Raw genomic sequence first — 72,089 nt, 5'->3', positions numbered from 1 at the left:
ATTGAACCAATCTTCTAAGAACCTCCTAAGAACAGTTTACAAGAAACTTACGAAAAGTTTGTTGTCAGGAAATGGGAGCGCACAATGTTCGCTGAAGAGCGCAGGATGCTCTCTTACTATCTCTCAATCCTTTACTTCTTTTTTATAACATATTACGTCAATACGATATTAGCAGTAACTTGTAATCATGTCAAAAACATGTCATAAAAGCACAGCCTGTTTTTCGCGATTTTAAATTCAATCGATCAAAAATTCAGTCTGTAGAAAACTTCATAAGTTGCGAGTTTCACATATCATATGTTATTTCTTCACAAGTTGCGAGTTTCATCATATGTCATTTAGTGAATTTCTAGATTCTATCGTTTTTAATATATTTACGAGAAGCGAAAGAAGAATTAAGAAATGGAAGAATATAAGAATTGTAAGTTCAAATTACATTTATCTATGTACATATATATATATATATCTTGATATATAATCATATTAACACATTATTTTTAGACGTAGCTGTTGAAAGAGAATTAGATGGTGACTTAATTTTGGGAGATATAGGTCAAAGATTGCCATTTAAAGCTGGTACGTTTGATGGGGCTATCAGTATTTCTGCGCTTCAGTGGTTGTGCTATGCAAGCAAAACTTCGCACAATCCTACAAAACGTTTATGTCGTTTCTTCTCAACGTTGTATGCATGCCTGTCAAGAAGCGCAAGAGCAGTGTTACAATTTTATCCAGAGAACGGTGAACAGGTTGAATTAATCACGGCACAAGCCACAAAAGCTGGCTTTTATGGCGGTGTGGTTGTCGATTTTCCGAATAGCGCAAAAGCAAAGAAAATGTTCTTAGTTTTAATGACCGGAGGAGCTGCTCCGCTTCCAAAGGCACTAGGCGTAGAGAACGAAGATAAACAAACCGTCGCTAATTCAAGAAGGTTTGACCCTCTCGTCCGTTATTTTATTATTTTATATTTGCAATTATTTTAAATATTTCTCTAACTATAATGTTAATATTACGGTAATAATAGACAATATTAATAATAAGAGATCAAAGAATGAGTTCAATATTTTATATTATTATTATTATTCTTTACGTAAACATAAATTGTGAAATACTCTGTTGTACTCCAGTAGGTAATACTTTTTCTAATTCTTCATGATCCACTGGTATTTTACGTTATTGTTGATATCTCCATCCATATGTTTGGCTAAGAAATAAAATATTTTAGCACCATAACTTCCTTGCTCGCAAAGCTTCTTAGGATATTTGTATTTGTAGAATCCGATAGGTGCATTTCCATAAAACTTTACTTTTATTGTTGCACCACATGTATCTTGTAATACTCTCTCCGCAGTCTGTAAAAGAATTGATAAAGAACATTTTCAAATTACTTTTTTGTCCCCATTAAGATATTCACATGCAAAATTAGTTTTAGAGAGAAGTTGTAATATATTTATTTGGCTAAAATTGTTATTTTAATTCTTACTCGTTTCTTTATGTTTGAAATGTATATTTATGCAATATATATAAAACTTTGTTTATTTTTTAGGGCAGTAGAACAAATATTGGCGTGATTGTAACATCATTAATTTTTGCAGAAAATTATATGTAGATTTAACAGTCTGTTAAATATAAATATGACAATGTATTTATGCAAAAAATCTTTACATTTTTAAACTTTACGTATAATGTATTCCAATTTTTATCATGTGCGGCGGAATGATTTCTTTATGAAATTACCATAGATAAACCTTTACAAAATATGAAAAAAAATGTTAATAGAGAATTAGGCAGACTATGGGTGCATTCGGGGAGCACGCTATTAGCACAATTATCGTCCAAAATTGTTCGAGGAGACGCTTTGTGGCGCTGTGATATACGATGATGACGTCACTGTAAAGGCAGCGTGACGTCATCACTCGCGCTATTTTCGCTATTATTTTCGAGGTGAGGCACGAAATACTATTGGCGCTTAAGCTGCGTTCAGGGAGCTTGCTATCGCTGTCGCGCTATTGGCTTCTCGAACAAAATTCATAGCGTTTGCGTTTATAGTGTTAATAGCGTCTCCCCGAATGCACCCTAAGCAGGCCCATTGGTACACATGAGCTCGGAACGTACTTATGACATGTCACGGCGCAGGATACGAATAAGTACGACCGTGAATGAAAGAAATTATATAATTTTATTAATAATTGTAATACAATAAATAAAAGTTGAAATATATATAATGTCCGTTGATTATACATTGTACCCATGTTTCGCATGGATTTACAAGAAGAAATTTCCTGCTTTGACGCGTGTAAAAAAAAATGTACTTTCTGCTTCAACGCGTGTAAATAAAAAAAAAGTAAAGGAAAAACAAAACGTTTGCAGCCTTTTTTCATCACGAACGTTGTGTGTGTGTGTGTGTGTGTGTGTGTGTGTGTGTGTGTGTGTGTGTGTGTGTGTGTGTGTGTGCGCGCGCGCGCGCGCGCGCGAGCGCGCGCGTGTATCAATCAAACATTTTACCACATGTTAAATGTTTGATTGATAGTGCTACCACCACGTCCACCACGTCCACCGTCGTAGAATTCTCCGAAATTTGGAAATATGATCTTATCTTTATGTTAGTATACCCAAGTTAGTACTGTGACGTTGCGGCTCGCCGCACCGTCGCGGCGCCCCGCCGCCGTCACAAGGCGCGGAATTTCGCGCCCAGGGACGGACCAGGGAGGCAACGACGAGATCTCCAGGGGTCGTATTTAATCGCGTTTCCGCATTCTGATTACTTTCTTTTGTTTTTATGCAATGTAATACGCGCGGCACCTCACCCACACCACGGCAAATCTTCCAGGGAGTACTTGGCGAAGGAAATCAAGGACGATCGATAACCAAGGAGGGGTGGCAAACGCGGAAGCAGCAGAGATCGCGGGCTGGCGAGAGCAACGCGGCAGGCGGGCGGCACATGCGGCAGCGACGGACGAGGCCGCCGATAGCGGGGCCCCAAGAGCTTGGGTAAACACCCGGCTTCAGCAAATGATCTCCACAAAACATCGACCTACGGGGTGACTGATCACCGCCCCAGGGTCAAACCGGAGGCACACCGGCGAGAACCGAGTTCCGTCCGCCGCTAAGGACCAAAATTTGAGGAGTCGCACGCCGCCGAGGGACCGTTGCCCGCCCCCGAAGGATCTCGTATCGACAGCACTGCGCCGGGACACCGCGGGCTTGCAAGCTCGCGCCCGATTGGCTCGCGCGCCCCTCAGGAAGGGGTACCGTATCGATTCCGCAATCGAGCGGGTTTAGCGTTTCACTCTCTGGTCGTCCGTCGGCGAGATAATAAGTTTGGCTGAGATACGCGATAGCCACCCCGAGTCGGGTATTTCGATCGTTATCTGGCGGATCGAGGATCGTTGGTGGAAAGCGACGGCGAAGAGCCCAGGAGGAGGTGTATCACCGGTGAGGTTGCCCGTAAATCGCGAAATGTAAAGCCACGACACCGCCCTCCGGTGCACGCTCTCGCTCGGGATAACGCATGTTAAGATCGAGTGTAATTTCGCGATCGATAACGAGAGCGAAGGGCCTCGGGATGGTATCGTGGCCGCGGAACCGTGGTACATGCGTTATGGCAAATCCCTGGAGATCGTGATAGGCGCGTTAATGAGTTCGATATCGCGAGTATATTGTGTCGTCCTCGCGACCTTGATGTACGGCAGCATACGGGCCGGTACTTCGTAAATTGTGTTACCGTTTCTTCGCGTCGGAAAATTCTTGTGTTTTCGCGTCGGGTGTTAGCGTATCGATTGTGTTCGGATCTCGTTATTACGGGTTGCTAATTGTGTCAAACTCCCATTGGTGTCGATGGAGTTGTTACGTTAGGTTTGCTCTCGCGTTGAGAAATTTTCGTTCACAAGCCCCTTGCGTTCGGTATTCCTTGCGTTACGCCTTATGGCGTCCCGCCCTGTGCGCGATGACCTCGAATCTTGCGTTAGAAATAGTATTCCTTGTATTGTCACAAATCTCGACGCCTCCGTGTTGCGCCCATTTAGAAAATTCTCGTGTAGATTAAGATAGCCTGGCGATGGAATTCTCGTACGGGCGTGGTGTTCACGCGCATCGAGCGTGGTGCACCACCATTTCGCGACATTTTTCGTTACTTTTCGTATCTCGCGTTAGCATTATTACTCTTAAGTGTTTGAGAACTGCGCCTTCCGTGCGCCTACAATAAGCTTTGCTTCGCGTATGTTTAATAGCCGCGTTAAAGATTGTTTCTGTGGAATAAATCCAGGCATCCCGCCACCGGCTATTCTTGATTTGTTATTGGCTTTATTTTGTGTTTGATCGAAGCCGGATGGATAAACGTTGTTATTTTCTCGACAACCAGTACTCAATAAATGTTATTTTCTTTGTTATCAGACTGAATTACAAAATTTACGTGTCACCCCGCCGGATATCGCGCTGCCCTTCATTAACCCCGCCCGTGATTAGGTCAAGCTAGCCGATTCCACGCACCTCCACACACGTCGTTTTGCGTCTCGTTTAGGTTTTCGCGATTTCGTGGACGCGAATGTACGCGTCTGGCGCCCAACATTCGGAACATTTCGTGGAGTATCGGAGGTGCGAGGAAACCACTGGAGAGGCCTACTATCCCGCTCTCCTAAGTCCTTTTGATCCGGCACACGTCCCGGAGCGGTCCGGGAGTGCAAAAAGTCGTGACAGTACTTTATAGTACCCAAATTTCGGATCTGATTATACAGGGTGGACCATTTTAATCCATCCAATCGAATATCTCGAGAACCAAGCCCGGGAGAGAAAAATGTTTCAGACAAAAGTTATTTGGTTTTGAGGGGGCCATAAGATGGTGTCATTGGTTTAACCATGGATGGTCGTTTAAAGCTCATGTAAACGACACCTTTAATTTCTTAAATAAAAATCCCTATTTTTCAATGCATATTCTTGTAGTTAATCTCGAAAGCTTTTCAAAATTAAGAACTTTTGGAACTATAAGGCTTGAAAATTCTAGTATTTTGACATAAAATACAAAATATCTTGTAAAACATTAAGTTTTCGGTACTTTTATGCACAGAATAATGAGACGAATCGGTATGAAAAAAAGACATAGTTGCTTTTAAGAAAAAGTATGCAGATGCGTGTTGCAAATTACATATTTTTTCTTAAAAGTACTAAGCTTTTTTTTATTTCACGAATAGCATATATACTTGCAGGAGGGTAAAATAAGATACCTGTTAAAGTTTGAGCCCTTAATATTAATTAATATTAACAGGTCGCTTATCGCGATTTTTTATTTTTCATTTAGTAAGATAAAAAAAATTTTATAACTATCTAACAAACAGTAATACAGCATTGCTTCACATAGATTTTTGTAGTAAATTTATCGCTTTACAAAAAAAATCTCTTATCATTTTTTCATAAATTCAACCGTTCAAAAGATATTCAAAGTTAAAGTTTGATAAATTTTATAATATCGACTATCAAAAATTATGAAATAATCAATACATATTTTTGTAAAAAATTTAACGATCTACAAAAAAGGTCTTTTATATTTTTTTCATAAATATAATCATTTAGACGATATTAAGATTTAAAGTTTAGTGTATAAAAATTATTCTTTTTTTTCACATTATAACAAAATTCTGAGGTTTATTTATTTAATATAAAAAAAAAGAATAATTTTTATACACTTTGAACTTTAAACCTTAATATCGTCTAAATGGTTTTATTTATGAAAAAAATATAAAACCTTTTTTGTAGATCGTTAAATTTTCTACAAAAATATGTATTGATTATTTCATAATTTTTGATAGTCGATATGATACAAAATTCATAAGAAGCAAAAACAAGTTTTATAAAATTTATCAAACTTTAACTTTGAATATCTTTTGAACGGTTGAATTTATGAAAAAATGATAAATCTTTTTTGTAGAGCGGTAAATTTACTACAAAAATCTATGTAGAGCAATGCTGTATTACTGTTTGTTAGATAGTTATAAAATTTTTTCTATCTTTCTAAATAAAAAATAAAAAATTGCGATAAGCAACCTGTTAATATTATTTTCTAATTTACCTAAATAGAAATCTTCTTCCTGGTCTATCGACCAGTGTCGAAAAAGTGAAAGTTACATTTCTCTGATATATATATGTCATATATATTGAGAGACGTCGACGTTAGTAGAAATATTTTAATATAATATTTTCACATTTCAACTTTGCGTCGCAATATTTCCGCTCGTAGGGCACGTAGCGGAAAAATAAAAACACGGCCTTTGGCCAACTCGAATGTGAGTACCCCATACGTACAAGAGTAAAGTACCAGTTAAAATACAGATAGCAAATTGGTTTTAGTCTTAAAATGTTTCACAATTTATTATTTTTGGAAAAAGTTGATAAGAAATAATTTTTACAAGCAACATAATATAGATGCATATTTTACATAAAAGCAATGTCCGGCAATGTATATATTATATATATTAACAACTTCAGAGACACATTTCTTTATAAGGTGTAATTTTTTTCTGTTAAGATTAAGGCGTAACAGTACAAAAAGGCGTGATATCCGTACAAAATTACCTTTTTCAAAAAAAAGGTAAAAAAAGGCGCCAAGTACACGCATAGTAGTGTATATGTATTATGCTGTTACCTCGAAAAAAAACAAAGTGGTAGTATTATACCTCGAAATAACACCCTGTACATACTGTTTATAAAATGCGTAATACTACAAAAAACCGTAATATCCGTACAAAATTACCTTTTTTAAAAAAAAGGTAAAAAAAGGCGCCAAGTACACGCATAGTAGTGTATCAAGAGACACGGTGGTGTCTCGCGCCAAGTACACGCGGAGCGAGACCGACCGTGACTCTTTTACGCGACGCGACGGGTTGCGAGTACCCGAGATGTTGAGATCTCGATAACGAGTGAACGGATCAAGTTCTAAGTAGGCTTGATCGATAGCTTGGGGTCCAATTAGGGGGGGGGTTTCTCTCATAATATTCCGCTACGTGCCCTACGAGCGGAGATATTGCGACGCAAAGTCCAAATGGGAAAATTTATTTTTAAGATACTTCTTCTACTTCTAACGCCGACTTATATGATGACGTCATAATCAGAAACGTCACTTTCACTTTTTCGACGCTGGCGGCGCAGGTATCGCCAGTTTCGATATCGCGCGCGTATTTCGAAATTAGGTCGATAGACTTATCGGTCAGGAGGAAGATTTCTATTTAGGTAAATTAGGTAATATATAATATATATTGAGTCAATGGAAAAGAAGGTTCTCTACGCTTGGCAGAAAGTGCCGCTAGGGAATTTTTAAGTCGATTCTTATGAATCAAGCTTGATATAATATATATGAAGTCAACGGAAAAGAAGGTTCTCTACGCTTGGCAGAAAGTGCCGCTAGGGAATTTTTAAGTCGATTCTTATGAATCAAGCTTGAATTCGATGTCTAGGTATCCCAGGTTGTCGATGACGAGGTCCAGATAGTGCGCTTCACAGTTTTCGGTGTCCAGATGTAATAATACGTTGAATTCGATGTCTACGTGTCCCAGGTTGCCGATGACGAGGTCCACATAGTGCGCTCCGTAGTTTTCGGTGTCTACGTGTATTAATACCTTGAATTCGATGTCCACGTGTCCCAGGTTGCCGATGACGGGATCCAGATAGTGCGCTTCATAGTTTTCGGTGTCCATGTGTAATCGTACGTTGAATTCGATGTCTAGGTGTCCCAGGTTGCCGATGACGAGGTCCACATAGTGCGCTCCGTAGTTTTTGGTGTCTACGTGTATTAATATCTTGAATTTGATGTCCACGTGTCCCAGGTTGCCGATGACGGGATCCAGATAGTGCGCTTCATAGTTTTCGGTGTCCAGATGTAATCGTACGTTGAATTCGATGTCTAGGTGTCCCAGGTTGCCGATGACAAGGTCCACATAGTGCGCTCTGTAGTTTTCGGTGTCTACGTGTATTAATACCTTGAATTCGATGTCCACGTGTCCCAGGTTGCCGATGACGGAATCCAGATAGTGCGCTTCATAGTTTTCGGTGTCCATGTGTAATCGTACGTTGAATTCAATGTCTAGGTGTCCCAGGTTGCCGATGACGAGGTCCACATAGTGCGCTCCGTAGTTTTCGGTGTCTACGTGTATTAATATCTTGAATTTGATGTCCACGTGTCCCAGGTTGCCGATGACGGGATCCAGATAGTGCGCTTCATAGCTTTCGGTGTCCAGGTGTAATCGTACGTTGAATTCGATGTCTAGATGTCCCAGGTTGCCGATGACAAGGTCCACATAGTGCGCTCCGTAGTTTTCGGTGTCTACGTGTATTAATATTTTGAATTTGATGTCCACGTGTCCCAGGTTGCCGATGACGGGATCCAGATAGTGCGCTTCATAGTTTTCGGTGTCCAGGTGTAATCGTACGTTGAATTCGATGTCTACGTGTCCCAGGTTGCCGATGACGAGGTCCACATAGTGCGCTCCGTAGTTTTCGGTGTCTACGTGTATTAATACCTTGAATTCGATGTCCACGTGTCCCAGGTTGCCGATGACAAGATCCAGATAGTGCGCTTCATAGTTTTCGGTGTCCAGGTGTAATCGTACGTTGAATTCGATGTCTAAGTGTCCCAGGTTGCCGATGACGAGGTCCACATAGTGCGCTCCGGTGTCGGTGTCTACGTGCATTAATATCTTGAAATTGATGTCTAGGTGTCTCAGGTTGTTGATGACGAGGTCCACATAGTGCGCTTTGTAGTTTTTGGTGTCTAGGTGTATTAATAACTTTAAATCTGAATGTAGGACACATAGATATCGAATTCGAGGTATTAATACACGTAGACACCGAAAACTACGGAGCGCACTATGTGGACCTCGTCATCGGAAACGTGGGACACCTAGACATCGAATTCAACGTATTATTATACCTGGACACCAAAAACTATAGAGCGCACTATCTGGAACCCGACATCAGCAACCTGGAACACGTGGACATCGAATTCAAGGTATTAATACACCTGGATACCGAAAACTATGAAGCGCACTATGTGAACCTCGTCATCGGCAACCTGGGACACCTAGACATCGAATTCAAGCTTGATTCATAAGAATCGACTTAAAAATTCCCTAGCGGCAGAATCAAGAGACACGGTAGTGTCTCGCGCCAAGTACACGCGGGGCGAGACCGACCGTGACTTTTTTACGCGACGCGACGGGTTGCGAGTACCCGAGATGTTGAGATCTCAATAACGAGTGAACGGATCAAGTTCCAAGTAGGCTTGATCGATAGCTTGGGGTCCAATTAAGGGGGGGGGGTTTCTCTTATAATATCCCGCTCCGTGCCCTACGAGCGGAGATATTGCGACGCAAAGTCCAAATGTGAAAATTTTTTATTAAGATACTTCTTCTTCTATCTACTTCTAACGCCGACGTCTTATATGACACTACAAAAAGGCGTGATATTCGTACAAAATTACCTTTTTCAAAAAAAAGGTAAAAAAATGCGCCAAGTACACGCATAGTAGTATATATGTATTATGTTGTTACCTCGAAAAAAACAAAGTGGTAGTATTATACCTCGAAATAACACCCTGTACATATTGTTTATACAATGCGTAATACTGCAAAAAGGCGTGATATCTGTACAAAATTACCTTTTTTAAAAAAAAGGTAAAAAAAGGCGCCAAGTACATGCATAGTAGTGTATATGTTGTTACCTCGAAAAAAAAAACAGTGGTAGTATTATACCTCAAAAAAATCTAAGTAACAAGTGGTAGACGTAATCTTTGTATCTTGAAAAATTTCGAAAAAACCTAAACAGTAGTATCTTTACCTCGAAAAAAAACAAAGTGGTAGTATTATAGCTCGAAAAAACCTAAGTAACAAGTGGTAGACGTAATCTTTGTATCTCCAAAAATCTCGAAAAAACCTAAGCAGTAGTATTTTTATTTCCAAAAAATTATAACTCAAGTGATACACATCACAAAATTACGTTACCTTATCAAAAATGAGTCGCTTCAAGTGATCTATTATTACAATTACAAAAAAGAAATAATATCTCTTTTTAAATTACAGCGCCAATTACAGAGAACATATTTTTCGAGATACAAAGATTACGTCTACCACTTGTTACTTAGGTTTTTTCCGAGGGGCTTTTCACTTGAGAAATCGTGGATTTCCTTGTTTTAACGTTAAGAAAATCTTTTAAAAATCTTAGTAATCAACAGAAATCATTCAGAAATCTGTCAGCCATGGATAGAAATCACATAGAAATCAAAGTGGAAATCTTATAAAAGTTTTCTCAGTGTCACGCACTCACACCAACTCATACTGATTCGCGCATTACTTCGAATCTCTTTCGTGCTAACTCAAGTCTTGTCGGCCTCAGCTGACAAAAGGCGAAGTCGAGGGCGAAGTAATCCGAGATAGTCCGAGTTTTGTGTGACATAACATTTCTTATATCTTTTAGGTTATGATAATCGTTGGTCACAATCAAACTTTTATCTATCTTACATATCTGTTTTATTAAAATCGAGATTAAAATAAAGTTTATCAAAATAAAGTAATAACCCTTCGTAAGTAGAAATAATATTTAATTTTTTTGACTAAAGTACATAAGTTTGTTGTGAATTTTGTCGTGAAACTGTGTGTAGAATAAAAATATTTGTTTTTCATGTTTCGTAATGAAATTCAGTTGTTATAAAGATTACACGGAAAAAAAATTTTGTTGACGCGGAGCCCAACACGTAGTGCTGACGAAATTGCATTCTCATAGAGTCATTTAGAGTGGGTTATAGTAAGAAAATCGTTTATCTGTTGGCTTTTAAATCAATTCTCGGGAAAATTAAGTAGTGATAGATTACAGAGAGTTCGACAATCTGAATATGAGTCGTATAAAGAAAATACTGTAAATCTTTCAGAGGATTTCGCTGAGGAATGTGAGCAAATAAATATTGGTGATTGGACAGTATTTAATCGGATTGACAATAATAAATGTCTTATAGGCCTTGTTCTCGGATTTGGTTATTTAAATGGCACAACATGAGAAACAAAAGAGTATTCTAGTACTTATGCAAACATTAAAGGAAACCAAAGAGATATTGGAGTATCATGTCAATGGTTTGGACTTACGGGTGGGGGATATTTAACATTAATGAACACTTTTGCACACGGTTATATAAACATTAATAAGTACAAATTAACAACATCTGCGCCTGTCATTACTGACGTAGGTTTGGCACTTTCAAGAAACATATTTATAAGAATCAAAGAATTGTTTTAAGAAAAAAAAAGTAGTAATGTAATGTTGCTTTATTTTTTAATTATTTTATTTTATTTTATTTTATTTTATTTTATTATATTTTATTTTATTTATATACGTGATGCCAAAGATATTGTTAATCAGTTTTAATAAATTTATGATATAAGTAAAAAGACTGTATAATATGGCTGTTAATTCCAGACACAGTAATAATTGTCATTTGAAAAATGTGAAGATTTTATCGGATTCTATCAAATAAATAGTATTAAGAATTTTTTTTGTGTAATTTTATGTATTATTTCGAGTATTATTTAAGATTATTATGAATCACAAATTAATTCTTCTGTTATTAAAAAGTACTAAAAGTATTTTATGTAGTTTAAACTGTAATGTATTATGTAGTACGCAGTTACACACGCAGTTACATGATTTAAATACATTTTGCAGATAAGTTGTGTAAAAACATTCGTTTTAATATACTTTTTAAAACATTAAACAAACCTTATAATTTCATACCAAAACAATTACGACTATAATGTTCGACACTAAATCATTTTTCACTCCAGTTTTTAAAACACGGTTTTTTTAATACAATATTTTTTTCTTGTAGAATTGTAATTACTTTTGTTTCATCAAAATAACCATTCACTTTTAACGTTTAATTCCAATAGTGATTATCTAAGATAAGACTAATAATTTGTTTAGACAATTAATAAACTAATATTTTTATTCAATTTCTAAATTTCATTTATTTTAATAAGGAATTTCCCAAATATCTATTAATATTCATCTTTATTTAAATCAGTTTTAATTGTTTCGTAACGTTTATAATATATATATATATATATATATATATATATATATATATATATATATATATAACATATATATATATAACATATTTATATTTATATTTATTTATATTTATAAATATATATTTGAGATTTATTTAAGAATAAAAACAATCTAAAAACTATCATGGAAAACTATTTTTAATTCGTTACATATTTAAAAAATTTGAATTGCTTTACGTTCTTAACATCTTACTTGATTCGTACGAATATAAGCAATCGAAAAAAAAAACCGATTTGTCCCGACCTCGCCCGAGTCGAGCCCGGCGCAGTTGCTGACGATCAGTGGAAATCACTGGTAATCCCGAAGAAATCTTAGAAATCAACATGGGAGTCAATAGAAATTTCATTGCAAATGCCGCAGTTTAAGTTCTTTGATTTCCAGATTTCTTGAGTGAGAAGCCCCTCGGTTTTTTTGAGGTATAATATTACCACTGCTTTTCTTCGATTAGAATAAAAGATTGAATCATGAAGAATTACACAGAGGTAACAGTACAAAATACAAATATTTTATTAACCCGTTGTGGTCACACCTCCTAAAAATAACGTAGTGGTCACACGGGGTCCAATGGACCCCACAACAGTTTTCATTTGCGTTCTTTTTTGATGTATCGACTCAAACCTTGAACTGGAATTAATTTATGACTTCCTCTTGATAATCCAATAATTTAAAAAAATTTTTTATGTTGAAAAAACGCGAGAAAAAAATTTTTTTTTCGAAAAATTTGATTTTTTTCACAAAAATATTCATCAAAATTTTTTGAGATAGAGTAAAAAAACTTTGTGCGTTTTACTCTCAAAATAATATACTTTTAAGAAAAAAATAAAAAAAAAAGCCTGGGGTCCACTGGACCCCATGTGACCACAACGGGTTAAAATATTTAAACCCAACAAGGGAATACAAGGTATTTAAATACAAAGTTTATATATGTATTTTAAAAGATTTAATCGCATCGCAAAAAATTACAGAGGTAACAGTACAAAAAAAAATATTTTATTAAAATACATAAATCTTTCTTGTCAAAAAACTTGGCGAAGTGTTTTGCTCTAGTCTATTGCTCTTGTTTTTTGTGTGTGGCATTTAGTAGTTGCTCTGTGCCGAAGGAGAAATGGGACAAATCGTTTTCAGCGTAGCCAGAATATTTAAAGTGGTCCGGGGGTAGGTTTTTTGAGTATAAGGGTGTCTTTCGCAGGGTGTATCGGTTCGGTCTCTTATGTTTTTTGTGTGTGGCATTTAGTAGTTGCTCTGTGTCGAAAGAGAAATGGGACAAATCGTTTTCAACGTAGCCAGAATATTTAAAGTGGTCGGGGGACGTAGGTTTTTTTAGTATAAGGGTGTCTTCCGCAGGGTGTATCGGTTCGGTCTCTTATGTTTTTTGTGTGTGGCATTTAGTAGTTGCTCTGTGCCGAAGGAGAAATGGGACAAATTGTTTCCAGCGTAGCCAGAATATTTAAAGTGGTCGGTGGGTAGGTCTTTTGAGTATAAGGGTGTCTTCCGCAGGGTGTATCGGTTCGGTCACTTATGTATTTCGTATTCATCACTCAGAAATGTCTCTGTGCCAAAGGAGAAATGGGACAAATCATTTTTAAAAAATCCAGGAACGTTCCAAACTTCAATCGCTCCAGGAACGTTCCAAACTTCAACTAGCTCCCAAATTCAACATCACAGACACTGAAAACTCCTTACCAAACCATTTCAAAACCGAATCAATATTTAAAAACATGATTACGTTAAATTATGTAGACTTTTCTCCAATTTTTAGGCTTTCAGCCGCCATATTGGATCAGCCATCTTGGATTTCAAAACGGAGCACATGACTTTCGAAAGTACTAGTAAAGACTAATTTTTTGAACTATCGAACGTCTTTGTAGGTTGCTTCAAATTTTGGGCAGACAAGTGATCCGGTTGACGTGAAACGTCCCATATATATATACATATATTAAATATACATATATAATATATAGATATATTTTGTGTACCTATATATGTATAATTAACTGAAGGACAATGAGATATTTTTTCAAGTACAGATACGTTTATCGTGTGTTTAAATTTTTTAACCAGTCCAAGACTAATAAATTGAAATACAAACTTGTTAAATAAATTCAAATAAATACTCTAGTTACCGTTGAAAAAGGCGGAATAGGATTTATTACGACTTGAAATACGAGCGAATCTACCGCTTATTTAACATTAGTTTTCCAACTTTACAAATGTATTGTCAAAATTAACGACCGCGATCGCTGTAGTCGCGCTTGAAACGTCATAACGTTGCGTGGTCGTTCCGCGGGCGTTTTAGCGCGCTTTTCGTAATTTTTTCGGGGGAATCAACCATCAGCATCACCGAGATGGCTACGGAGAATGTTTTACGTTGTACGACCCTATTAAGGACACGGTGGTGGAAATAAGCCTGTCGATGGAAGATGCCATTCGTGCTGAAAAAGGTCGGTGATATTATATTTTTTGCATATCGTAAAATTACGTATTTTTTTCTCAAAAGCAACATCTAATCTTAACAGCGCGTGAGCGCCCTGAGCGGAATGATTGACTTATTATTTTAAGACAATGTTTTATGCTTTAAATCTTAATTTTTATTAACGCACAATACTGTGGTGCTATTCCGAACGCAGCTATTCCTTAGTTAACTAAAATCTATAGTTTACGTTGTGACTGGAACAACGATTAAGATGATAAAAACTTATATTTTAGCTACTTACTACTTGGGCTGTAATTACAGTCGCCACTGTATTTTCAGGCTCAAATACAGAAACCTGAGTCGAAAGCGTTGCCTCGTCCTTCCTCTCAGCTTAATGGCTGCCGTCTTTTACGTCGCGGACGTGTTCAAGGCCGTTGGCCACGTCCTGGTTGCGCGGATCGTAATTCACGGATAATGGAACAGGATTTTTACTGGGGTCGCCAATAATGACTCGTTGTTTATTATAAACAAATAACAATTTAATATTTCACGTTTTACAGTTTCTCAGGTCTCGCGGTCTCGTTTACTCGCGCTATCACCGGCAACGAGCTGTCTCGAACATGAGTACCGTCTATCAAGAGCTAATTACGACGTAATGTCGTCTCGCGTACGTAGGTTGTGCTCGTACTTGTCGTATACGGCTACGGGATAAGTGCACCGGTATCGAATTATTGCTGCGCAACGCGTATCGTGTTGACGCTTCGAAAGTTCACAGCGGACTGTCCGGGAGAAACGGGTAGAGTTCCCCCACTTGGATGTTAGCGCAGGCGTAAAGCCTCTCGTTTCGGCGCGAACGGACTCTATCTCGCGCGCCGACCCCTCTCATCCAATTGTATCGCTGGTTGACGAGCGACACGATCTGTTTCTAAACAGCGCATCGTCTCCCGCACGCTGAGCCGTTCTCATTGGCTCAGCTCTGGTAGAACAGAGAAAACTGCAATATGATTGGACGGCGAACAAGGGCTCTCGCTTCGGACTCGGCGATGCGGCAACCAATGCCAGCCGTCGCAATTCGCACAAAGTGCAAGTTCGCGACGAATCACTCGGAACGTTTCCGAGTGACCGAATATGGTCATTGTGACGTTCCCCGATATTACAGGTTAAGTATTTCATTCACTGGAATCAATTCGATTAATTCCCCTTTTCTTTTCAGGTACCCGCGTTTTGTAGGATCGTCTCGCCCAATCAATGGACGTGATTGGCTCACCGGTAATTACAACGTCGGCGAGTATCCGGTAATACAGAGTATTAATAAAAATATGGTTAAACATAATTATCTCGACAGGGAAACATAAAATAATAATTATACAATGCAAATTTGCGCGTTTCGACACGATCTCGCTTCGTTGAGCTACGCTCGCTTCCTATTGGTCGGTTCGTCGCGATTATCTTAAAAAGTTGCGCCTCGCGCTCTCATTGGCTGAAGGCCTCGCAAAATCATAAAGTATTTTGAAAACATGCAAAATTACATCAAAATGCCAGGAATCGTTTCTATTGGCCATCGCTGTGTCGAGAATGTGTGATACAAATAAATCTATCGAAACTAACGTTAATCTTATAGCGTTTTCGATTGGGAAAAAGTTAGTGCGCACCAGTGCGCACTCAGTTCACATGAACACTGGACAAGTTCTATGGGTTGCACTGAATAGTGCAGGTGAAAAAGAACACGCCGAAATTTTCAGTGCCACTTGAGTTGACTAGATCGCGGGAAGAACGAAAAAGTAACCTCGGCATTTCGTGTTCAGTTAAGTAATGATTTTTACTATATGTAATTAAATAATATAAAAGATGATCAAGAATATCACGTATTTATCAATAATTATACACATTTACATGCAATAAATTATTACATGCAATGGCACAAATAAAAAAATTTTAATTTACCTAACCTTGAAACCGGGTGATAAATCATCCATTCCAGCGTCGAGTTCTGCTTGTTCCGCAGGCGACACCCGAGACCCAATGAGCGACCAGAGGGCAGAGGTGCCGAGAACGGGCATGACGGAGCCGACGACACAGGTGGCCAATGAGGAGGAGGCGATCATCCCGGAGGATACCGAGGTCGCGCAAATCCTCGAACTAATACCGGAGGGAGTAGCGGAAGCTATAGTCCTTGCAGAGGGAGCCGAACAGCCCGCTGGACCAGGCGAGGTTGACATCGTGGTGGCCAGCCAATCCCCAGCAGCGGAGGAGGTGATCGAAGCGACGGTTCCGCAGAGCCAATCCCAGTACACGGAATTGTAAGCCCGTGGCTGACGAACTTTTTACTTTCTTTTCTTAATGATATATCAATGTATTTTATTATTTCTTATCTATGTTGTGATTGTAATGTATTTTATTGAAAAGTTTTTGTAACGCATGCCAAAGCGAAGCGCGACGCAGCGCGAATCTCCAAGTGAGAACGATTACATTTTATTTTATTTTATTTTTTATTGAATTTAATTGCGACGAGTGCCATTGAGCATATTAGAGTGTTTTTTGAAAGATTTATTTGATTTATTAGAGGTGTTAGAAATATTGCGCGAATCAGGCGTAAGTAGATTTATGTAAGCGAGCAACACATTAAAAACACGACTGACATTTAACAAGACTGAATTACATTTGAAACACACACATTGACCAATCCCAATCATCCTTAGACGAAAAACCCACAATTAAAGTAAAAAAGTTATCAAAGTCATTGGAGTAGAGAAAAGAGCCAATCAGAGGCCAAGGTTAGAAGCAATGGATTCGGATAAGTTCCGTATCTTAGTTTTGGAATTCATTTTTGTTTTATTTGCAATAGCGATCATATGCATACTGTTACTAGCCTATTCACACCGGGTGAAAGCAGAACCTTATTACTTGACGTAGAACGACCAATCAGAGCCATGCAGTTAAAAGAATACATAGTTGTCACATTAATCATCTTTATTCCCATTATAATATCATTCCCAGACGTACAGACAGTTACACTGATTTTCACACTATACACACTATACATATTATTACTAAGCATCGAGATCGATCCGCGATTGATCATCGACGAACGATGAGCCGTCAGAATAGAGTTTGCATGAGAAAGGACCAATAGGGTTCGAGATGGACGGTTTCACGTTTATTCTTTTGATATTAAACGATTTGACAGCAAAACAGTCATGTCGAGTCGAGACGACCAATGGGGAGCGACCCAGTCAATTTTGTTAAGATTAGCATTAGTTTCGACAGATTTAACAGTATCGCACATTCTCGACACAGCGATGGCCAATAGGAACGATTCCTGGCATTTTGATTTATTTTTACATATTTTTAAAGTAGTTTATGATTTTGCGAGGCCTTCAGCCAATGAGAGCGCGAGGCGCAACCTTTTGAGATAATCGCGACGAACCGACCAATAGGAAGCAAGCGTAGCTCAACGAAGCGAGACAATGTCGAAACGCGCGAATTTACGTTACATTATTATTATTTTACGTTTCCCTGTCGAGATAATTATGTTTAACCATATTTCAATGCATGTCATGTATTATTTTGTACTTACCGACGTTGTGATTACCGGTGAGCCAATCACGTCCATTGATTGGGCGAGACGATCCTAAGAGACGCGGGTACCTGAAAAGAAAAGGGGAATTAATAAAATTTGATTCCGGTAAACGAAATACTTACCTGCAAAGTCCAGGAACGTCAAAATGACCATACAAGGTCACTCGGAACCGTTCCGAGTGACTAGCCGCGAAAGTGCACTTTGTGCGCGTTGCGACGGCTGGCATTGATTGCCGCATCGCCGAGGTCGAAGCGAGAGCCCTTGTCCGCCGTCCAATCGAACCGCAGTTTCTCTGATCCGACAGAGCTGAGCCAATCACAGCGGCTCAGCACTCAAGGGCGATGTACCGTTTGAAATAGGATCGTGTCGTTCGTGACCGAGCGATACGATTGGCCGAGAGAGAAGGGCGCGCGAGATCGAGTCTTTCGCGCCGAAATGGGAAGCAACGCGTCGGCGCAAGCATCAAAGTGGGGGAACTCTACCCGTTTCTCCCGGACAGTCTACCGTGGATTTCCGAGGCGTCAACACGTTGCGCGATAAAACTCGGTACAGTCCGACTTATCCCGTAATCGCCTACGATAAGTGCGAGTATTCGGTGCGAATATCGAGGCGTTAACACGTTACGACGGTTACGCATAAATTACTCGAGTCAAGGTGGCTTATCTCGTGACTGCCTACCATAAGCGCGAACATACATCCGTAGCGAACAAGTACGGGCACGTTCTTAATTGTGAAACGACTTTTAGTCGTAATAAGCTCTGTATCGTGGACATTCGAGTTTGATAAATCTCGTTGCCGGTGATAGCGCGAGTGAACGAGACCGCGACGACGGAGAAACTGTAAACTGTGGAATATTAAATTGTTATTTGTTTATAATAAACAAACGAGTCATTATTCGCGACCCCAGTATGATTCCTATACCGATATCCGTGAATTACGCAACGCATTACCAGGGCGTGGCCGACGGCCTTGAACACGTCCGCGACGTAAAAGACGGCAGCCATTAAGCTGAGAGGAAGGACGGGGCAACGCATACCATTCGGGTTTCTGTATTTGAGCCTGAAAATACAGTGGCGACCGTAATTTCAGCCCAAGTAGTAAGTGGCTATTAATTTGATTTTACATCATTCATCGGTGAACCGGTTACAACCTAACCAAATCTTTGAGTTTTTACTAATATTTGATATTATTCATTTAGGATTAAAAGCATTTTCATAATGGAAAAAATAAATGTCGCGTGCAGTTTCTGTGGATTTGTTGGATCATACAAGACTATATTGAATCATATTAATAATGATCATCCCGATCCAGAAACTAACAATTGTGAATCCCAGGCTGGATGTAGCAATGTTCAGGAATCGCAAGAAAATTCAGAAGTAGACGAGACTGATAATAGCAAAAGTAATATATTTGTTTTTTGTGGAAATTATGAACAAATAATATTTTTTACTGTGCTGCTTATGGCCAATTTTCTCACCTCTAGATAACTTTATCTAACAGATAACTTGGTGATTATTAGTAAATAGATTATAATAGACATTTATCAATGCAATGAAGGTCTAATAATACAAATATTTTAAGATTTGGCAGAATGGAGTGAAGGTGAAACGAAATTTCTCCTAGATAAATATGGTCAATACATGGTTATGATTGGTCCGATGAAATAATTTAAAACAAAGAAAACTATGTGGGAGAAAATAGCAATGGACTTAAAAAATATTTTTAGTGTGTCCAAAACACCCCTGCAATGTGAAAATCGGTATAAAACCATCATGAAACGAAAGAAGAAGGCAATCGATAACAACAAAAGTACAGGGCGGAGTAAAATGACTGTTCCTTATAAAAATGAATTATCAGGAATTGTAGGATTAGATGATAGCATAGAACCTGAGGTATAATTTTAATTTTAAATCATGTAATCAATCTTATAAATTTTTAATTATATTTTGTAATTTTAACATTATTTGTGTATAAATATAGGTTTTAATGGAGGCCAAACATCTAGTTGTAAACAAGAAACGAATATTATCTAATCTTGGAAATGAAACCAAAGAAAACGTTTCTGATAAAGAGACAAATGCTAAGAAAAAGAAGATTTCTAATAAGAATCGAAGTGTCGAAGACACTTTGAAGGAAATACATGAAAAGAAAGAAGAAGGTAGAGAACAAAGACATCGAGAAAAACTTGAGTTGTTTAAACAATTTTGTGAGAAATATTACGAAAAGAAAAGTGAATAATATAACATTCCTAACACTTTCAACGAATAAGTTATATACATTTATATATATGTAAACCCCTTCAGGGTTAGCCGAGTAAATGGCATTACTTCCAAATATTGTACCAAAGTATTTGCATTATTTTTAAATATTCTACCAAACTTAATATTGTGTCATGTTTTGTGTTCATTATTATTATTTTTCATTTTATTTTAATTTAAAGACTGTTACACAAATTAAGGCATTAATAATAGAATAAGAATTTTATTTTATTCTTGTAATTTTATTTTATTTTTGTTATTTAGAATAAGAATGTAAGTGCAATGGAAAAAATAGATATAATGAGATGCAAAAACTATAAACATTAAAACATTTAACAAGTAATAGATATTGTTTCATTTTTTATTCATGTTTTTTAATAAAATGTACATATGATCCAAAAACCTTTAAATTTAAAACTATCACCTATTTACTATTAACTATTATCAAATGATTCGCATATTTCATTTCTCTTCTGCTCTCCTCTTCTTTTTGCTTCTATTTCTCCCAAAACTTGGGGATCATTGATATTAAATATTTCATCATTATTGGGCTCGTTTATTAATTTTATGTCGAATGAATCCTTCAAATCAATACACAAATTATGCAATACGCAACATGCCATTATAAATTTTGACATTTTTTTGACATTGTGAAATTGTAATTCTATTAGCTGACGAAATCGCGACTTTAACAAGCCAAATGCATTTTCGATAAGCACTCTAGTTCCACAAAGCTTTTTGTTATATATTCTTTGTGATCGAATAAGATTTCCATAATCTTTATAAGGTGTTAAAAGATATTCCCTTATTGGGTAAGCACTATCGCTTAACAAGTGATACTTTCCATTTTGACATATACCACTAATATTTTTGCTTATGAAGGATAATGTGAATGTCCTGCTATCGTGAAGTTTGCCAGCCACTCCAGAGAAGGCGTCAATAAATCTCTTCTTATCATCACAAATTCCTTGTAATACAAGACTCGTTTTGTCATGTCGATTAGCGTAAGTAGATCTTATTTTATACTTAGGAGTTCGAATGTTTATATACAATCCATCAATACATCTTAATACATTTGGAAAACCTGATATCTGAAAAAAAAAAATTATTTATTATTTTAATTTATAACAATTCAATAATAATTAAAAGTAATTTTCTTTTATTTAAGTAACTTTTTATGTAACCTTTGAAAAACGATAAGCCAGCTCATCTTTTTCTTCGTCATTATTAGGAAACTTTATAACATCTTTCGCTATGCTTAAAAGATAATAATACCCCTTGATAAAATCGTTTCGCAGGTTGAAATAGCTGTATCAAATCGATCTGCTACGTCTCGCATCGATGATTTGTTTCCTGCAAACCTATAAAATATATTATATCAATTTTTACACAATTATAATTATTAAAAGGAACTGTTTTCTGCTGTACTAACCACAAAAAAGATAAAATATGCTTTTCAGCAGAAACTGCTGATCTACCACCATGCATTTCATTTTTTGGAAAGAAATCTGATTGCTGAAAACCATCTATTAATTGCTCACATGTTTCTGGACACATTCTGAAGTGCCTACAGAACTATGACAAATATAAAAATTATTATTATTCAGTATAAAAATGCTATTATAATACATTAAGTACATTAATTATATTTTAAAAAAGGGTATAGGTTCAATGTTTATATAAAAAGATATAACACTTACGGTGTCATTATCCATTTTTTTCACACATTCTACATAATTTACAGTTTTTGGAATTATTCTTCTAGTTCGAAGAGTTGTAATTATTTCTTCTTCCTCGCTTGAACTAGAAGAAAATTCCAAAAATGTCTCCAAAATATTAAAGAGAGCCAAATCCGAATTGCTCATTATGAATTTTCGTTCGTTATTATTCAAAAGAATGCCCTACTGCTTGCATGCATCCAGTGCACTGAACTGGCACCGTCAAAATATTTCGTGCCACTTAGTGCGCACTGAGTGCGCACTATGCAAGTGTCGTGCGTTCAAACGAACACGCAACACTAGTCAAGTGTGCATTGGCACTGCCAATCGAACACGCGCCTGACACTCAGTGCAGCCAGTGCACCCCAATCGAAAACGCTATTAACAAAATTGACTGGGTTGCATCCCATTGGTCGTCGTGACTCGACATACCTACTTTGCTGTCAAATCTATTGATATGAAGTAAATGAATGTAAAAACACCTGTCTCGGACCCCATTGGCCCTTTCGCATGCAAAATTCTCCTCCAACGGGTCATCGTTCGTCGATGATCAATCGCGGATCGATCTCGATACTCAAGAGTAATATGTATAGTGTGTAAAGTGTAAATATCATTGTGACTGTTTGTACGTCTGGAAAGGTGATTATAATTGGAATAAAAATGATTAATATGACAACTATGTATTCTTTGAACTGCATCGCTCTGATTGGTCGTTCTACGTTAGATAGTAAGGTTGTGACCGAACTTGTGGTCTCGAATTGGAATAAACTTACTTGTAATAGAATAAAACGATCGCCACTGTGTTTTAGACACTGACACAGAACGTATATGCCCGTCAAAGGTATCGACAATGGGCTCGATTGCTTCCTTTCTTCCAAGATAGCTATCTTCACGTCAATGGCTCGTCCTCTGGATCCGCACTTGCTTTCGCGTCGCGTGAGATGCTTATATATCCGGTTAATTAGGATAGGAATATATTTTAATAAATTATAATTTGTATTGAATAAACAATAACAAATATATTTAATTTTCGGTACAAGGTACACTGAAATAAGGCTAACGACAATGCCACTGCCGGGTCTATCCCATAATACGAATCGGTATATCTAACAATGAATTGTCGCGTAACTATCGCTCGCTTTGGTACAAAGATAATTATAAGAACACGTTCACGCGCACTAATCTTTCCCCGATACGAATATGCGAAAGCTATTTCTTAAGCACGATAACCGTATAGATTCGATTTACGGAAGAAGCACACTCTATGGCATCGAAGAACCATACTTCGAGGAGCTCTACCAGGGAAAGAACCTCGAGCTGAAAATTCTCTCCCTTTTATACTCTCTCTAGCTGTTCATTCCCACCATCTCTCCTGTGGCCAATGAGCAGCTAGTTCTATTCTCCAGCCATCTCACTCTATCATGTAGTCGACTCGTTTCAACAAAATTCTCGGAAATCTCTCGTGCAGTAAACAACTTTGGTTTCATATTACGTCAAAGGCATATGCCGACGTTCGCGTAACGGAAATTTATGACGAAATAATATTTCATGCGACTACATGTTTTCAGATATTTTAAATAAAATTATGACTCTATGAATCCCGTTTTCCTTTTTCCTTTCAATCACGCAATATCATACATGCTTTTACATCGAGTACGGTTTTTCCCTTCTCATTAACATCATTCGCATCTAATATCGCGTTATCATTCATTAATTCTCTTTTTATTTTCAGATTTCATCCAGGCATTCCAGGATCAACAGGATTCGTCAGGTAAGTATCCCGGTAAGTATAATGAACGTAACTGAGACGTTAAACTAATGAAATAATAAAGTTTTCCCTTTTTCAGGAATTTCAGATAAAATAAATGAAAAAGTAACGATCTGACGCTACGTGTAATTCTATTCAGTCTTAAAAGATGATATTCCATCGTGAAAAGTATAAAATTATCGTTAATTAAGAAAATGACCTTGACTTTGAAAAAATAAGAAAATTGAGAAAAGCATTTTAGACTAACAGTGTTTATAATCATTAAGACTCATATCCATGGTCAAATAGGCATCATAAGGCTTACTCACAATTTTCACCACTAATTTGTAACTTTGAGAAATAATTAGAAATTTAAGAAATTTATCATATGACTGACTTCTAAGAGTCGCAACAATCATTTTAAGACTGATTAAAAGTTATTCGGACTGATAGTTCAAAAGTTCGTTCGAATCGCTGAGTTAAAGTTATCGGCGGCGTGTTGCCTCAAGTGAAGTATTGTAAAATTAAACGAATGACATCTGGGTAGTCTATTTAGACCATTAGAAAGCTATTAAATCTATTCGCAAACTAATCGCATAATAATTGTGAAAGTTGATTCAAACTCACGATTTAAAGTTGCTGGCGGCGTGTTGCCGTAAATGAAATAACTCAAATTAAATAAAATATACGACACGGGTAGTCTCTCTGGACTCCAACAAAATCATTTGTAACGTTAATAAATAATACGCACGATAAACGGCGAAGTTCGTAAGAACTACTGAGCTTAAAGTTTCTAGCGGCGTGTTGCTATCGATCTTAAGTTTCCAGCCGCGTGTTGCTAAACTGGCAAACAGTGTTTTATTATAAATAAACGGTGAATTTACGATCTCTCAGTAAAATCCAAGTCATAGAAATGTCAATAATCCTTTAACTAACATTCTCACTAAAAACTTTGCAAACTCAAAATCAAAATAAATAAACTAAATATTCGTGTCTCTCTCGACACTGTGAACTTATATGTCACTCTAGAAATAGATATTTATCAAAATAACAAAAGTTAAAGAAATTATATGTTTTTGTCCCGCTTGGACTGTCACTAAGCTAACGTAACGCATTTTTATCGCAATATTGATTATATATGACTCGTTTGGAAGAGTCTTGCTTAAAAAACTTTAATAATATATGTATCTATGGATAACTGTCAAACTATGACTTTTGTCATGTTTAAAATATAAGAATAATCTCATTATGAGATACGTTAATATAGTAATATTTCGTAAGTTACAGGCTTGGTACCTACAACTACGCTGGCTGCGAATCGGCTGGCTCTGCGTCATCCTCTCGGATAGTCTGGCTCGGCTCGATCAGCTGATCCTCGTTGTCATCCGGCTCGCTACTGTCAACCGCTATGGTTGTCGCTGAACCGCTGCTAATGTCAAGTTTGCTTTCAGGATCTTTGGGAATAGAAGTCGAGGTGTGTATTCGGGTGTCGAGTTTTATTTCACCCTTAGTTTTAACCCCATCCTTTGCTGGCGTGGTGTCTCGCTTCCCCTGCATCTGCGCTGCGTTCTTAGCCTTGAGTAAAGCTTCGAGTGGTGTCAATGGAGCTGACGACCCTTTGGGCGTCGGTTGCAAGGTTCTGCTTTCACCCGGTGTGAATAGGCTAGTAACAGTATGCAGATAATTGCTATTGCAAATAGGATAAAAATGAAAGATAAGACTAAGATACGGAATTTATCCGAATCCATCGCTGAATGTTGCTTTTGCTAACTCTGGCCTCTGATTGGCTCTTTTCGTGACTCTAATAATTACTTTGCTTAAATTGTGAATTCTTTCTCCAGGATAGTTGGGATTGGTGAATGTGTGTTTTGAATATATTTCAGTCGTGTATTTGAGTCAGTTTTGTTTTTAATATGTGTCAAACCGTTCGCTTACATGTATACGCGCTTATCTCGCGATGTCGCTTTGAGAATTAAATAACTTAAAGAAATCAAATAAAATGTTCGTGTAAAACTTTGGCATGCTCAATTGCACCTTCGCTACCTATCCTCGTCCTCTATGTGACAATAAAATCAAAATAATACAATTCTCGTATAAATATATAAAATAAAAGAAAATATCTCCCGCTAGAGTTTTTCGCGTTCTCGCGTTTCACAATAACATCCTAATCTAATTTATTATATTAGGGACTTGAATAAGTTCTCGCTGTTTCCCGATAGATGGCGTTATCTTAACTTTTTTGAATCAGGCAATACTACAGCCAACTTCATCGTGAACCTCCACCACTAGGCTCGAAATAACGGTATATGTTATTCCGCCGAAGTGTAAACAACATATTTTTTTATAGCGTTAAACATGTCGAATTTCGTGCCAAAAAAAGAGTATTTGCGGGAAATTTTACTGCATTACTTTTTTCAAAAAAAATCTGCAGCTAAAGCACATAGAATTCTTGTGGAGACTACGGCGACTATGCTCTGTCGGAAACAACATGCAAAGATTGGTTTAGACGCTTTAAAAATAATGATTTTGATGTTAAAGATAAAGAACGCTCTGGCGCACCGAAAAAGTTTGAAGACGAAGAATTGGAAGCATTACTCGATAAAGACTCAAGTCAGACGCAAAATAAACTTGCAGAATCATTAGGAGTTAATCACACAACAGTTGCCAAACGTTTAAAAGGATTAAGAATGATTCAAAAGCAAGGAAATTGGGTGCCGTACGAATTGAAGCCGAGAGACGTCGAACGGCGTTTTTTCACGTGTGAACAGTTGCTCCAACGGCAGAAAAGGAAAGGTTTTTTGCATCGTATCGTGACTGGCGATGAAAAGTGGATACACTACGATAACCCGAAGCATAGAAAATCGTGAGGTAAGCCCGGCCATGCACCAACATTGACGGCAAAGCAGAATATCCATGGTTCCAAGCTCATGCTCTGTATTTGGTGGGATCAGCTGGGTGTAGTTTATTATGAGCTCCTCAAACCCTACGAAACCATCACGGGAGATCGCTATCGACTACAATTGATGCGTTTGAGACGAGCATTGAAGGAAAAACGGCCTCAATACGAGGATAGACACGACAAAATTCATTTTCACGAAAAAACAGCGAGAACTTATTCAAAGTCCTAATAATATATCAAAAAAGGTTCGTTTTACACGGGCTTACGCCTCCGTGCGTTGGGATTGGTCCTCCGGGACCGTCGACTCGACCACCTCCTCCGCTGCTGGGGATTGGCTGGCCACGACGTCGTCAACCTCGGCTGATCCGGCGGGCTGATCCGCACCCTCGGCAAGAATTATCGCCTCTGCTACCTCTTGTGGTATCTGCTCGAATATTTGCGCGATCTCGGTGTCCTCGAGACTCGCCTACTCCTCATTGGCCGCTTGTGTCGTCGGCGCCGTCGTCTCCGTCATGCCCGCGCTCGGCTCCGTCGCCCGCTTCACGCTGATTGGCTGTTGGCAGTCGTCTACGGTGCAAGCGGAACTCGACGTTGGAACGGATGATTTATCACCCGGTTCCAACGTCACGTATGTACACTATAGCATTTTAGTTAACTAAGACTGCGTTCGGAATAGCACCTGTGTCTTTTATCTCAAATCTGAAACGTGTGTACTAAGGCAACGTTTGTAAGACTTGTAACGGAAGACAGTGTTGTCCGTTAAAAACAAAGATTTAAAAGTATAAAACATTTGTCTTCAAATTATATAAGTAAACCAATCTGCTCAAACCATTACTCCACCAGCAGTGATGTCCCTTTTTTCAGACGTAGTATTTGCAAACGGCATTGATGAATGCTGCTGTTAAGGAGGAGCGGGAATCGATGAAAGTTACATAAGACAATCCGTCACCGTCACCAACTGTGGCATTATACAACAACGAGAGAACGTTCTCAAGTTGCCGGTATAACGGAAGAAGAAAGTGACAAACTTGATCGGCAACGAGTCGGCAAACTTGATGGAGGTATGTCAAAATTCTTTTACAAATCAGTCACAGCTTTAGTCTTTTATAATGACGCTTTCAATGAAACAATTAGTGACATATCGTGTATTGCATATAATTTTCAGCAAGTCTCCATATATATACAGGTGGACAACACCTTGTGTGCTGCTTTTGCTCGAGACTTACGAAGCAAATGAGAAAATATTTACCGATGAAAAACAATCTGAAAAGAAAACGTGGGAGGAGGTTTCTGAGATTCTGTGAAACGTAATGGACATAATGTGACGGGACTGCAATGTGTGCTGCCAAACTGAAAATCTTCAAATAACTACCATAACAAAACCAGTCAAAGATCTGTAACGATAAATCAGGCAATGACATGCAGGAAATAGGAAGCTAGAGGACTTGTGAGCAACATTTTCTTGATTGTTTCAATACACGTCGTATCTTTCTTTGCGTATCATGGATAACATTTTCTCTACAAAAGCATGGTGTTTTCCTGTGGCCCTTGCATCTTTCTCAGGCTTATCTAAAAAGCAAGATGAAGAGAGTGGGATGAGCGATGTACTTTTATAAAATATTTCCTTTATTATTTGAGATGTAAGATAACATTTTTGTTAACGTTACACGAATATATTTTATTTTCATGAATATAGTTTATGTTCTTTGAATAAGTATTTAATTACCCATACAGCACGAGAACCTTTCAGAAATATCTAAGAAATGTTTCATTCGATGGATTGAAACATCTGATAAATATTTCGAAATGTTTCTCTGCAACAGCTGTGAGACATCTCTGGATTAGCAAAATGTCCGCGATTCTTGCACTTGAAACCTTTCTGAAACCGTACTGAAAGTTTACCGAAATATATCTGAAACCTTTCACAGATATTTAAAAAATGTTTCAACTGATGGAGTGTTGAAACATGTCATAAATGTTTCAAAATGTTTCCGCAACATCTCTGTGAGACAGCTGTGTGGAATAGCAAAATGTCCGCGATTCTCGCACTTGAAACCTTTCTAAGAAAATGTGTTGAAAGGTTTCCGAAATATATTGCCGTATTTTTTTTATTCGGGCGGTTACCCATCCGAGTAGTAACCGCACTCGTCAAAGTTGCTTTACTTCCATGATCGAACGGGCTAGTGACGATCCTCTGGTTCTGATGCTTCATTCCTTTTAGCTTATGTTTATATCGTATATAATTTCGTTATTTCAGGTTTTTCTGGATATGATGAGACGATGAGATGAAAATAATACAAAATAAATGAAAAATAATAAAATGCGTTTATATTATAATTGTTAAAAATTGTTAAAATAAAATAAAATTGTTAATATAATTGTTAAAAATAATAACATAAAACGGCACTGGAAGCACATTTTTCCTTAATACATTGCCGCAAGACTGACGAGAATTGCCAAGTCCGCATGATTGACCGCATCTAAAAAAATAAAAAATTACAAATAAATGCAATGTCTTTATTACAAATATAAAAATTATACTGTTATTTGTTTTAATTATAAACATTACGAAAAAATAATCATTCTACAGTCAAGAAAAGCACTTACTTATTTTATTTTACTTCTTTCAACCAAGTTTTCTCTCAGTGAAGAATATTTTCTTACCGATGGTTTGGAAATATCTCCGACACGAGTCAAGAATATTGCTTGGAGTAAATATAATTCTTACAAAGACTTTACGATACGTTTGCAGTTATACAAGCGTGTGTACCGTTTACTTGATCCGCAAATACACTCGTACAAAAAAAATAGGGAACACTTTATGAACCCTAAAAATTAGGCTATTTTCAAACTGCTGTAAGTCGGCGAAAAATTATCGTAAAAAAAAATCTAAAAAAGCATTTTGAAGCTTGAAGTTACAACTTTAACGCACTTTCGGTGGATTTTTAAAATTTTTTTATTTTCTATGTTGTACGCCTTAAAAAAAAACACATTGTTTTGTTCTTTAAAATTAACTTATGTTTGACTACTTGAAACTCAATTAAAAAATTTGTTTTCAAAAAATTCAATTAACGTTTCATAAACTACATAATTTTACCTACAAAATGCTTTTTTTTAAATTTTTCTACGATTTTTTTTGACCGATTTACACGACTTTGAAGCAAACCCTGTATTTTTTAGAAAAATTGACGTAACTCGATGAAAAATCATCGTAGAACAAACAAAAAAAAGCATTTTAAAGCTCAAAATGTCAGCTTTAACGTGGTATCGGTGACTATAAAAAATTTTTCTGTCTTCCTTGTTTGGTGCTAAAATTAAAAATGTTGATTTATTCCTTAAAATTACACATTTTTAACACTCTGCAGTTTAATAAAAAATTTTTTTCACAGAATTCAATACAAATACTACAAACTGTAACATTTTACCTACAAAATGCTTTTTTTTAAATCTTCCTACGATTTTTTTTTACCTATTCACATAATGTTGAAGTTAACCCTTTTTTTCTTGAAAAATGACATTTACCGCCGACATTAGCATTAACCAATGTGCACCACGTGAAGGTTGTTGGTCGGATTTTGCACATCGTGTGTGTGTTAGAGACCCTATAAAGAGAGACTCGCCAACTCATTCTGGACTCTGATTGGCTGGGGTCTTAATCGTCTAAAAGTTCAGATGGTGCACTCCATGTTACACCATTTGTACACTGTGTGCACTATGAAGACATATAATATACCTGTCATACGATAACCTGCTGTTTTATATGTTACATTGAAATAATTTCATACGGATGTGTAATGTATATATATTTATGAACATCTATTGTTGGTAAGTTAATTATCATGTCTAATTGTAAGTAACTTATAAAAAAATTTTGAATTAATAAAATGTAAAGACGATCTATAAGGGGGGTTTTGGATTTTCCCTCGGGTAAGGGAGGATAAGTGCCTTTTGTCAATGACAACCTAGCACAAACAATGTAGACCGTTCCTGAAAAGGATTCTGGAACAAGTGCAGATGCAAGCACGCTATATAATCTTGCCTGTTCCTTTAAGGAATTCAAAATCGTAAATAAATAAAGCAGGTTCCAATTTCTATTCTTAATCATGCTATACACATTAATTTCCGCGAGGTAACCCACGGCTCTAAGATCCTCGTCCAACTTGATCCTAAGATCATCGTATTTGTGACACTGTAGAATAACATGCATCAGGTCCTCACGTTCATATCCGCATTCACATCGTTGCGTATCAATATAGTTCTTCCTGAAGAGCGAAGCTCCCAGATTATAATGATCCGCTCTAATCCTATTAATGAGCGTTACGTAGTATCTTTCGGCATTAATTCCACTGAACCACGGCTTGCGGGCCTCTTCGTCATAGAACTTTGAAAAATAAAATTTGCCCTTGAAGACGGAGTCTCGTTTGATAGAGGCCTGAGTAGCCTGCCAAGTTTCCTCCCTTGCCATTGCCATAAGGTCCCCCGTCGGGACCTCGATGCTCTCATCTGGGGGTTCATGCGCAGCTTCCTTAGCCAGACCATCGGCCAGCTCATTCCCAGCGATACCGACGTGGGCGGGAATCCACACAAGCACAATCTTCATATTGTGCTCCCTTTCGAGTGAGTAAATGAGCAATCTAGTCTCCACCGCATATTTGCATTTGTGAACTGAAATAAGATTGTTTTGAACAGCAGAAAGAGCCGATTTACAGTCAGACATAATAACAATGTGGTTATTTCTTGTGTCTCGTGATGTCTTCATGAGTTTCAGCGCCGCATTAATAGCAAAGATCTCCGCAGTATATGACGAGCAGACATTAGACATACTGATTTTATAGGCGGTATCCTGCCCGTCTATAACGATACTAGCACCCGTAGCTTGCCAGTCGGGGCCATGCGATCCATCCGTCAATACAATCTCCGCCTCATTACTCAGCTGGTATTTCTCAATAATGTCTTCTATCATAGAAGCATCTGAATATTCACTGTTACCCTTCCTCAAAAGTCCAATAGTAAAATCGACCACAGGAACATAATCATGCGCCTCGAATTCTCCCCGAAACGTTTCGTGAATTCTCTGTGGACCAATAAGTGTTCTGACAGGGGCGCATTTCCTCCACACTCTAGACATAAGGGACATTACGTATGTAGGTTGACGGTAGCGCACCCGCAATTCAGAGTCGTAAGCCCTCTGGATTCTGTCGCATACACCGTCCAAATTGTGAGCCATAGCTTTATATAAATAATTCCTGGCGAGCATCTCCGCACGATCCTTCAACAGTCTGACCTTCGCCTCCGCCACGATAACATTATTCGGAGTGCTATTACGGTATCCCAAGGCCGTCCTAATGCCTTTATATTGCGTCTTTTCTAGCTTGAGAACTGAGTTGGCATCCCTGGGATGGTAAACGAAACTGCCATAATCTGTAATCGAACGAACCAAGCTCTTGTACAACATCAAAGCCGTATTAACCTCTAGACCTTTAGAGATTCTACATAGATATCGAATAACCGCATTCGCTCTGTCGACCTTACTCCGAACTTCCTGGATCTGATGAGAAAATTTCAATCCGTTATCCATCCAGATACCCAGAAACTTCGATTCCCAACTGTAGAACACCTCGCATCCCTGAATCACCATACTTTGGTTCTCATTATACAGGCAATATTTATTAAATTCCACAATGACGGTTTTCTGCGGTTCTAAGTCAAGTCCAATACGGCGCAGTCTTTCAGCAACCAAGTTCACCGCCAGTTGGAGTAGCTCCCGATTACGTTGTCTGTTGGGACCGCACACATAAAGTCCGATGTCGTCAGCAAACTCACATGATTGCACACCCTCAGGTAAGTCAGTGCATACTCTCCCCGTGTAAAGTGAGTACAAAGCAGGACTGAGAACAGCGCCCTGCGGGAGTCCCATATAAACAAGGCGTTCTATGAATTCTTGTGAATTAACAATAAAACGTACAAGTCTCCGGTATAGCCATTTACGTATAAATATGACCATGCCCGCGGGACAATCAAGCGCAATAAGAGTCTCAATCATAGTGCGGAACTCGACGTTATCGTAAGCACCCGACACGTCGAGAAAAGCAGCCAGCGTGTACTCACCCGAAGATATAGAGGCTCGGATATCCGACACAATCTTAACTAGATTGTCAGCGCACGACTTCCCCCTGCGGAAGCCGTTCTGAGATGGATTAAATTTGTGTGCACTTTCCGCCCACCATATGAGACGCTCGTTTATCATGCGTTCACACAGCTTGCCGACACAAGACGATAAGGATATCGGACGAACCTTCTCTTTTCCAGGCTTGTCGATGAAAACCACTTGGTAATGGAGCCAATCCTCAGGCAGCGAATCCGAGAGCCATATACAGTTAAACAGCGCCAACAAACATTCAAGGGCTGTGTCAGGCAATTCCTTGATCATCCTATACTCGATTCCATCCAGCCCCGGGGCAGAGTTTTTCTTTATCATCTTGATGGCTCTGTCCAATTCCGATCTTCGGAACGAGGAATTCAAGGAATCATCCCTGTACTCAATGTCGAAAGGCGTCGGGTCTGATCCTGCGAAAGGAGGGGCCAGCTTGTCGATAGACTTCCTTATTTCCTCCTCTCTGTTCTTGACGCTCCAGGTATTCCATCAAACATTATTCCTAGCGTTTTTCAAAATCCTGATGGTATTCCAAACGTAAGTCAGGCTAGTGAACCGGTTGATTCCAGCGCAGAATTCCTCGAAGCATGTCCTTTTTTTTATCAGCGATCGTTCTTCTGACCAGTGCACATGCTCGTTTATAACTATCCCATGTACTGAGAGATTTACAGCGTTTAAACGCAGAAAACGCTTTTTTTCTATCTTGGATGGCCTGTCGCATTCCACGTCCCACCATCTATGTTGAACCTTATGCTTTTTTACCTTGTCATCAGGGGACCCCGGTGCTTGCTTCTGCCGGATGCGTGGTCGATCGACGATCTGAGAATATCAATAAACCGCATGTAGTATGTATCGACATCCTCAGAAAAATGGTCAATGAAAGGGAGAAGTTCCTTCTTAATAGCCCCGTCAACGAGTTTAGAAAACGTTTGCCAGTTCGTCTTCTTTGACGTAATTCTATTAGTGATTTTTCTATAAGGCTGAGGTTCACTATCCACAATAAAAGAGATGGGATAGTGGTCGCTATCCCAAGCGTCTTCCTGTTGTTCATATTCGGCCTTGTCCACGATACCTGCCGAACCAAAGGCCAGATCAATGTTAGAGTCACGTTGTCCTCTCGTGCCCAACCCTTGACTTAGTATCTGTATTAATACAGAAGTAGCCTCTATCCAGCAATGTGTCATGTAGGGCCTCGCCACTAGGCGTAGTAAAGTCGCAGTTCCAAGTAGAGTTATGGGCATTAAAGTCGCCTAAAATGATCGAATCCAGAGTACCAGGGACTTGGTCCGCAACCACACCAATATCCGCCTCAGTGAGGACCCCTCGTGGGTGCCTATACACCGCCATAATGCTACAGTTGTTATCCAAGTTCTTTGTCCTGATGCCAACAATGTCGTAGCCGAAGGGAATGTCATCCGATAATGGTATGGCATCAAATTCGATGCCCTTCCGTACCGAGATCGATGCACCGCCACTGTTCAACACATTCCTGCTTTGAATTGTCTTGTAGCCTGAAAAGTATATACGTTTATCGTCAGAACGTCTAGTCTCGGTCAATACAACAATGTCGTACTCCATAACACGTTTAGATAATTTATTAGCACTAGTCCCATAACCTCGACAGTTCCAAAGTAAGAGTCTGAAGGTTATGTCGAGGGGAGGAAAGACCTCCCTTCAATGGGCTCAGACCGATTACCTAACTCACGAAGGAGCGGGGGCCCACCCTTATCGTTCCATTTCACCATCAACTCCTTCAGTAGTTTGAGGAGCGGCAACATTTCCTTCATTCCGTCAGCAACATCCTGAGGCACCTGTGGTACATGATTGATTGGTGGGGCGTCCCCCGTTGGTTGAGTGGTGATAGCGTTCGACCAGGCCGCTCCATTTCTGGCCGACGTGAACATGATACCATGTTTCTCCTTATTGATGTCACCTGCTCTGGGATCGAACTGTTTATAATAATCTTGAGTAGGGTTGTGCGGAGGAACCCGCCTCCTTTCCGAGTCCATGGAGCGTCTTTTGTATTCAAAAGGGCGAGATACTGTCGCCTCCGAGTTACGTCGGTTGTCCTGGTTTTCACTATTGTCGCGGACCATCTCCGCATAAGTGCCCTTCCTCGAGGAGGGTAATCTCGGCCATAATCCCTCGCTCGTTCTAACATCCGCAGGGGGAGTAACGCGATCGCCTCCCTCTACAATGCGTCTAGCACTGAAAAAAGATACATTTTTCTGAGCCATAATTATATTAATTTGTTTGTTTTTTTCAAACACAGGGCAGTTTCTAAAAGTCGATTTGTGGGGGCCACCACAATTGCGACACTTGACAGATTCCTCGCATTGGCCGTGTGATTTGTCACCACATACGATACAATAAGACTCACTTTTGCAGGATATTTTAGTATGACCAAACCTGAAACAGTTGAAACATTGCCTGGTCTGCGGAACGAAAGGCCTGACCTTCAAGCCCACACTATTGGAAAATATCTTCAGTTCTCTGATACCGACTCCCTTGAAGGTAACAACAATAATATTGTCCGTTTCCGATAAGATAAATTTCTTCTCAGTACTGTCCCATTTGCGTCGGTACATACGCTCCAGGCCGATAATACCCGTTCTATCCTGTATTACCGACCAAAGGTCTTTGATGGAGGATAGCCAATCCGCGATGACGCCCTTATTAATCATGGATCGTTGTTCCATAAACGCTTTCAATTTACTCGGGATCTTTTCTATTGCTTCTAGGGCCAGATTGGCCTCGAGATAATCAATAAATTCCGCTTCAGCTGAATAATGGTTCAACATCTCCAGAGAGGAGGGGCAGATACGGATGTTCGTTAAATGCATCCATATTTTAATTAAATTTTTCCCGTTTCTTGCAGACGTTTGATCGGGGGGTAATTTAATTGTAATCTTTGCTTTGCCTCGAAAGCTGCTGTCGTATCTGGTAATCATCGGGCGCAGTTGTTGCTGTGTACACTTCTTCAGCTTACCATCGTAAACAGAGTATGCTTCTCTATTCTCGTCAATAACATTAGACACGGCCGGATCACGTGATCGGGCGTATAGAATTATCTCCTTATTGCTAGAGTCGATATGCGTGGATACTGAGTCGTCAGAATTCTTAGTGCTATTAACCGCGGCAGCTTTGTTTATAAACAGATCGCTTGCGCGGGTGTCAGAATTAATTACTACATTACTTTCCTCCGTATCCATCGCATCGTCTGAGGTTTCCTGTAGGTGCAGGGAATCCATTCCTGCATTAGTCCTCTCGTCCCTCCGTCCGTCTGGCAGTGGTATCCCTCGTCGACTCTCATCCTGTCCCACGGCGTCAACCGCTGAATCGCCTTCCATAATTCTTTGAAAAGCCGAGTCGAGATCTTGTTCCGTTACATCGACTCTCATTCGCTTTTTTGATTTACCCGGTATCTTATTTCCGGGAGCACGTGGGTTACCGAGTTTCGACAAAGGATCCGAAAGATCCGCCATGTAACACTATCTCAATTCTACAAGAAAAATTTACGGCTCCCCCTCCGAAAGGGGAGCGCAAAAACTACAAACAAAAAAGCGGCCTGAAAGCAGCAAGCAATCTAGCACAGGAGGCGCAAGCGATTAAAATCACCACTGCGAAGAAGGATAGGTTCTACGATCAACTCGGGACAGAAGCGGAAACACGTCCGATCACCGTGGCTGCTCGAACCGAACTCTCGACGATCTATAATTGAATAAATAGGTTAAGTTAGAGAGATACTTATTTTTTCATCAATAATATTCTTATCGTAGATTTGCATTTTATAATTTGCAATGCCGCACACTTGCTGCGCACCAAGGTGCTTCAATAAATCCGATGAAGGATATGCATTGATGCGATTTCCTAAAGAAGAGCAGCATCAAATGCTATTTTCGGCAAGAACGCGTCAAAACGTTCTTTGGAAAATCTTAGATTGTGTGAAGTGAGTGTACATCATAAGAATGTTATACAGGATTATTCAAATAAAAGTAGTTTTAAAAATGTTTCTTTATTTTCAGGTACACTTTGACCAATCTGATTTATTGGTAGTGGGTCGCCGGAAAGAAATAAAAAAAGGTGCAATACCAGCACGGTTTTGTCAATGTTCCTCTGTCGATTTTTGTAACAAATCGCAAACTAGTAAGCGAAAGAAAAAAGGAACTCATGTGCGCAATGTTAAAACAAAATTGGATTCAGAGAATTCAAATCAACAGTATATAGAGCATTCTTACAGCTTTATTTCTTCTGTACTCACAGAAAATCGTGTTCCTTTAAAACAAATTTCGCCAAATATTGTAGAACATTCTTATAATAATCCAATTTTGAAGCAAAAACATATTTATAATAAAAATTCTGGTAAGGATCATAACATATATATATATATATATATATATATATATATATATATATATATATATATATAATATGCAGACTTACATGCAAAATGTTAAAATTATAATTTAATCATTTTTTGTTTTTTTCAGATCTTCAAATTAACACATGCAAACAAGTCAGCAACTTTCAACTGCTTGTGGAATATATGATAAAAATTGTACGAAAATTGGTACAAGATTTTCCATGAAACAAATGTGCGATATGTTGTGAGCGCACAACGCACTTGGCAACCGAATTGCCAAGTGTCAGGAAAATTCGACCCTAGCGACTAAAATCGTCAAGACCAAAGGTCCATCGAGGACCGATATCGCTGACGCGAAGGTCAGCGCGGAGCGCTGACCACACAGGTTAATGCTACCGCGGGCGATCCCGAGGTAGCAACGGGAAACCAATATAAGACCGCCGAATCGAGCGATTAGTCAGTCGGTCTGAGAACTCCACGACGTCGCGTTGAAACATCAACGAACTCTAACGAATCGCGAGACGGGAACACTAAATAAAGAACACCTCGTCCAAGCCAAGCTCTAGTATATTTAATAAAGTGTTAAAGTGGTGTTTAACAAAGTGTGATCATTAACCGAGCCCGCCAGACGCCCTCATCCCGATCCTTCCGAGCTCGCGAGCGGAGCACGACCCCTTCAGCCGTCTGAACGGCTAACATTGGTGGCAGCGGTGGGATCTGCTCCATCTACTCGCGCAAGAGGACCGGACTTCTGAGCTCATTCACACGCCTGAAACAAAACGAGCACATTAGTGAACGGCGGCAACATATCCCGGAGAGGAAAAGCCAGCTAAGACACGAGCGAAAAAGACGGTAGCAGCCGCGAGTGCAGAAGTGACACCGGAGACGGCCACGACCTACCGCACGGCATCACCGGCCCGAGCGACGACGCAGGGACACAGCGAAGCAGCATAGCAGCGCGGCAGGGACGCAGCGACAACAGGGACGCAGCCAAGCAGCAAAGCGGCCCGACGACCAGGCGATGCAGACGGACAGCAACATGCGATTCGTGGCGATATTGTAAGTGCGAAAATTATTATATCCCCGAGCGCTAAGTAGATGTCGGACGACCCGAACCGACAAACGCCCGTCCGACAAGTGTCGTTCGTCCATAGCGAGTCCGCGCACCGCGCTTCGCGTAATCTAGCTAACCCGGTGAGTGCGACGCGATCCGAAAGCGAAGGGTTAAACCGGCCCGCTGAAAGCGAAGGGGTGAACCGGCCCGCTGAAAGCGAAGGGTTAGACCGGCCCGCTGAGCAAGACGGATTAGACCGAGTTCGACAAAATTTAGATTCGCGTTTTGCCGAGGAAGAGACGCCCGTACTATCTCCGAACGTTGTCATAGAACGCGAGTTTCCGTTCGACGAAGTAGACGTAAGCGTAACAGGCGAACGCGAACACCGCGATAATAATACAGAGCGACCGACTCCGACAGACTCACTGACAGACGTCTCCGACGTCACGCCGAGCCACGTGTCACAACGAGGAGAATTTTCCCTCACCTCATACGACACCGACGTATTTGACCCTAACGAGGAGGACTATACGCCTAAAGCTCTCAAAATGAGTCAGACGAGAAACGCGACTCCAAGCCGAGAGAACCGCGAGGAAAATCCGGACCCATCTAGAGTGTCCGAACAAGCCGTCACCGAAACGGCGCAAAATGGACCGCCCGCCAGGCGATCTCAGGCCCCAGAGCCGACGCGATCCGAGTTGAGAGCCCCGGACGCCGTAATTACTGATTTAATTAATCTAATACGCGACATGCAAGAACGCATGGACCGCATCGAGGCTACGGAATTCGACCGATCAGCCGAACTCCTTCGCGCTTTTCGCGAATTGCAGAATCGCGTAGGCCGGATGGAATCCGCCACATACGATTCCGACACGCGAGACCGTCGCGTACACAGCCAGGGCCCGCTGGATATCACATACGGACGAACGCGTAGCGACGTCCGGAACCAACCGGGTCTAGTTACCGGGTACCTCAGCCTTAAAGAAGCGCGAGCAATGATACCCGAGATCAATGGAGATTCGCGAGAACGCGTCCGAGAGTTCATAAACGCTAGCACGTATGCTATGAAAAATATACAGCCGACCAACGAGTCAATGCTACTCGAAGCTATTCTTTGTACGAAATTTAAAGGGAAGGCTATGACAGATTTCGACACGCGCGATATCCGCGATTTTGATCAATTAAAGCGCGAACTCGAGACAGAATATTTAGGAAAACGCTGCACGACGCACTTGCAGCTGGAATTTAATTCGCTAGCGCAAAAGCCCGGCGAAAGCGCACAAGAATTCGGTAGGCGCGTCGAGAAATTAGCGCGCGAATTGTATGAAGCAATGGAAGAGGGTAAAGGCCACACGCAGGAACAGCAGAAGGCCATCCTTGAAAACATAAAAACTCAAGCGCTGCATAATTTTCAGATCGGATTGCACGACGATATAAAGCTGTTAGTAAGAGCGCAGCGATACGCAAGTTTGCAAGAAGCAATAACCGGCGCCAGCGCGGAGGAAAAGGTTAGAGGCCCCTCCCCGCGGAGCGCGCAAGCAACGGCAAAAAATAAATACCCCGCCGCGAATACGCGAGGCGCGGGAAATACCGTAGGACAATGTCACAAGTGCGGAAAGAACGGTCATTACGCGCGAGATTGCCGTACGGGCCGACAAGCAAACAGATACGCGTTGCCGAAACCCGAGAAGCCTAGCGGCATTAACACGATAGAGTGTTCATATTGTAAAAAGGCAGGGCATAAGCGCGACGAATGCTGGTCGTTAAACGGGCGACCAAAACCCGAGCGACCGCGCCGAACGAAAACGGAAGCAGTTAAGAAAACGCCCGTGAGTACTGTCAGAAAGACAAGGACACAAGAATCTAGCGAGGAAACATCCTCTCGCAGCAGCAGCGAGGAGGATGAGAAGCCTAAAAGGAATAAGGCGCGCGCCGCCGAGACATATCGTGTTGCACAGATAAGCAAGAAGCACGAGGAAGGCCCGCTAGACTTAGTGACGCTGCCCGTACAGGAGGCAGAGAAAGGAGAAATGGACCTGTTATTAGATTCAGGCGCAACACTCACGTTAATAAAAGTGGGAAATTTGAAAGCGAAAGCGATGGTGAAGGAAGAACGGTTAACGCTAGTCGGCGTAACCGGACACCAGATTCACACGATAGGGAAGATAAAAGCCACTGTGGATCTCGGAGATAAAAAAATTCGCCACACGATGTACGTGGTGAAAGACAATTTTCCCATTGAGTACGAAGGCATTTTAGGAAACGACTTCCTCTCAAAACACAAAGCAGATATTTCAAATTCGAAAAAGCGATTAAAAATCGGCTCAGCTTCCTTTAAGCTCCGACCTTTTCGCAAGGTAAAACTTCCGCCACATAGCGAAACAATCGTGGAAGCCGTCACCGATCATAATCGTGTCGGCATTGTGCGGAGCGGCGAACCCGCCCCAGGGGTCTTTATCGGGCATTGCCTAGTGCAGCCCGTCGAATTTAAATGTCCGATTAGCGTATTGAATGTGACGGACAAGCCCGTGGAGATACTCACTCCACATGTAACTTTAGAAGACCTGCCGCCGCCCGACACCGCGGACGTTCTCTCGTTACGCTCGAGCGACGAGCGCGAGACCATCGCCGAACGACAAAAGAAAGTACGCGAGCAAGTACAGCTCGATCACTTGAACGCCGAAGAGCGAGCAGCCGTAGAACAAATTTGCGATGATTACTTTGATGTGTTCTATATAGACGGCGACCATTTAAGCGCGACTACCGCAATAGAGCACGAGATAAATATCCGGCCAGGTAGCGCGCCCGTGAATGTGAAACCATATCGGTTACCCGAGAAGCATAAGGCCGAAGTGAAAAAGCAAATAGAAAAGATGCTCGAAGACGGCATAATCAGCCCGAGCACGAGTCACTGGAACGCACCGATAATAGTCGTTCTTAAAAAACCGGACGCATCCGGAAAAGTGCAATTTCGCGTGGTTATTGATTTTCGGAAAATGAATGATCTCACCATGGGAGATTCTTTCCCCATGCCGAACATAACCGACATATTAGACCAATTAGGTAACGCGAAATATTTTACCGTTTTAGATTTGGCCTCGGGGTATCACCAAATCCCCATGCATAAAGACCACAAAGGCAAAACAGCCTTCTCCACTCCGGATGGGCACTTTGAATTTAATCGCATGCCTTTTGGTCTGAAAAACGCACCGGCAGCATTTCAGCGGCTAATGTACGCGGTGCTGGCCGGCCTGCTAGGGCTGAGATGTTTCGTGTATATCGACGACATCGTCATATACGGGGCGACGCTAACGGAACATATCAGAAGAATAATAGCCGTGCTACTCAGGCTCCGAAAATACAATCTAAAGTTAAAACCGAGTAAATGCGCGTTCCTACGAAAGGAAGTCGTGTACCTGGGTCACGTGATTTCGGAAAAAGGAATCTCACCGGACCCGTCGAAACTAATAGCTGTCAAGGAGTTTCCGACTCTTAAAAAACTGAAAGACATTCAGTCGTTCATAGGCCTAGCCGGGTACTACCGAAAATTCATCGAAAATTTTTCGAAACTAGCCAAGCCACTGACCAAGCTCACTAGGAAAAGAGAAAAATTTATTTGGTCAATAGAGCAGCAAAACGCGTTTGAATTATTAAAGGAAAAATTAACAACCGCGCCGGTGTTAAATTATCCCGACTTCAATAAAGAATTTATAGTGACGACAGACGCGTCAGATTTCGCAATAGGAGCTATCCTCTCACAGGGAGTAGTCGGCCAAGACCGACCGATAGCGTACGCCAGCCGCGTATTATGCAAAGCGGAACAGAATTATAATACGACGGAGAAAGAACTGCTAGCCATCGTGTGGGCAGTCAAGCATTTTCGCCCCTATCTTTATGGCGTTAGATTTAAAATAATAACCGATCACAAACCATTGATCTGGTTATTCAATGTTACCGACCCCGGTTCAAGATTAATTAGATGGAGGCTTAAATTAGAGGAGTATGATTACGAAATCATACACAAGGCAGGGAAGAGCAACCTAAACGCCGACGCATTGAGCCGTAACCCGATAACAGAGGCGTCAGCTGTGCATACGATACAGCAAGAAGAAGAAGATGCGCCCCGAGAATACTCGGAGGAGGAAAAGAAACAGATACTATACGAGTATCACGACTCGCCTATCGGAGGGCACCAAGGAGTCACACGCACTTTAGACCGAATCCGATTGCAACACGATTGGAAAGGTATAACAAAGGATGTCGAGACTTACATCGGCAGATGCGAATACTGCCAAAAAAAATAAATTAAGCAGAAAAACGAAGATGCCAATGGTCATCACGGACACGCCGGAACGACCATTTGAAAAATGCGCTCTCGACATCGTCGGTCCGTTAACAGTTACAAATCAAGGAAATAAATATATTCTGACGTTTCAGGATAATTTAACGAAATTTAGTAAGGCAATACCGATCGAAAATCAGGAAGCCAGAACCATCGCCAAAGAATTCGTAACAAAAATCGTGTTAGAACACGGAATTCCGGAGAAAATTCTCACGGATCAGGGCACGAACTTTACAAGCGAAATGTTCAAAAATACGTGCAAATTATTGAAAATCGAGAAGATTCAAACAACGGCGTATCACCCTGAGAGTAATGGGGCACTAGAGAGATCGCATCGTACTCTCGCCGAATACTTGAGACATTATATAAATCAAGAACAAACACTGTCATATAACGAAAATTTAATGGCTAACTTTACAAGAAAACTAGAAGAACAGCTTATGTACAGAGAGGGACTAGACGAACAACTATTAGTATTAAACGCTATTTTGAATGACCTCACGACAGACATAAACGACATTACAGACTATCTGACTCACGCAAATCACAATATTTTATTAACGCGCGTGCTCCCGATCGAAAAAATAATCATAGAACTAAGAGAAGCGACCTCACACATAGACAGGAGATTGAATTTTCCATTCAAAATACAAGCCGAAAACTGGAATTCTATCCAAAAATATCTAAATGTAAACGCGTATTATGATAACTCGAACATATATACTATTCTCGTATTCCCATTGATAGCGTACCCAACATACGAAATTATAAAAATCACTCCTGTACCGATACACAATGACCATAATGTTTTCACACTCCTAGAACCCTCTCATACCCTACTAGGAATAAATCGAGAAAATCACAATTATATAATTTTAAAAGAAAGCGATTTAAATGAATGTACGCGAGATAATACCAAATTCACTTGCGCTCAAAATCTCCCTGTCTATTTTATAACTGCGAATGCGCCGACTGAAATACAACTCTTCGTAAAAACGTCGAGATATATAGAAAACCGAAAACAGCGTCACATAATCTCAAATGTAACACTCTGGATTGCAGTATCAGAACCCCAGACATGGTTATTTTCCACTCCAAAAACAACCGACATAATAATTCAATGCAAAGAATTGCCAGAAAATAAAGTAAAACTAGAGAAAACCGGAAAAATCACATTACGCAACAGTTGTAAATTAACTACACCAGATATATATTTAGAGACCAAAAACCGAGTGTATAATAAAAATGTAAAAATGTATTTTACCTGAATTTAATGTAACAGACACAATAGAAAAAAGCATAACAATAAGCAATAGAATAGAATCCGATAAGGAAATAAATTTGGAACCAATAATCAAAGATCCGACAGAATTAATAAAATTAAGCTTGAATCTGGAAGAAATCAAAAAGGAAATGGAAAATAACCAACCGAACATTTTCACGAATAAAAATATTATATATCCCGTAGGCTCCACAGTCACAATTGTAATAGTAATAAGTATCATAGCTGTAATCATCTATGTAATAAAGAAAAGAAGGGACCACTAAAAAATTTATAATACAAAAACAATCATGTAAAATAGCATAAGACACCTAGATTGTAACCCCTCAAGGGAAAAGAAAACACACATAAATAAACGAAAAACTACGTTTTTCTTTTTCCGCGGGGGGAGGGATGTTGTGAGCGCACAACGCACTTGGCAACCGAATTGCCAAGTGTCAGGGAAATTCGACCCTAGCGACTAAAATCGTCAAGACCAAAGGTCCATCGAGGACCGATATCGCTGACGCGAAGGTCAGCGCGGAGCGCTGACCACACAGGTTAATGCTACCGCGGGCGATCCCGAGGTAGCAACGGGAAACCAATATAAGACCGCCGAATCGAGCGATTAGTCAGTCGGTCTGAGAACTCCACGACGTCGCGTTGAAACATCTATGAACTCTAACGAATCGCGAGACGGGAACACTAAATAAAGAACACCTCGTCCAAGCCAAGCTCTAGTATATTTAATAAAGTGTTAAAGTGGTGTTTAACAAAGTGTGATCATTAACCGAGCCCGCCAGACGCCCTCATCCCGATCCTTCCGAGCTCGCGAGCGGAGCACGACCCCTTCAGCCGTCTGAACGGCTAACAGATATAAAACATGAAACTAATTGTCCATTTACTATATCTCCAGTGCAAATTTATGAAATTAAAAAGACAATAGAAATGGAAAGTTCTAAAGCTAACTCTCCGCATGACATAAACATGAACATAATGGAATCTTTAACTGAGAAAATTGATCAGTCAAAATCTCAAAAGAAATCTGAAACCGATGAAAACAAAATACAAGGAAAATACAAAGAAAATAATAAACGTGAGCAAAAAGAAGGCAAACAATCAAATTACTGGATGCAAGATTTTAGAAAAATCTGTAAAGAAAATTTTAATTTAAAAGAAGAAATTAAGATCCTGAATAATTGCTTACAAAAAACTCAAATTTATTTTGGCAATGATCAATTACGAGTTCTAAGAACAGGCACTTCTAGAGGCATGAAATGGTCAGAAGATACCATTCTTAAAGGTTTGAACCTGCGATTTACTTGTGGAACCAGAGGATACAATTATCTTCGACAAATAATGGCGCCGCTTCCCTCTGTGCGAACGTTACAAAGGAGTATAGAACATATTAAATTTAATCCAGGACTTTTGGATAGCGTCTTTTTACGTCTACAAGAAATGATACATAATATGAATGAAAATGACAGAAATTGTGTTCTTATTTTCGACGAAATGAGTATTGAGCAAAGGATAGATCTTGATCCTAGTACTGGCGCTTATATTGGTTACGTATCACTTCCTGGAGTACCAAAGCAGCTAGCATCAAAAGCTTTAGTTTTTCTTCTCGCAGGCATTCAAAAACGATATAAACAAGTTGTTGCCTATCATTTCACAACAGGTAAAGCATATCATGAGGCCATTGTGGAAGTTATTATGAAAATATTAGAGAGATGCGAGCAAATTGGATTTAAAGTTCTCGCTTTAGTTTGCGATATGGGAAATAGAGGATTATTGGCGCGCCTTGGATTTTCTCACAAGAAAAACTTTATGATTTACTCACGAACACATCCCTTTAATGCAAATAGGCTGCTGTATGCTATGCCTGATTTCATTCATGTTTTCAAAAGCTTAAAAGAAATGTTCATGAAGAATAAGATAATTTATCTTCCTGACGATGTGGTACATAACGAAAAACTTGAATCTAATATTATAAATTTTGAATATATAGAATGGCTGGAAGATCGTCAACTCAATATGAATCTGAAATTTGTCCCTCATTAAAAAAAAAACAACCTTGAAACCATCTCATTTTTCTAAAATAAAAGTTTCTTCTGCTACAAATGTTATCAATCCTCATACTGCTGGAGCTTTATTACATTTTAGTCAAAAGAAAAATGATTCTTCGATGCAAACTACAGTATGGTTTGTACTTCTCTTGAGGCAATGGTTTAAAGTTATGACATCACGAAATATTACTTATGCTCTTAGTTTTTATAATATGGAATCCTATAATAAGGCTGTGTCTGTTATTCGTCTTGTTAGTTATATTATGAAGCATGCTAATTTTGGAAAAGATTGGAAAGTTGTTCAAACTCATGCAGTTATGTGTTGCAAAGTTGCTTTAGAATTGCATATTTACTTACTGATAAATGAAGGTTTCGAATTTGTATGCATGGGTAGATTTTTACAAGACAGTATCGAAAATGAATTTTCAAATATTCGCATTCAAAGACCAAAGCCATCTGCACGAGACTTTAAATTTAGATTAAAGCAGCTGTGCGTAGCAGGATGTCATCAGAAAATAGATAGTGCCAGTTATAATTTTGATGACTCTTTGAATCTTATACGTTCATTTATAAAAAAAGAAGAAAGTACAAATCCGTCTTTAATCGAGTCAAATATAATATTTCCACATTTAAATAATTGTAAAGAAATAAGTATAGAAGAAGAAGAAATTTTGTATAAGATATGTAAACACGTGGTCTACAAATTGAAGCCGCATATAAAATGTGCCGATTGCTTCTTAAAACTTCTTCATTCAGAAGATGTTCCGCATCCAAGAGCGGGCTTCACTTTAGCGTCAGAATTAGTAAATGATGCTTTGGTAAAAGTATCAGATGAAGTATTTCAATTGTTTAGAAATGTTGAAGTTATTTTACAAGCTATAAAACCTCAGTTGAAAAATATAAAATCATCCATTAAATTGCAAATCCAGAATCATATACACACAGTTTTATCACATCTCAGTCTTTCTACTTGTCATGATATTCGGCCACAGCTGTTAAAAAAACTTATAGGAATGAGATTAAACCAATTATCTGCAAATTTAAATCTCATTCGCTCAGATCAAAGTAAGTCATCTGCTTTTGGAAGTAAAAGCATGGGATCCAGATTATTGGCAGACAATTTTAATCCAAGTATTAGTAAAAAAATTAATAAGAAAACTTAATTATTTTTTCTCATACTTTTACTTTTAATGATTGGATTAAATTGCTTAATATTTGTTTTTTCATTATTACTTTTTACATATTACTTTTATCTTTTGTTTTGATTAGAGGTTTCATAGATTTTTGATACTCTCTGATACATATATATATATATAATATATATATATACTTACATATATTGTAATGAAATATTGTGCTAAATATGAATGCCAAACATCGTTTGTTAATATTCTTTTAAAGTTTTTTTTTTTAAGTCATATTATTGTTTACGTATTGTAATAATAAATGGGCATCTTTAATTATGTTATTTTTTGTGATATAATATGTAATAATTTGTTTGTGATATAGTATGTGACATAGTATGTGATATAGTAATAAAATAAATAGAAATATATTGTGACAAAGTTTATTTTTATTATCCTTTATCTTAACATACATTAGTATAGTGTTATATTATTTATATGTATATTATTTATATGATATAGTATTATATGATATAGTAGTAATAAATATAAATATATTCTGATAAAGTTTATTTTTATTATCCTTTATTGATATAGTATCTTAACATACATTAAACGATTAATAATAGCTTACAAAAATTTCACATTTTATTATATACAAATATTTTACAACTATTATAAAAAAAAACAATTAAAGTAATATAAATCGACCGTGACTGGCAATATATAACGTCTTTTCGATATGAACATTGAAAAACTGTGAGCCAACTTGGTTTTTCAATGTTCATATCGAAAAGACGTTATATATTGCCAGTCACGGTCGATTTAAATTATTTTAATTGTTATTCTATATACTGGCAAAAGAAATTTATTATTCTGTTTATTATAAAAAATATGATTTTAATTCAATAAAATTTAAACTTGTTCTGCAGAATTAGTTCCATAACATTTCTAACATTCCTTAACATTTCATTTTCTTTTTAAAGTTTTCGCACAGCTCTTTTAAGGACGTTCTCTTGTGATAGTCCCTCTCAAAAGTTCCGCGCGCCGGGCGAAAGAAACTGCTGTACGCAGCGCCTCTCTAGAGAGGGAAACTTTTTACTATGACTGTACGCGCACACATAGCGACGCTCTATCTGTATATACGCCCATACTAGCTTACGTCGAGGATACGGCAACACTGCGCCTCAAGCTCAGAGTTGCGCGCGCAGTAAAAGCAACGAATGTATAGCCGCCAAGCTCCGAGCCTAACCTCTATCATTCTGTGTTGTGTAAAAAATTCCACTTAATTTCGCATTTTAAACGGCAGGTTTGCCAGGAAAAAGGCAGAAAAGAGTAAAAAAAAAGAAACTTACAGCCATGTCTGCAGTTAAAAAAAGACGTATTCAGAAAATAAATAAAATGATTTATACATAATTGACCTTCATTTTGTGAATAAAAAATTTATTTATAACTGGAATAGAAAAATAAAAACTATCTATTACAATATTGGTAATGTGGATTATAATCAGAATATTCAGAATGTAACATTTTATTTTATTCTTATTTATTACAATATGTAACATATTTTATTTTATTTCTAAGCGCTTTTATCTTTTGTAATTTTTGGTTTTCTATCACCATTTTAGTTTTCTATCACATTTTATTTTATTTCTAAAAATGGAGGAGAAGAGGGTGTGTACACTTTTTACACTGCAAAATGTGAACCATATTAACTTGTATTAACTTAGTAATAATTTTATTTATAGCTTTTTTATTTTTCGTAATTTTTGGTTTTCTATTTTCACATTTTGCAGTGCAAAAAGTGTACACAGCCTTTTCTCCTCCATTTTTATACACTTCTTTCAAGTTCTCAAAACTGATATTTTGTTTCGCCATCCTTTTCAATAAATCTCGGGAAACAACACCTTTTAATAAATGTAACTTTTCTAAATTTGCCTTAATAGTATCATATTCTAATTGATCTGATAGACAAGTTTCGTATGGTTTCATGTATTTTAATAAATCATCTTCTTTTTTAAGAAATTTAATTAACTTCTGAAAAACTGAAACATCGAAAGTTGCATTATAAAAGTTTTCCAGAACGTCAGGACCTAAAATGTCTTGAGCTAATGTTGACAATTTAAACAATCCTGGACCTTTCCGTTCTGGAAAAGCTTTTTTGAAAACTGTCAACGTGTCAACAAATCCAACTATATTAGTCAAATCTAAGTGAACATTATTTTTAACCATTGCTCTGAGTAGTCGCGGAACATCGAACTTAGCGTTATGTGCGACGAGTACATTCATTTTCTCTGAACAACTTAAAAATCGATTAAGAGCAGTTAAAGCATCTTTTATATGAATCGTGGAAACTACTTCATTATTTAAATGCAAATGTCCTTCTATAATACTTAAACCTGTTATATTCATTGCAGCAGGTGAGATAGGTTGCGTCGGGGTTACATAAACATTGAATTCGCGATTTTCTGATATTGCAGCTATTTGTAAAATGTCGTCAGTCATACTTAGACCACCAGTTTCAAGATCAAAATAAATTACATTATAAGCAAAAGATACTGATTCGGTAACAGTTGTTTGTGTAGGTGTTACATTTATACCACAATTCGATACATTTATACCACAATTCGATACATTCATACCACAATTCGATACATTCATACCACAATTCGATTTATATGTTACACCTTCTAAACTCTCCATTTTTTTTCTTAACTGTTCTCTCTTTATTACTAATTCAAGTCTCCGTAATTTTTTTTCTTTAGTAGATTCTCTTATTGCTCTTGCCCTTCTTTTCTTATCATATGTAATAGCAAATTTAGCTGTGTGAGTGCCCGGTGACAATTGCAACTTTTTTTTAATATCTAAAATTGAAGCTTCGCCGTCATTTTTTGTGCATACTGCACTCGCAACACGGAAATCTGCTGCAGCGCTTTTACTGTGACATACGTTTTTATGCGCTTTGTGGGCTATAATATTATTTCATTTGCCTGACTAGAAGCTGCGACAGAAAACTTTCGAGCGTTATTAGCGTATTTAGAAAACAACGCATATAAGGCTGCATATAATTTTTCATCTTTTAGCTGTATTGTTTGTGCTCCGGAATTATTTCCCCGCCTGCACCAGTTACCGCAATTTTCGTGTTGATTATAAATGTGATCGGGAATACTCCGGATGGCACTTGCAAGCTTTGCAGTTTTGCCTTTGTTCTGCGAAATTGCATAAGCAAAACATTTTTTTAAATGTGGAATTGCACCTTTTTGCTTTCTCATAGAGGAAGCTTTGTTTTCGTGAATTTCGTATATGAACCTTTGATTGCGTATAAAGTTGGGTCTAATCAACCAAATTTAAGTGATTTATATATGAAATAGGGGTAGAAGAAACCAACGAAGAGATTGGTTTTTGAGTTTTTGATGCCAATATGTTCAGAGTGTTCTAAAATGTCGAAATATCGCATCAAAATCGCCTGTCCGTATGTGTGTATGTATGTGCAGATTTAATGTCTGTGGTTGCTCTAACTTTCGCAAATATTGAGATATCGGGCTGTTTTTTTTTTTAATCGATAGAGTATCATTCAAGGAAGCCCGTGTGGAAATTTAGATCCGGAAAAGGATCGGGGCAAGCCAGTTTTCCTATTTACTATCCAAATTCTATCTAGTAAAACTAGTCAGCACCTCGTGCTATGTGTAACTTTGCGCTATCTAGCTCTTGGACATGAGAAACTATCCAAGCACTAGATCGTAATCGGCTACCAATTCTAGCTATATATCGTTTCTAGAAACTATCTAGTTAGCTGCTAAGCCAGCACTACATCCCAAGGCGTGTAAATATGAATTATGAATGCATAAATATCTTATGTTTTAATATAAATATGTATTTATTTATTTATTTTGTTACAATATTTGGTTATTTATTTGGTTTCGTAAAATTTAAAGAAAGCAACGTTCCGTAATTACCCAATCTTAAAAAAAAACTTAAATCGTACTTAATAAAAGTGTAATAAAATAAAATAAAATAAAATAAAATAAAATAAAAAATAAAATACATCAATAACTTTTTGAAAAATAAAAAATAAAAGACATTAATAACTTTTAGGAACTACAAAAATAAAACGTATTAATCATTCACGCATTATCATCCGCTGAATTTCGTTTTGTCGAACGTTGATGGGCTCGTGGCACCCCCCAATCCTTCACGTTAGATAGGACTGCTCCTAGGTGCACCAGATATTCTCTGTCGGATACCGGAGGTATAAGCTGCTTATCAATTTTGTCGTCAATGATGTCTGTAATTGTGAAACAAAACAATTTTTATTCTATTCTGTATGTATTTGTTTATTTATTTTTAAGATTTATTCGTGACCATATGTACTCTGTCTTACCTAGTAAACAAGCAGAAAACTGTGTATCTTTAAATATAAACTTTTCATCGACTTTTTTTTTAGCGTTGTACAACAACGCGATATTGCGGGACAAGTATCTTTTTAATATAGCGGTTATGTTTTTTGTTAATAATTTTTTGTCATCAAACTTTCGCGACAATGCTTGTATCTAAAAATTGGAATAAACTAAATTTAATATCATAGCGAGGACTTCTAACTGTTAAAAAAGACGTCGATACTCACGAATGCTGATCGGCACTGTGCATCTTCTGAGAGCTTCGTGTCGAATTCTATGAACTGTTTATGAGTCGTGAACGGAAGTTGTAATAAATACTTCCTTTCGAAAGACACACTTATAGGCATTGTTTCTGTTGCTGTAGTGTGCATAAGGATCGTTCGCATTTCCTTTACTACTTTGATCAATTCTCGTTGATCATATTGAATACTTTTTATTTCCTTCAGCAGTAACTTTATATCTGTAAGTGCAGTCCGATTCGAAAAATGTGAATAATTGAGTCAGATGGTAATACAATCGATAAATAATGGAGCATATAATGTAATGCATGATGGTGTTACACACCATACTCGTGGATATCCGAAGGCAACACGTCAGATGGTTCTTCTTTTTTGTGTATTTCAGGTCTTGAAGACTTCCTCACAGAAAATTCTTTCTTCGACAGTTTTGTAGAAATTTTGTTTGCTGCTCGTGTGAGACCCGAAGTCGTGGATACATTCTGCACTTTCGACATTGGTTGCGCAAGGTCTATGGATTATCACAATAAATACAAAAATTTACAGTTAAACCCGATCATTCAATCTCACCATCGTCAATGTTGCTATCAAAATCCGACGGACAAGCTCGGCCGGTGTTTGCGAACGTCGCAGTTCTCGGAGACTCGGTTTCAGATACTTCTTTATTCAGTTTTGAATAAATTTTCTTTTGCTTTCGTACAGACACTGAGGCTGTGGAACTCTGATCTTTCGGAATTAGTCCTATGCGTTCTGTACAATATTATATACGAGAATAAACACATTTTATAGCTGTATTATAACATAAACATCAAAACATTTTTACTCGAAATTATGTGAATTAATATTACCATTTTTTTGTGATTGTTTAGTAGACGGTGTCGGTAATATTTTTGTATCGTGAATCGATTGTTGACTATTATTTCTGGATCTTGATTTTTTCAACGGACTCTTATCTCTAACCGGACTATCTTCGTCTGAATAGCTTGACGTTGAACAGCTTGAAGGTGTATATTGCACTACGAAAGACACTTGTCAATTACAATTACAGTACAATTATGTACTGTTAAAATTATCTAGATAATTGTAACTGATGCATAAAACTCAAGATAAACGTATTATACCGATTATTTCTGATACTCACGATTCTTAGAAGATTGAGATTCGTGTTCATTGGGTATTATTCGCAAATTAGGTACGTTCATAATGTCAGTTGTTGCTTTGTCTTTACTAGCTCGATCTGCGAAAAAATGTGCAGCATGTGCAGCTTTTTCTTGAGCCTCCTCGGACCCTGTTGTGTATGCATAATCCTCGACATGCAAACGATTCAAACGCTGCATTGCTTCCTTATAATTCGCTGTATATGTAATTTAGAAAAAAAATTAATTACATGCAGAATTAGAATTGATAATTTTAGTTTGGCAAATAAACAGAAACTTAAAAAAGTCTTGACTTGATACAAATTTGTCAATGCAGTTTTGTTAGAAAGAGAGTAGCACAAATCAGTGCTAGGGAAACAGTATAATGGAAAAAAATTAATTTTCTTGATATCGTCTCTGATGAAGTGATTAGTGAAATGTTGGTGTATAAACTGCACATATTTTATTAATTTAAAAGGAATAGTTAGAGAAAAGTTTATATCGGTCAGAAGAAATTTTATGCTACGACTTTTCTGTTTATCCGACTAAAGCGATTCATGTCCTTTGATAATTATAAATTCAATCAAATGTTTGGAAACACACCTGCACGACCTCGAATGGTGATAGGGTATCGAGGCCACTCGTCCAAAGGATCGAGGGTATCTATAAACATTTTATGCAATAATTTTTCCTTTTCCTTTGTATAAGGTGGAGGCATAAACTTTGTAAAGCATTGTCCCATAATTATATCAAATTCAATCCATTTCGTTGGAACACAGTCAATACTTTTTTTATCATTCTGAATTTGTTCACCGACAAATTCTACCAGTTGATACAAACAAACTGTCTCTCCCATTTTCTAAAACACACACAATATATTTTGAAGATCATTCCGATTCAGTTTTAGTCTATCACTGCAATAGGTTTGGTGCAATAACTTACGGAAACTTATGGCGAATTTTTCCAATGTCCAGCGATCTCATAAAATAAGGTTATGTACGATTCTATAATACGATCTTATAATCTTTTCGTGTTCGGCAATATAAAATAATGAAATATATAATAGCTTATGTGTTGCCCGAATGGCGCACATCCGTTCACACGAGTTTCACGACCGAAGTGGTAATGCCCGGCCTGTGGCAAACAAAACACGTGCACACACGGTGCCACCATGGACCCAGAGGCGCCAGCGAGAAATCCGACTATAGCGGTCCCTACGCACATATAGAGGCGCTCGCACGCATATGAGCGTTCAGCGAATCAGCGTCGCTGAGCACTCATGTACACGTGACGCCTCTATGTATGCGTAGGGACCGCTGATCGGATTTCTGCACTAAGAAAAAAAATATTTATTTAGATTGCTGCCAATATATAGCTTACTTACTTAATATAATACACATATTTATTTAGAATTAAATATTTTTATTTAAATTAAGTAAAAATATCTAATTTTAAATAAATATGTGTATTATATTAAGTAAGCTATTGGCAGCAATGTAAATATTTTTTGGATCGAAATATTAAGAGACACGCGTTAAAATTGTTCTCATCTCAATTGAAATATTTTTAATCGTGAAGGAATGAAATTGCAAAAATGTTTGTTAGACGAGGAGACTTATTGCGTATTTTGAATAGTACCATTTTACGTTGCACTCTGTTTATGTTACAGTATATTATACGCAAAGATGGTCGACTAACGAGTTGCCACATTTTTAGGTCTTCAGACTTGGTGGGATATTTGAAAATCGATTTTCTAATTTTTCAATGATTTCCTTCGATCTGTACGTTTTGGCGATCTACACGTGAACACGTAATTTTTCTTATTGTCATGATAACATCGTCATCGAGAATCACTATATTATTTGGAAATTTAGTCGTCAAAATAAAACCTTTATATTTGAGTCTTTTTATGGCAAATATTTCGTCGTCATTCTGATGCGTTTCGATTTTCAGGACTTGAATAGTAGGTGGTATCGAAGCCTTTTTCGATATTATTGCCATCTCGTGCAGCCGTCTGCATACTTGTGCCAGTGGACGATTAGCATTTCGTAGGAGCTTTTTTATTTTTCCGAGAAGGCTTTCAAAAGGAAATGCGGAAATTCTGCTCAAAGTACAATTCATATTTATCACATCGTCCGCCACATGAATAAGATTGTGAACATTCATGATTTGAGAGTGACGCCCGTAAAAGAAACTCATTGTTGAAAAAAAACTCGTTAAGTACTTTTTAGCATGAGCGTTGTACGTAAATGCATACTCACTAGTACACAAAATTCTGCTTGCTACGTGAAACAGTAGGAAATGTTTGTATATATCGAGGTTGAGAATTCTTTTAAGAACGACTGGACCGCAGTACAACAAAAAAAACCGATACTCGTTGCTTTTCCATTTTGCGATGTTGTTCACATCCCTGGGTTTGCGTTGGAATTCAAGTGGTATACATTGTCTCAGCTGCTTCATTAAGTCTGAAAGTTCTGTTCGTTGTCGTACACTCAGTCTGTTTCGTCGCTGTGATCCAGTTAGATTATTTCCTAATATCCAATATTCTAAGAGTTTTTTCATAACACCTAAGCAAAACAGATGCATGAAGTCTAAAACAAACTTGGATACGAGATTTATAGGTGGCTCGATAGCAAGCAGCGGCGAATTGTGAGTGTGATGCTCTGGTTGAGTTTGTAGTCGAAACGATCGTTCGGTTCTTTTCGGACAGTTCACTTCTGGATAAACTGTGCGACGGTCAACACGTTCCCCTCGAATTACACATCGCTCGCAAGCATAAAATCCTCCATGTCCCTTAACGCACTTTATCAATGATCGTGCTGGCGTGTCGCAAATAAAGCAATGAATTTCCACTTCGTATTGATTCTCGTTTATTATGATTCCCTCGGCGAACAATAAATTTATTTCCTCCACAAAATTATGCAAGTACTCATCAATGCTCGCTGGCTTGGCATCTCCGGCGTAAATCGTCACGACAAACGGTTCGTATATGTCGGGCTCATAATGCACTTTGCATAAAATGGGCCAAAATTGTTTCGTGCTTGATTTGAACAACGGTACACCATCGACGTTGATTTGAAGTAGAATTTTACGATTTTCGTGTAAGTCTTCCTGGACATGCGTCGACAGAGCCTTTGCAATTCCAAAGTATACGAACTCTCCAATGCTTCCATCAGCCGCCTCCATTTCTTGGATATTATATATCGCAGTTCCTGTGTTTAAAAATGTCTTAGCAGATTTGGGGAGATCTGGTATCAATCTTGTTCGTAAAATTGCCAACAATTGAGTCAGGGTATTTTGTCCTACGTTATTCGAAATCGCCCAAATTCGAATTTGTTTTGCTTCATCGAGAACCTCTCTATTTTCATCCTGGAAAATCCTCACTGGCGCATCTTCGTGATTGTCTTCCTCGAGCTCATTTGCTTGCTCTCCACTAGTTCCAGATGTAAATGAATCTTCATCAATGTTTTCCTCAGATGTTGAGTTTCCGACCTCTTGTTCTTGTACTGGATCTACTTCTTCATAGTATTCCGATTCTTCAATTAGTCCAGCATTCCTTTCGATATCTATTAGCATCGATTCATCAGCGGACGACTGACTTTGTAACTGCGGCTCTTGATTATTTTGATTTCCTATTTTGTTGTATTCGAAAAAAAGCAAGATAACATTAATTATGGATAACAATAAAATATATAACTCCGTTAGGGAAAAAGGGCATAATTATTAGGGATTAAAATAAATTATAGAAATTAAAATTGACTCACCTATACGGAGTTCGTGCCGAGATCGTTTTTTCAATATTGCTTCGACATCATTGGTTATAGCACGGTGCTTTTTCACTTTTTCTCGATTTATGGCACGTTTTTCGTGGTTATCCATGATAAAATCACAATTAACTGAAGTGAGGATTGTCCTGGATGAAAATAGAGAGGTTCTCAATGAATCGGGACAAATTCGAATTTGAACGATTTTGAATAACGTACGACAAAATATCCTAATTAGAAAAGAAAAACGATTATCCATAACGTTATGAGTAAGGTTACACATAAGAGGTTATGCTGTGTGTACATATTCACAAATCCCGAATCACAGAGATCAGTTCTAATTATAAAACATAAATTATATCGCTATAAAATAAAGACGCTCACGTTTATCGAAGATTGACGAGTATTCAGTATTCAGCACGATAACGATTACAAAAATTACTCAGCTGTCGCCAAAAATGCTGCACTTCGGATGTCACAAAGCAAACGATAATGGCGCCCTCTCACTATGCGATATACATATTATTATACAGCACAGGTACTGACTAGTTTTCATTAACTAGAATTTGGATAATAAATAGAAAAACTGGTTTGCCCCGATTCTTTTCCGGATCTGAATTTCCATGCGGGATACAACCATAGATTGCGGCTAGTGCCTATCCAAAAGTACTGGATAGCGAAGACTGAACATAACCTCTACGACGAACCATCTCACTCTAAATAGATTACGTCTAGCGCCTGTCCAAAAATATTAGATAGCGAAAACTGGACAGACACTAGAATGAAACCAGTTCTTTTCGAGTGAATTTCCACACGGGAGGTTGGTATTGAATTTGGCGATGATCGGTAAAGGGTTTTTTTTTTAATTTTAATTTTTTTAGATGTGCAGATTTAATGTCTGTGGTTGCTTTAACTTTCGCAAATATTGAGATATCGGGCTGTTTTTTTTTTTAATTGATAGAGTATCATTCAAGGAAGGTTGGTATTGAATTTGGCGATGATCGGTAAAGGGTTTTTTTTTAATTTTAATTTTTTTAGAAATGTCCGTGGTTGCTCTAACTTCCGCAAATATTGAGATATCGGGTTGTTTTTTTTTAATCGATAGAGTTCATTCATTTATTTATTTATTAAATCCATTCAACCATTCATCCATTCATCCATTTATCCATTCATCCATTCATCCATTCATCTATTCATTCATTCATCCATTCATTTATTTATTTATTAAATCCATTCATCCATTCACCCATTCATCCATTCATTCATTTATTTATTTATTAAATCCATTCATCCATTCACCCATTTATTCATTATTCATTCATCCATTCATCCATTTATCCATTCATCCATTCATCCATTCATCCATTCATTCATTCATTTATGTATTTATTAAATCCATTCATCCATTTATTCATTCATTTATTTATTTATGAAATTGCGAAAACCCATAGCTTACATCGAGATCTTTCAAAAACTATATAATAAAATATATTTTTCTTTAATACTTTTCCAGAACAAACCCATATCGAAAAATTAACCACGAAAACATTTTAGCTTACATCGAGAGCTTTCAAAAACTATATAATAAAGTACATTTTTCTTTAATACTTTTCGAGAGTATTCATTCATTCATTTATTTATTAAATCCATTCATCCATTCATCCATTCATCAATCCATTCATTCATTCATTCATTTATTTATTTATTAAATCCATTCAACCATTCATCCATTCATCCATTCATCCATTCATTTATTTATTTATTAAATCCATTCATCCATTCACCCATTCATCCATTCATCCATTCAAGGTTTAATAAATTAATTAATTAATTAAACAATAAATCAAAAAATTAATAAATAAATATATTAATAAATAAATATTTATTAAATTGCAAAAACATTTAGCTTACATCGAGAGCTTTCAAAAACTATATAATAAAGTATATTTTCTTTTAATACTTTTCAAGGTTTAATAAATAAATAAATTAATTAAACAATAAATAAAAAAATTAATAAATAAATATATTAATAAATAAATAAATAAAAAAAAATAAATATATCAATAAATAAATCAATAATTCAATAAATCAATAAAACAATATATAAATAAATAAGTAAATAAATAAATAAATAAAACATTAAATCAAAAAAATAATAAATAAATATATTTATAAATAAATAAATAAATAAATAAATAATAAAATAAATAAATCTATATAGAATGTGAGAAGCTGATTAGCTTGAAACTTGGTGACATTTATGAGTATATGTTCGGCTCGAACTTCTGAGTTTTTTAATCGATAGAGTCTCGTTCAAGGAAGGTTGGTATTGAATTTGGCGACGATCGGTAAAGGGGTTTTTTTTTTAAATTTTAAATTTTTTTAGAAATGTCTGTGGTTGCTCTAACTTCCGTAAATTTGGAAATATCGATCTATTTCTAATTTTATTATATTTTTTAGTCTTTTCTACCCCTATTTCATATATAATTTTTTAAGATTTGGTTGATTAGACCCAGCTTTATACGCGATCAAAGGTCCATAATTTTGATCGCATATAAAGCTAAGTCTAATCAACCGAATTTAAAAAAATTATATATGAAATAGAGGTAGAAAAGACCGAAGTAAAAATTGTTTTTTGAGTTTTCGATTGTTCGAGAAGTCGAACATGGGCCGCGCGCGCCTGACAAATGCGCGCCCGGCCAACACGCGCTTATCAGATTGCGCGGCTCGCCGCGGCGCGTCGCCGGCTCACGTACAATTACTCGCGTTTAAAGTACGTTCGAGTAGCAATTTAAGGCGAAGCCGCGCACAGACCAGCATCGAATCCTACCGCTATACTCGGCGATCTAGCCTTGAGGAAGCGTTGAGAGACTCGAAATTATAAATCTTTTGTCGCGTCGAGTGAGACTTCATCTCCTCCGCGCAGAAATTACCGAGCGTCGAGAGACTTCTCCTCCGCTCATTGCACTCTCGTGGAGCCACCGTGGAGACCGTGGCCCCCTCCAAGTCGGACGCCCCCTCCGGGCCCGACACAGTAGAAGCGGAGGCACGGAGTGGCCCCACCCCAACAGCGACCCGAAGGAAGAGGTGCCGAACCAGGACGCGGAGCCAGAGACGGAAGAAGCGCCTCTCCCACCAGCCGGTACCGCAGGAGCGGCACACGAAGGAGGCGGAGCCCGCTAAACCGGTGCCGCAGGAGCGGCCCCAAGAGCCACCGGCCCGTGTGCAATCTCGTCTGGCCAACCAGCCAGAGCCGCAGGAGCGGCAGCCACCGAGACGGGCATTGGACAAGGGACAGGCGATACGTCCGTGGAAGCTCATTCCACTGGAGCTCCCAGAGGTGCGCCGCACCAGGCCAGCCGGACTGACGCTCCCGAAACGGGATTGCCGCATTTCTCGGCCACCGGCTCTCCACCTGATCCGCGTCAAGGAGACGCGAACCACTGCGTGTCAAACGGTGCTCAGCCGAGCATTTCGGGCTCCTTCATCGCCTGTGGACCCACCGGATCAACCGACGGACAAGCCACCGCGCACCCCGGGCTCTAAAATCGACCTGAATAATAACTCGGTCCCCTCTGAGCCCCTTGCAAAGAAGGCCATCCGCCAAATGAACTTTTAACCGTGCATTAGCACTTACATTTTTTGATTAGGCGCCTACAAGGCGCCGCCTAAGACAACGCAAACACAATGTACATAATTTAGACAGAATATATTGTTAATTGTTACCAAATCTTGTCTCGCTGACTCACCGCCACCGTCCTGATCCCTATTGCGACCCCACGATATCCGAACATCGATGCCATTGGTTGATTAGACCCAGCTTTATACGCGATCAAAGGTCCATAATTTTGATCGTATATAAAGCTGTCTAATCGACTAAATTTAAAAGAATTATATATGAAAATAGGGGTAGGAAAAACCGAAGTAAAAATTGTTTTTTGAGTTTTCGATGCCAATGTGTTGCTTATGTTCAAAAACGTCGAATTTAAATTTTTTGAGGATCGGTTTTGAGGATTGGCTATCCATCAAATAACTTAGGGTAAATTGAGGCGAATCGGATTATTTTATATACTTTTGGTAAAAATTTGATTGAATAGTTTAAGAGTGTATAAAGAACAGACATACATACATTTATACATACAGACATTTTATTTTATATATATAGATATTTACATAATATTTTTTTTTAATAAATAGAGTATCATTCAAGGAAGATTGGTATTGAATTTGGCGATGATCGGTAAAAGGGTTCTTTTTTAAAAAAATTTTGAATTTTTTTAAAAATGTTCGTGGTTGCTCTAACTTCCGCAAATATTGAGATATCGGCCTGTTTTTTTTTTTTTAATCGATAGAGTTAAAAGCCATTCTGTAATTTCGTTTAATTATAATTAATATTCACTTACTCTGTAAACAAATTCTTCTATATCCCTCTATCTTTCCCTCCGTCTTTCCTCTACGATAGCAATATCGTTATTAAATCTTAAATAATTATAAACTACAAAATTAACCACGAAAACATTTAGCTTACATCGAGAGCTTTCAAAAACTATATAATAAAGTATATTTTTCTTTAATTTTTCTTTTCTTGGATTTTTCTTTTCTTGGATTGATGAATGGATGAATTGATGAATGGATTTAATAAATAAATTAATGAATGAATAAATGGATGAATGGATGAATGGGTGAATGGATGAATGGATTTAATAAATAAATAAATGAATGAATGGATGAATGGATAAATGGGTGAATGGATGAATGGATTTAATAAATAAATGAATGAATGAATGGATGAATGAATGATAATTTATGTTTTTTTTTTAATCGATAGAGTATCATTCAAGGAAGGTTGGTATTGAATTTGGCGATGATCGGTAAAGGGGTTCTTTTTTAAAAAAAATTTTAATTTTTTTAGAAATGTCCGTGGTTGCTCTAACTTCCTCAAATATTGAGATATCGGGCTGTTTTTTTTTTAATCGATAGAGTATCATTCAAGGAAGGTTGGTATTGAATTTGGCGATGATCGGTAAAGGGGTTTTTTAAAAAAAAAATTTTAATTTTTTTAGAAATGTCCGTGGTTGCTCTAACTTCCTCAAATATTGAGATATCGGGCTGTTTTTTTTTTAATCGATAGAGTATCATTCAAGGAAGGTATATAATCATATATAAACATATATAATGATGTTATATATATGTAAATATATATAATCATATAAGACCATATATAGTCAATATATATTAAACATTGCAATCACCAATTGCAATCACCGATAGCAATATTGGTATATTCTGCGAACATCAGACCGAGCGAGTATAAACAAAACAATCTATCGATATTACTCGAATATTGTGTCAATCACAGCCATCGAAACAATTTAACAGCCATCGAAACAATTTAAAAAATTATGGAAAAAGAACGTGAGAATAGAAAACGGGCGAGAAGAAATTTGGAAAAAGGAGTTCGCGAAAGGGTACGAAGAGAAAGGAACCAAGAAAGTGTGGTAGAGGAAGAGGAAAGTATAGAACGACGGAGTAGGGAGGCGGAAAAGGAAAAAAGGAGAAAGGAAAGGTTAGTTATTTAATCAATAGAATATCATTCAAGGAGGATTGTATTGAATTTGACGATGATCGGTAATATATTAGGATATTTATTCAATTGTGGTGTTTGTATCATGAGATACTCAGGGTACTCCTGGGTTGCTAGAGTATGAAACTTATTGTATATTGTAATAAAAGAAGGGAAAATACTATATTAATTTGAAGATTTATACAAATTTATAAGTTTTCCAAAATTCTTTGCTTTGTCAGTGAAAAATTAACACAGGTTGTATTTTTGACCAAACTGACATTTATTCTTACGTTAACTCGACGTTTCGACACTGGTTTTGTGTCCTTATCAAGAGATTTCTAAAAGTTCTAAAAGCAAATTTATAAGACTGTGCTGACCTTGATTTGAGAGGAAAGGGTGAAGGGGGAAGATTAGGTACAATATTGGGTTTACGATTGTTGTAAATATGCTTTTCCATTACATTTGTCTTTCCAAAACTTTAAAGAAATGTATTTTGATGTATTTAATTATTGGAAATATAATCAGGGACGACTTGAAATGTGGTGAGATGAGCAGGGAACACAACAATCTTGATCTTTATACACTCTGAATACTGTCTTTATTATATATAAGTATATCACACTTTGTAACTTAAACCGTAACCGACACGTCTGAACACGACGGTGATCGAGGCTCTTGTGAGCACCACTGATGCCCGCACGCACGCGTGGCGCGCCGAGTCGCGCCGCCAACCGGGGACTGCCCTCTAGAAGGGCGGGAACTTATTGCTCGTTCAAAGTCTTCTCCCAACACTCCCTCCTTTTGGGCGAGCGATCCACGGGTCCTCTCTAAGTTTCCTCTTTATCTGAAACACAACAAGAATTAGTTATCGACTAAAATTAATCTCTAACTTTGTCTAAACTCTATATTCATTATTTTATCTCTCGGATACACAAATGCTTCTAGAGATAAAGGTTTTGTCATAATGTCTGCCAAATTCTCTTTGGTCTTTATCCATTCGACTTTTACCTTCCCTTAATCAACACACTACTTGATAAAATCTCCATGAGTGTCATCCATATGTTTTCTGTTTCTAGTTTCTTCTTTTTCTTCTAAGTCTTTCTTTATTTCTTCTAAGTCGTCATCAAACATTTTAAGTTTGTGACTTCTATCCATCTTAGTGCAGTTTCTTGCTGCTCTGTTGTCATGACTCTATAAATTTTCTCGTGCTTGGATACCAGAGTATATAGTATATATCCAGTGTCAGTATATCCCACCAACACACCAATAGCTGTCTTGTCGAATTTCGACGTAGGCTTTGGTACTCTTGCATATCCAATGCATCCGAATTTCTTTATTTGTTCAAAATGACAACTTGTTTCTGATGAAAACTTCTTCAACGGGATCTCATACTCTAAAGTCTTATGTGGAGATCTGTTGTACGCATGCACAGCAGCGTCAACTGCCAACTCCCACATACTCTTTAGTAATCCCGAGTCGAGCATATATGTTCTTACTTTCTCTTTCAACGTTCTGTTGAACCTTTCTGCAACTTCCTTGTCTTGATCTGACTTTGCATAGCATAGCTTTTCTTCTTTTCCTAGTAGATTTCTGGCGGATATAAGATATTTTTCTAGAGCCTCTCCCGATTCATCTTTTGTCTTCAGAGAGTAGGCTTTTGCTAATCTAGAATAGTCATCTATAAAAGTGATTATTAACCTCTTTTGTCCTGGATAGGATGTAGGTTTTATTGGACCTATGATGTCCGTATGTATTACCTGTAGTGGTCTCTGTACTCTATTTCTGTTTTCTTTAAACGGCAGTTTTGCCATCTTTGCCATTATACATACTTCACACTCTAATATGGAGTTATCAAACTTTACATTCTCTAATCTCTTTTCTACTTTTTGTAATTGTTTTAGATAGTTTAACGATGCATGACCTAATCTAACATGCCATAACATCACCTCATTTATTTTCTCTAGTTTCTTTACTTTTTCAATTACTGAGCTTTCACACATTTCTTCTATATTCTCTATTGTCTGTATATCTTCTAACTTAATGACTTGCTCGAGTTCAGCATTATTGTGTTCTATATTTTCATTTTCGTTCACATTTGTGAGCTCTCCTTCATTCTCCCTCCCAATCGCAGAGCCAACATTATCCCTCTCATCTAACTCTTCCTCCGAAATTGATAATTCATTGGTCTGAATGTTTGCTTGCGATTGTTCAGGAAGCTCACTATGTGGAACAATTTCTGCTCTACATCTGTAAATTCCTTTAAAAACTATTTTATTTGTCAGTTTATTGTAAACTTTAAACACTTTATCATCTAAATAAATACTGAACCCTGCATCAGCCAACTTTCTTAGATATAGTAAATTTTTGGATACTTTCTTTGCTGCAATTACATTTGTTAATTTAATGACTCTCTTTTCTTTTTCATTTGTTATTAGCGTAAGATTTTCTTTACCATCTATTGAAATGTTTGCAAGCTCATTTTTATTCGCGCATTTAATAACTCTATCTTTACATTTTTCAAACTTTGACAGAATAAAATTCTTATTCACAGTATGATCCGTAGCACCCGAATCTGCAGTAAAATTGACTACCTCTTTTGAACTATCTCTATCTTCTATTAATTTAACCATGCATTATTTACCTTCTTCTGATTCTCCTTCATTTGCTGTTTTCGTTGATATAGGTTTCTCAGCTGGTTGTATCTTGGTTATTTTCCCTTTGTTATCTACTCTTTTTGTGCCTTTTTGCACAAATCTACCCTTTTTCTTTATGTTTTTATTAACAGTTTTATTTAAATACCTTTTTCCTCTAGCTCTGTTCGCCTGGGCTTCGGCACTCGGACAATTATCACCCTTGTGACCTCGTACTTCCTGGCAGTAGTAACAAAACCAGGCACCAAATTCTATTAGTGGACAGTCCTTTGCCATATGACCCATTCGGTTGCATCTGTAGCATTTCACTTGTTTCATGTTCTCTTCTGCAGCAGCCCTCTGTACCCTGACTTCGGGTTTCTCTAATTTTTCTCTATTCTCGTTTTTAGTCTCTGCTTCTAACTGCATCATAAAAGACTTTATTTCATCTATGTTCATTTCTTTAAGATTAGTTTGTCTTCTAATTAAATCTACATTCCTCAGCTCTGGTACATTAATTGACACAGCCTGATAAAGTGCAGATCTAATCTCTTGTTCTGCGAGGGGTACCGCATCTTCACATGATTCATATTCTCTAATTATTGAATCGAAGCGTTCACAAAAATCACTTACTTTTTCGTCTTTTCTCATTTTAATTTGATAGAGTTTAGCTCGTACCGATGCATGAGTAACGTTTACTTCACTCTTTTTATATCCTCTCAATTTCTTCAAAATTTCTTTCGGATCTTTTTCATGTAGAATCCTTTTATGATAGTTTTCATCTAAATGATTGATTATTATATCTCTAACTAGACTTTTTCTCTTAGCAACTTTTAGTTCGGAGAGATTTTCTGGACTTTCAATGTTTGAATCTATTACATCTAACAACTCGTTATTCATTAACTCAGATTTTAAATAATCCATCCAAAGATCAAAGTTGGATTTTTGCGTCAGCTTATATTCTCTTCTAATATGCAACCTTTGACTGTTCAATTCCAATTCTATAGCTCTTTTCATTGTCTCTAAACTCCTATCTTTTTCGGCTGAACAGACTGTTATTTCATTTAATTTTCTCTTTTTAGACTCTACCTCTAGTTCTTTAACCGTTTGTTTACTGTTTTCTACTGAACTTTGGGTATCTTTATTGCTTACCTCTAAACGTCTAAGTTTAACTTTTTCTTTCTCTAAGTTTAAACGGGAGACTTCCACCATATTCTCCATCATCTCGGTGGCCTTCGTCATTACTTTATCCAGCATCTGCATCGAATTGTCCATTTTTGCGACCATTTTTTCTTGCTTTTCATATAATATTTTGGTTCCAATTGGCAGTACTGGACGGTTCTCTTCCCATGCTTTGGTCACATCTATATTCTCTCTGACTTTAGGCAAGTTCTTTTTCGGGATTGCACCTCTTCTTTCCATCTCCTTTTTATCTTTTGCTTCTATACGGAATTTTGAAATTACTATTTTTATTTTCTCTGAATGTATATATATATTATTTTTCTGGACTACTTTATTTTCAAAAAAATACTCTCTTACCTCTATCTTTTCTTACTGTCTCCTCGTTTTTATCTTTTGCTTCTCTATCTATTACCGTGATGAAGCTGCTATCGCTGTCGTAGTCGACCAGCGCATCTTGGCCTTCTTCTTCCATCTATATCGGGATTTAAATATCAATTGAACATTAGCATTCCTCTTTTGACAAGATAAACCAACATTCGTATTGACAAATAATAATTTACAATTTCTATCACTAGATCTCTTTCAGCGATAAAAATTTAATGCTTATGAGGCTATATAGAACGCACTGCAATTCACAATAACCCCAAAGCGAGAAAACCACGCGCCTCTGCAGGGCTATCCGCACGCGCACACCACTGTCCGTTGCGATCCCCAGCACTGCTGAAAAGATCTATGGGAGCTCGGGTTGATCACGCACACGCACGGGGCCCATACAAATTTACGCGGCTTCCCTAAACAGTAATCAAGCTACACCGCACAGCAAGTCATGCTCAATTACCGACCCGATACATATCGATTTTAAAAAAAATAAACTCATATAGAGTCATATAGAGTTTTTATACATACGCATACATTTACATGTATCGCAATCTAGCCATCTAGCATACGCATACATTTACATGTATCGTAATCTAGCCATCTAGCATCGATGCCATGTTGTTAGTCGAAATCGATTATGTGTTTGTGCGCGCCCAGCAACAAGTTCTGCGCGCCAAAAACAATGACTCTCGCCGTCTACGATCGGACTTCCGCGCGCCAAAAATTCCGCGCGCCAAAAGAAATGACTCTCGCCGTTCACGATCGGACTTGCACGCGCACGTCGCCGACTTGCTACCAAGCGGCATTTTTCTATCTCTTTTTCCTTCATTATTCTCTACTTCTTTATTACACTTTACACATCTATTCTCTAATTCTCTTATTACCATTATTACCTCTATTTCTATTTCTCGAGAAAAATGGCAAAAACATCTATCTCCTTGTAACAGTATTTATCGAACGAACATTCTTATTAACTGAGAATTCTCTCGTTTTGCTCGTCAGCAACGAGGAATATTATTTACTTACCCTCTAATCTTCTAGATGCTTCTATCTCTTTCTATGCCCTTCGCCGGCGTCTCACACACTTCGTATATACACTTTCGTGCTATGCTCCTCACGCAGGGGAATCGTGCCCTGGGCCCATAACCTATTGGAAATATAATCAGGGACGACTTGAAATGTGGTGAGATGAGCAGGGAACACAACAATCTTGATCTTTATACACTCTGAATACTGTCTTTATTATATATAAGTATATCACACTCTGTAACTTAAACCGTAACCGACACGTCTGAACACGACGGTGATCGAGGCTCTTGTGAGCACCACTGATGCCCGCACGCACGCGTGGCGCGCCGAGTCGCGCCGCCAACCGGGGGCTGCCCTCTAGAAGGGCGGGAACTTATTGCTCGTTCAAAGTCTTCTCCCAACATTAATTGATGTATTTTGCACTTTATTAACAAATTCCAAGGATATCTCATATTAGGAGCACACTTTTTCGATTTTTTCGAAAGTTCATTTTTTATTTTACATTTTTCTAATTTTCAAATAATTTTTGTTAATATATTTCAATATGCAAGACTTAATATTTCACAGTTTTGTCCAATTAATAAGGGAAAGAGAACGAAAAAGGAAACAGAAAAGAGAACAGGAGAGAAGAGATCTGAATGAAAAACGGAGAGAGAAGAACCGAGAAAGTATGGAAGATACAGATACAGATACAGAAGATTACGGTAAAAATTTTTTATTTAAAAAAAATAGTAGAAATAAAAAAGAATTTAAAAAATAATAACAAGTTAATAAGTTTGATGTAAAGTTAAAAATTTGATTATTTTTAATTAAAATTCAAAGATCAGAAAAAAGAACGTGAGAGAAGAGAACAGGAGAGAAGAGTTTGGAATAGAAGAGATCGAATGAATAAAGATCGTGAAAGAGAACGGAGAGAGAGAGAGCGAGAAAGAGTGGAAGAGGAAGAGAAAAGTGAAGATCGAGAACGAAGTATAGAGGCAGAAGAGGAAAGAGAAAAAAGAAAACAAGAAAGAGAACGTGAGAGAAGAGATCGAGAGAGAAGAGTTTTGGAAAGAAAACGGAGAGAGAGGGACCGAGAAAGATTGGAAAACCAAAAGGAAAATAATAAAGATACAGATGATTCCGGTAAAGAAATTTGCTATTTAAAAACATGAATATATAGTTATACATATACATATACATATACATATACATATACATATACATATACATATACATATACATATACATATAAAAAAGATATAAATATATATAAATATATATATAAACATATACAGTCAAAATAATAAAAAAAACTTAAATAATTAAAAAGATGATTTAATTATTTGAGTTCCTCTTTCTATTATTGCATTTTTTTTTTAAAGTGAATAATTTAAGAGAATACTAAATCAACATTTCTTAACCTTATCAATATTAGGAAGCAGAGGAAGTTGGGAAGAGGGAAGAAGGGTACACAGAGGTGGTTGGGGAGCGAGAGGAAGAGGACGTAGAGGAATTTGGGTACGGAATGGACGAGGAAGAGGACGCGGAGGAGATTGGGCAGAAATTTGGGGAAGAGAAGGACGAGGAGGAGATTGGGATGAAATTTGGGGAGGAAGAGGACGCAGAGGTGGTTTGAATCAAAATTGGAGAGCCAGAGGACGCAGAGGGGGTTGGAGAGCGAGAGGACGCAGAGCGGGCTCTATTTTTATAAACTTAAATTTATAATTAAAATAAAAATTTAAAAAGTCTGAAAAATTTTTTCTTTTCTTTATCATTATTATTTTCTTTGCGCTTTTTACTTGTCTCTATTTATTCTCCGCTGCTTCTTTCTCCGCTACTTCTTTCTCCGCAGCTTCTTTCTGCGCTACTTTTTTCTCAGCAGTTTCTTTCTCTACTGCTTGATACGAACTATCTTTTAAAAATACTCTATTTATTTATAAAAATAAATGTTTATTTTCAACTACATATAAATAGCTAACTATTATTATAATATTTTTTAAATCCTGTTCCGTTTTTTTCTTGTCATGTTCCAAAGCTTGATTTTCTTTATCTTTCAGTTTTATATCTTGTTCTTTCTCAAAATTTACTGCAGCGTTCACTAAAAATCAAGTGTATTTTATTTATATTTATATTAAAATTAAATATATTAAACATATGTATATATGTATATATATGGGCAGATCCATTACTTTTCGACCAAAAGTTGCGGGGGTGGGTCACCGATTTTGATGCCGATTTTTTCCTCGAAAGTACACTAGAAAAGGAGATGATCTTGAAAATTTGAGCCCGATTCGATCAAATTCGGCCGCTGGAAAATTTTTTTAATTTTGAAAAAAGTCGATTTTTCAGTCATTTTCAAAAATTTATATCTCAGCTTCTATATAACTTAGAGACTCGTTTGAGGCCGCATTCTTTTCTGTAAACCCTCTACTTTTAAGGAAAAAATTGGTCATTGGTTTACACTCAAGTCCGGCTTCACGGCGAGCTGCTAACTAAACCACTGTTTTAGAGAAATTTTGCCTATTTTTGAAATGCTGTCATATCTACAATTTTCGAAGTAGAGGGTTGATCAGCAGCTGATATTTTTTGTTCAGGTATACTCTGAAGAAATCTACCCACTTTTTACTTGATTGCTTCTATTTCGTTAAGTTATGGCCATCTAAAGCCGATCGATTTTCGAAAAATCGCCATTTTTAGATAGCCAGAACTTTTTTCTTTCAACTCGAAATCCTTTGAAATTTTCAGGGAATATACTTCATTATATCCTTAAACAACCCTGAAAATTTCAATTTTGGAATAGAAGTGGTTTCCGAGTTATGAAGTTTTTAAAATGTCAACTTTTCGATTTAATATGACATTTTTGTGGTTTTATCATCAATTTTGTAAATTTAATGTAAATAATTGATATTTTTCGGAAAATATATTCAAAAATAAGGAGCAAAACGGATTGTTTGAGAAAATTGAAGGAAAAAATTATTATTTTTTATTTTAATTTATTTGTTTAAAATTTTTAAAATGTAAATATTTATTTATTTTTTTTAATAATATGTTGAATACAAATTTCCAAAGTATTTGAGAACTATCATGTCATGTTTAGCAAATTATACTTTGCTCATAATTTACCGCCAGTCTATTTAAAAAAAAAAAAAATTAAATTAAATTAGATTTTTCAATATATATATATATATATATATATATATATATATATATATATATGCATGTTTAGTATGTTTAATTTTAATATAAATGTAAATAGAATAAATTTTATATTTGAAAATTCTAGTATTGGATGATGGTTGGGATGAATTTTTAATAAACGCTGCAATAAAATTTGAAAACGAACACGCTGAAAAACAAAAAGAAGAAGAAAAGCATAACTTGGATCACGGAAATAAAAAAACTAAAGAAGATTTAAAAAATAGCATGCAGCGAAAGAAAGATAAAAATGAAGAAACCAAAAAGTAATATATTTATACAAGAAACGTTAAAAAAAAATTTAGAATTGGAAGAATATAAGAACTGTAAGTTAAAGTTATATATATCTATATACAATTTTATATATGTAGGTCCGGAAGTATGTTCCGGGACTTTTATTTTTTACATCGGTATATTCCAGGACATTTGGCAGTTTCCAGGACTGTCCTGGAAAAAATTCATGTCCTACGGCACGTTTCGGGACAATTTTTTGAATCTGATTACATATATATGCGTTATATTCCAGGACTGTACATTTCAAAAAACGTAAACAGTCCCGGAACATACCTCTAGACCTACATATATATATATAGGTAGTATGTATGTATGTATGTATGTATGTATGTATTGCGACGCTTTTTCCCCCGGTCTCGCAATCCGGTGGAGGGCTATCGAGGATTGGCGGCACGCGTAACTAATTCCGACACCAAAGTTGGGCGCCAGGTGCAACGAATTGCACCACCGTACACTATAATCTCTAACACGATATTCCCGGCAATACTTCCGGGCGTAGGGCTCTTTCAGGGAATTCGGAGAGAGGCGTCACACAATTAATCACACTCACAAGAAAATAAATAATAATAACAAAATATATATTTAGTATCAAGGTGTAGGTATAATCGATCTGAGTCTCGTATTACCGCAATGAAACCCCGTAGACTCATACACGCGAAGTTCTCAACGCAACAGATAAACGCAGACGAACACACGAAAGCTTAACAGAAATAATGACGATTCAGGTATCGCGGTACCTGGCTTCAACACAATGAACTTACGCCACGAGGCCGACGAACCGTTCGCCGCACCTTCGGCAGCTCCTTCAACGCACACCCGGGCCACTTCGATTCCGCGCGACGCAAAAAGTATGGGCGATCTCGCCGAGTCGACCACGCTGGCCGGCGATTGCCCCCGAACACAAAATAAGGACCTGTATCGCGGACGATCCCGCGGCTTGCCACGCGAATCCCGAATTCTCTAGCAAGTACGGAGATTCCGCGGCCCCGCGCCGATCCCGTCGATCTTTCCGTCCCGCCAAACACAATATTCGCCGTCCTCGAGGGCCCGGATACGTTACTCAAATACGAGGGCGAGTGCCCTTCAAATTACATGACCACTCGCGACTCGCCGTTACCCGCACACCTCGCTTCCGTTATCGCCACGCAAGACTTCACTCTCATTATCACTCCCGTTAATGTGGCCAGGACGCGACACGATTATGAGCCTAAATAATATGGCC

General features: G+C 37.7%; 3 protein-coding genes and 3 long non-coding RNA genes across 7 annotated transcripts; 1 reads left to right on the top strand and 5 right to left on the bottom strand.

Moving 5' to 3' along the window:
• The first annotated feature begins 19,247 nt into the window (after positions 1-19,247).
• On the top strand, positions 19,248-20,210 carry LOC139813594 (uncharacterized). Its single transcript, XR_011732191.1, has 3 exons — positions 19,248-19,493; positions 19,674-19,984; positions 20,073-20,210. It is a non-coding gene; the product is annotated as an uncharacterized lncRNA (long non-coding RNA).
• A 487-nt stretch (positions 20,211-20,697) lies between these two features.
• LOC139813481 (putative nuclease HARBI1) lies at positions 20,698-22,065 on the bottom strand. Its single transcript, XM_071778991.1, has 2 exons — positions 22,051-22,065; positions 20,698-21,441 (listed from the first exon to the last, which is right to left on the bottom strand). The coding sequence occupies exons 1-2, from the start codon at positions 22,063-22,065 to the stop codon at positions 20,785-20,787; spliced, it is 672 nt and encodes a 223-aa protein (XP_071635092.1). The 3' UTR covers positions 20,698-20,784.
• Positions 22,066-37,780: 15,715 nt separating this feature from the next.
• LOC139813407 (uncharacterized) lies at positions 37,781-38,705 on the bottom strand. Its single transcript, XR_011732158.1, has 2 exons — positions 38,132-38,705; positions 37,781-38,000 (listed from the first exon to the last, which is right to left on the bottom strand). It is a non-coding gene; the product is annotated as an uncharacterized lncRNA (long non-coding RNA).
• Positions 38,706-48,731: 10,026 nt separating this feature from the next.
• Positions 48,732-50,027, bottom strand: LOC139813480 (DNA polymerase III subunit epsilon-like). The gene has a single exon (XM_071778990.1). The coding sequence runs from the start codon at positions 49,779-49,781 to the stop codon at positions 48,732-48,734; it is 1,050 nt and encodes a 349-aa protein (XP_071635091.1). The 5' UTR covers positions 49,782-50,027.
• Positions 50,028-51,970: 1,943 nt separating this feature from the next.
• On the bottom strand, positions 51,971-52,718 carry LOC139812582 (uncharacterized). The gene is made up of 3 exons (XR_011731897.1): positions 52,560-52,718; positions 52,282-52,461; positions 51,971-52,222 (listed from the first exon to the last, which is right to left on the bottom strand). It is a non-coding gene; the product is annotated as an uncharacterized lncRNA (long non-coding RNA).
• Positions 52,719-62,690: 9,972 nt separating this feature from the next.
• Positions 62,691-66,839, bottom strand: LOC139813149 (uncharacterized). Of its 2 annotated transcripts, XM_071778501.1 has the most exons (4): positions 66,347-66,839; positions 65,960-66,249; positions 64,977-65,230; positions 62,691-63,021 (listed from the first exon to the last, which is right to left on the bottom strand). In XM_071778501.1, the coding sequence occupies exons 1-4, from the start codon at positions 66,459-66,461 to the stop codon at positions 63,018-63,020; spliced, it is 663 nt and encodes a 220-aa protein (XP_071634602.1). In that variant the 5' UTR covers positions 66,462-66,839; the 3' UTR covers positions 62,691-63,017. The 2 variants fall into 2 exon arrangements, with proteins under 2 accessions (XP_071634602.1, XP_071634601.1); XM_071778500.1 differs by having other exon boundaries at positions 64,977-66,249.
• Between the last annotated feature and the right edge of the window lie 5,250 nt (positions 66,840-72,089).

The sequence above is a fragment of the Temnothorax longispinosus genome, chromosome 5, assembly GCF_030848805.1.
Source record: "Temnothorax longispinosus isolate EJ_2023e chromosome 5, Tlon_JGU_v1, whole genome shotgun sequence".
NCBI lineage: Eukaryota > Metazoa > Arthropoda > Insecta > Hymenoptera > Formicidae > Temnothorax > Temnothorax longispinosus.
The sequence above is the reverse complement of the archived record's forward strand: the minus strand, read 5'-3'. Positions and strand labels throughout refer to the sequence as shown.

What these genes read in the sequence shown, in the direction of transcription:
- LOC139813480 (XM_071778990.1), bottom strand. Translation starts at nt 49,781, where the DNA reads ATGGAGAGTTTAGAAGGTGTAACATATAAATCGAATTGTGGTATGAAT.
- LOC139813149 (XM_071778500.1), bottom strand. Translation starts at nt 66,461, where the DNA reads ATGGAAGAAGAAGGCCAAGATGCGCTGGTCGACTACGACAGCGATAGC. An exon ending in GACAGTAAGAAAAGATAGAG is followed by an intron (nt 66,250 to 66,346) that starts GTAAGAGAGTAT and finishes AATTCCGTATAG; the next exon opens with AAGCAAAAGATAAAAAGGAG.